Source organism: Meles meles, chromosome 11, assembly GCF_922984935.1.
Source record: "Meles meles chromosome 11, mMelMel3.1 paternal haplotype, whole genome shotgun sequence".
Lineage (NCBI taxonomy): Eukaryota > Metazoa > Chordata > Mammalia > Carnivora > Mustelidae > Meles > Meles meles.
The window spans coordinates 12,199,658-12,271,746 of NC_060076.1; the positions used below are offsets into that span (position 1 = coordinate 12,199,658).

The following is a 72,089-nucleotide window of genomic DNA, read 5'->3' on the forward strand; positions in this document are numbered from 1 at the left end:
TTTTTAATTGAATATTTGGGGTGTTGAGTTGTATAAGTTCTTTATATATTTTGGATACTAATCCTTTACCAGATATATCATTTGTAAATACCTTCTCCCATTCTGTGGATTGTCTTTTAGTTTTATTGATTGTTTCCTTCACTATTCGTTTTCTTTTCATGCAGTTGTTTTGCCTGGCTTTGGTGCCAGGGTATGCTGGCCTCCTAAAATGAGTTTGGATGTGTTCCCTCTTAATTTTTTGGAAGATTTTAAGAAGAGTTGGTGCTCCATGCAGTACATGGATGGAGCACTGGGTATGGTGCATAAACAATGAATCTTGGAACACTGAAAAGATAAAATAAAATTGAAGTTCTACTAAAAAAAAAAAAAGAGATTAGATTCAACCCCCCAAAATAAAAAGAGTTTGCACTAATTTTTCTTTAAATATTTGATAGCATTCACCAGTGAAACCATCTGGTCCTGGGCTCTTCTTTACCGGGAGATTTATGATCACTGATTCAATCTCCTTATTTTTTAAAAAGATTTTTTAAAATTTATTTATTTGACATGTAACAAGAGAGAGAGCATAAGCAGGGGAGTGGCAGACGGAGGGAGAGGGAGAAGCAGACTCCCCGCTGAGTAGGGAGCCCAGTGTGGGGCTTGATCTCAGGACTCTGGGATCATGACCTGAGCCAAAGGCAGATACAGATACTTAACCGACTGAGCCACCCAGGCAACCCTTAATAACCTTATTTGTTATTGGTCTCTTCAAGGTTTCTATTTCTTTTATCATTCAACCTTGGTAGGTTGTATGTTTCCAGGAATTGGTTGGTTTCATCTAGGTTACAAATAAAAAAAATTATTAAAAATCATTGAGTTGAATTTTATTATATAAAATTGCAAAAATAAGATTATACCAGAAGCTTTAACCAGAACATTAAGTAAATATAAAGAAATAGAGAATCTAAATATTAAGAGGGTAGAATCCAATTACTATTCCCTGATAATTTCATGGCTTACCTAAAATATCCAAAACAATATACAAATTATAAAAATAGTGAATTCCGTATAGTTATATATTGACTTTGACCTAGAAAAGTCAACTATGTTTCTGTATTGTAGAAAAAGTTGAATATGCAATTTAAATTGTTACATTTTTAAATTGCACACAAATATAAAATATCTAGGGAAAAGATGAATGAAAGGTGTGTATATCCTCTATCTCAAAACTACAAAAGGAATTGAAAGAAAATAAGACAAAAGTAACTGAAGATATATACATAAGGTCTCAGATTAATGATTCAGTATTTTTAAAATGTCAGTTCTCTCTAAGCTGTTTCATGTTTTAAACAGCATTATAAATAAAGTATTAATAGTTTTGTTTTATAATTATCAAACAGAATCTAAAATTCAAATGGAAATTCAAGAAGAAAAAAGAGTCACGATAACTTATATTCAGTCATTTGATCCATAACAAAGACAATATTGCAGTGGAATGGAGAAAGGATGGATTTTTTTCTCCTTCTAGATTTGACTGATAACATTATTCTGAATTTTAGGATATATCTAAAGATGCTCTTAATAAGAGGCTCGGTTCATCACAGTGCATTCAATTTTTTAAAAATTGAAATGTTTATACAAATTATATGTTTTAATTTTTAATTTATGCTCTTAACTATTACTCTCTGACTTTAAGCAACATTACCTAAACAAGCCCTAATTAGGGCAAATCTGTAAAGTGACAAAATTGGCTATACAAAAGACAGACTATTTTGTACTCACTAGAGACTCAAGACTTAAAAGAATCTGTGGTTTGCAGTTTTCATGGAAATGATTTATTGTTTGGAAAATTAGCACTGTCAAATTTTTTTATTAATTTCTTTTCAGCGTAACAGAATTCATTGTTTATGCGCCACACCAAGTGCTCCATGACATATGTGCCCCCCATAATACCCACCACCTGGCTCCCCCAACCTGATGTTTCTATTTTGAAAATCCTATTTTGAAGACTCCCCCACACCTTCAAAACCCTCAGATTGTTTTTCAGAGTCCCTAGTACTCTCAATTATAATTTGTATGCTTAAGCAAGACAATACATTTGAACAATGATAAAGATCAAAGTAATATATTATTTTATAATAGTATCTTTTATTTAAATTCCTAAAAATATTTTATGAATTTTATACATAAGAATTACCCCCATCTACCTTTGTGATGCAATGTTTAGGTAAACCATTTATCTTGACCTAATCTTTTTACTACATTCTTGTGTCTAACTATAACTATAACTGCTGTACAATGAGTCTTGATTATCTGTGCTGCAATAAGTAAGCCCTAGCACAAAAAATTAAAAATTGATTAATCCAGATAGACTCCAGAGAAGTTTGTTACATTGCAAACTTGATCAACCAAAGAAAGATGGAATTTTTAATAAATTATTGTAATATTTACCTATTGGCTGTCAATACAGAAGAAAATTAATTTGTGTCTGTACCTTAAAAAATATGCAAAAAGTGAAACCAGCTGGACTTTAGATGCACATAATAAAAGAAAAACAAGAATCTTTTCTCTTTTCTTTTTTTTAATTTCTATTTTTTTATTTCTTTTCAGTGTTCCAGAATTCATTGTTTATGCACCACACCCAGTGCTCCATGGAATACATGCCCTCCTTAGTACCCACCACCAGAATCACCTAACCCCACACTCCCCTCCCTTCCAAAACCCTCAGTTTGTTTCTCAGACTCCACAGTCTTTCATGGTTCATCTCCCCCTCCAGTTTCCCCCAATTCACTTCTCCTCTCCATCTCCCCATGTCCTCCACGTTATTCCTTATGCTCCACAAATAACCAAAACCGTATGATAATTGACTCTCTCTCTGCTTGACTTACTGCACTCAGCATAATCTCTTCCAGTCCCATCCATGTTGATACAAAATTTGGGTATTCATCCTTTCTGATGGAGGCATAATACACCATAGTGTATATGGACCATATCTTGAAGGGTATCTTGATTCTTTCCACATTTTGGTGACTATGGCAATTACTGCTAAGAACATTGGGGTACAGATGGCCCTTCTTTTCACTAGATCTGTATCTTTGGGGTAAATACCCAGCAGTGCAATTGCAGGGTCATAGGGAAGCTCTATTTTTAATTTCTTAAGGAATCTCCACACTGTTCCCAAAGTGGCTGCACCAACGTGCATTCCCATCAACAGTATAAGAGGCTTCCCCTTTCTTCACATCTCTCCAACACATGTTGTTTACTGTCTGGTTAATTTTGGCCATTCTAACTGGTGTAAGGTGATATCTCAATGTGGTTTTGATTTGAATTTCCTTGATGGCTAATGATGATGAACGTTTTTTCATGTGTCTGTCAGCTATTTGTATGTCTTCTTTGGAGAAATATCTGTTCATGTCTTCTGCCCACTTTTTGACTTGACTATCTGTTTTTTGGGTGTTGAGTTTGAGGAGTTCTTTATAGATCCTGGATATCAGCCCTTTGTCTGTAATGTCATTTGCAAATACCTTCTCCCATTCTGTGGGTTGCCTCTTTGTTTTCTTGACTGTTTCCTTTGTTTTGCAGAAGCTTTTGATCTTGATGAAGTCACTTTTGTTTCCTTTGCCTTTGGAGATATATCTTGAAAGAAGTTGCTGTGGCCAATGTCTAAGAGGTTACTGCCAATGAATCTTAAGCAGGCTCCATGCTCAGCATAGAGCCTGACTCAGGGCTCAATCTCATGATCCTGAAATCATGACCTGAGTTGAAATCAAGGGTTAGACACTTAACAGACTGACCATCCAAGTGCCCCAAAGAAGAATCTTTTTTAAGATAAAAACTTAAGGGCGGCAGGGGGGTGGGGGGGGTGGGAGGTTGAGGAACCAGGTGGTGGGTAATAGGGAGGGCACGTACTGCATGGAGCACTGGGTGTGATGCCAAAACAATGAACACTGTTATGCTGTAAATAAACAAATAAAAATAAATATATAAAAAAATAAAAACTTAAGGGAATAACCTCAGTTTCTTTTTTTTAAAGATTTAATTTATTTATTTGACAGACAGGGATCACAAGTAGGCAGAGAGGCAGACAGAGAGAGAGAGAGAGGGAGAAGGAGGTTCCCTGCTGAACAGAGAGCCCAATGTGGGGCTCTACCCTAGGACCCTGAGATCATGACCTGAGCTGAAGGCAGAGGCTTTAACCCACTGAGCCACCCAGGTGACCCTGTAGTGTTTTTATACTACGGGACAACTGCTGGTGTTTACTTTTTCCCTTCATCAGGCAACATACTTGCTTCTGTGATGTACAAGGTGGTCATCCCCATGCTGAACCTCTTTATCTATAGCTGAGGAATAAAGACATGAAACATGATCTTCAGAAATCCTTTAGAGCCAAGGACACCCCTTGGTATTGTTCATTCAACCTTGCTGTTATGAGTACTCATGGGGGCTGGTAATTTGGGCATCCCCTCTTATAAGTGGTTTGTTCTTAGTCATTTGCTGCTGTTTTATCAGGTAGTCTATTTTTTCTTATTGGTTTCTAGAGTTCTTCATGTATATGTATATTCCTGGATATATACCCTTTGCTGAATATATGTATCAAGAATTTATTCTTTTGTAATGTGGCTTTCTTTTTCTCTTTTTCTTTTTTGATTTTTCAAGGTTTTTTTTATTATGTTCAATTAACCAACATATAGTACATCATTAGTTTTTGATGTAGTGTTCAATAATTTAAGGCTTGCTCTTTCTTTCTTTCTTTCTGTGAATGTTGTGAATGTTGAACCACCCTTGCATCACAGAGATAAATCCCACCTGGTCATGGTGGATAATCTTTTAATGTACTGTTGTATCCTACTCGAGGAACTATAGAACACTCATGAAAGAAATTGAAGAAGATACAAAAAGATGGAAAAGTATTCCATGCTCATGGATCAGAGGAAAAGCATTCCATGCTCATGGATTGGAAGAATAAACTTTGTTAAAATGTCTGTACTCCCCAGAGCAATCTATACTTCAATGCCATCCCAATCAAAATTCCACCAGAATTTTTCAAAGTGCTGGAATAAACAATCCTAAAATTCATATGGAATCAGAAAAAAAAGCCAAATTGCTAAGGAATTGTTGAGAAAGAAAAACAAAACTGGGACATCATGTTGCCTGATTTCAAGCTTTACTACAAAGCTGTGATCACCAAGACAGCATAGCACTGGCACAAAAACAGACACATAGACCAGTGGAACAGAGTAGAGAGCCCAGATATGGACCCTCAGTTCTATGGTCAAATAATCTTCGACAAAACAGGAAAAAATATCCAGTGGGAAAAAGACATCTCTTCAATAAATGGTGCTAGAAAAATTGGACAGCTATGTAGAGAAGAACAAAACTTGACCATTCTCTTACACCACACACAAAGATAAACTCTAAGTGGATAAAAGACAGACCTCAACATGAGGCAGGAATCTATCAAAATCCTAGAGGAGAACATAAGGAGTAACCTTTTCAACATCAGCCACAGCAAATTCTTTCAAGACATGTCTCCAAAGGCAAAGGAAATAAAAGCTAAAATGAACTTCTGGGACCTCATCAAGATAAAAAGCTTCTGCAAAACAAAGGAAAGTAAAAAAAAAAAAATAATAAAGAGGCAACCCACAGAATGGGAGAAGATATTTGCAAATGACATTACAGACAAGGGGATGATATCCAAGATCTATAAAGAACACCTCAAACTCAACACCCAAAAAACAGATAGTCAAGTCAAAAAGTGGGCAGAAGACATGAATAGACACTTCTCCAAAGAAGACATACAAATAGCTGACAGACACATGGAAATATGTTCATCATCATTAGCCATCAAGGAAATTCAAATCAAAACCACATTGAGATATCACCTTACACCAGTTAGAATGGCCAAAATTAACCAGACAGTAAACAACAAGTGTTGGGGATGATGTGGAGAAAGGGGAAGCCTCTTACACTGTTGATGGGAATGCAAGTTGGTGCAGCCACTTTGGGAACAGTGTGGAGATTCCTTAAGAAATTAAAAATAGAGCTACCCTATGACCCTGAAATTGCACTACTTGGTATTTACCCCAAAGATACAGATGTAGTGAAAAGAAGGGCCATCTGTTCCCCAATGTTCATAGCTGCAGTGGCCACAATTGCCAAGATGAGCCAAGATGTCCTTCAACAGATGAATGGATAAAGAAGATATGGTCCATATATACAATGGAATATTATGCCTCCATCAGAAAGGATGAATACCCAACTTTTGCATCAACAAAGACGGGACTAGAGGAGATTATGCTGAGTGCAATAAGTCAAGCAGAGAAAGTCAATTATCATATGGTTTCACTTGTGAATCATAAGGAATAACATGGAGGACATTAGGAGAAGGAAAGGAAAAGTGAATTGGGAGAAATCGGAGGGGGAGATGAACCATAATCGACTGTGGACTCTGAGAAACAAACTGAAGGTTTTGGAGGGGAGGGGGTGTGGCATTAGGTGCTTCTGGTGGTGGGTATTAAGGAGGGTATGTATTACATGGAGCACTGGGTGTGGTGCATAAACAATGAATCTTGGAACACTGAAAAAATGAAATGAAATGAAACTTAACTTCACAGTGCTAACAAGGAATGTCTCACAAATATAAAGACATAGAACAGTTTAAAGGAAAATTGATGGAAAAGCAATACCACGTAGTTAGCCAGGTGATGGGTATTAAGGAAGGCTCATGTCGTGATGAGCACTGGGTACTATACACAACTAATGAATTGGTGAACACTATATCAAAAACTAATGATGTACTATATGATGGCTAACTGAACATAATAAAAAAAGACATACCACGTAAATGCTAACCAAAAGAAAGCTGACACATCTATAATGATAATCAGAAGAAGTGTAAGAGATGTTAAGCCAGGAGATGCTGCTAGAGATAAAGAGAAATATCTCCTATTTATAAATGCAGTAGTGTGATGTTAAATGAATAAAAATAGCTCTCAGAGGAGACTTGATTTGTAGCATTTGACAATTCCCATAGTGTAATTATTTCCAGTATGGCTGACTTCAATCTACCAAAGTGATGTCATTAAATGTGGAGTTGAAAGAGATGTTCACATTCAGCTTGAAGCCAATGCAAGCCAGCTTCAGCACACCACTGCATTAAAGAACCAGTCCATAGAAGCAGATCATGATGTTAAATCTCTATGTCCTCAATGACAGCTTATAAAATACACAAGCAATAACTGGGCATATCTAAAAGGGGAAAATAAATCCACAGTTACAATTGTGCAGCATGTTTCACATAAGATTTTGCACATATAAGAGATGATGAACAAGGACAAAAAAATTAAGGATAAAGGGTATTTAACAAACCAAGTAACAGGGGTCAAGATGGCGGGGAAGTAGGAGGAGGCACCATTTCAACCTGTACCCTAAAGTGAGCTGACTACCTACCAAAGAACTCCGACCACCCATGAAATCAGCCTGAGATCAGAATTATACACGTCTGGATCTCTACAGGAGCAGAAGATGCCAGTGGCAGGTAAAGCAGACTGGGAGTATCGGACTGATATCGGAAGATAAACAAAAGGGGGAGGGAGACACCAGAGATCACCGATTGGAAAGTAATACCCCAACGCGAGAGTGCCCTGTGTCTGGGGACCAGCATTAACTTGGAGTCTGGTTGAAAGCACTCAAAAAACAAAGAGCAAAGGATCGCGGGGGGGGTAATAGTGGGAAACTGGGCGGTTAGGGTCAGGGACCTAAGTCCCCCGACCCAGGACAGCCGCCCCTGGCGCTGAGCCAGAGAGAGTGCGGCCGAGAAACCAGGTCTCTGTCCCTGAGCTGCCAGTGCGCCTGAACGCCAACGCGCCCGAGAACAAGTGGGGTCTGCCTCCCGTGAGGGGCTGGCAGCCTGGCCAGACGGCAATCCTGAAATGTGTGCGTCCCACACCCTCCCTTGGGATACGTGCTCATAGGCGCTAGCCTGGAGCTCTGGCATCCCGAAAAACCAGACATTCCCAGCCCGGGACAGCGGGAAAATCTCAGTGTGCGATCTCTGCTTGGAACCTCTCTGGCGGTCTGGAGCTGCCTAGACAGCCACCGCTGCCCTGGTTTTGGGTACAACGAGGAGCTCCTGCATCCCTAGGGACGGTGACTCAGAACCGACTCAGCCAGCAGCTTTTCCAAAACATTCTGGGGCTTCTCTCTGAGAGGGAGGTCGGGGTGCAGTTTGCTCTCCTCTAAACCTCCAAAAACCATCAAAAGCTGTCAAGGTGAGAGAAAGAAGATGAAAGAACATAAAAACCCCCAGAGAACAAAAGGCTGAAAAAAACAGTTTCCTCAGAGCTCACCCCCTTGAGGGGAGCGGAAGGACCTAACTCAGGGAACATCATTGTCTGAAAACCCACGTGGCAGGCCCCTCCCCCAGAAAACCAACCAAGAAGGAAGAAAAAAAAAAAAAAGACTACAAGAGAACAACCACCACTACTTCATAAATACAACTTTTATTTTTAACTCTTTACCAATATTCTGGTTCTTTTTTTTTATACATACAGATAATTTTTTATCCTATTTACCACCACACTGAGATGTCCAGTACATCAAATTCTTTAATAACCTTCTAACCTGAACTTTTTGATACATATACCCGTGTTTTTCTTTTGCTTTTCTATTTTTTTAATTCTTTTTTAACTTTAACCTAGTTTAGTCTAGTTTATTCTTTTTTAATTTTTATTTTCTACTATACATATAGAGTTAAACTTCAAGGTAATCCCCTTTCCCCAATCAATGCTACCCCTATAGGCAAACCAGTTTCTAATCCCCCTGTAACTTAGGAAAGTTGAGTCCCTTAACAAAAACATCATGATACATTCAGGAAGAATCAAAATAACCTTCCTCACCCACACTGAGAATCTATAACCACTCTCCCAATTTTTCCTTCTGTCAGTGTTTCTGTGAATTTGTGTTTGTCCTGATAATATATAAATCTTATACTTGGGGTTCTTTCTGATGAGGTTCTTCCCTTTTTTTTTTGCTTATATATATATATTTTTTTTTTCTCTTGTCATATACTTTTATCACTCTTTTTGTTTGTCTGTTTTTGTCTTACCTTGTGGCCCATTTGGACTGAGCCTTCTCTTTTATCTTCCTTTTTTTTCCTATCTCTCTCTCTCTTTTTTTTTTCCTTTTTTCTCCCCCCCCCCTTTTTTTTCTTTCTTCTTCTCTATTTCTTTTTCTTTTCTTTTCTCTCTCATTTGGGTGGGGAATCCTGATTGCACAGAAGCGTTCCAGGGTGCACATTGACTGCACCACAATCGATAAGTCCAGCTGCATCTGTTCAGTCATCTCTTTCCAAAATGACTAGGAGGAGGAATACCCAACAGAAGAAAAATACAGAGGATGGGCCTTCTGCAACAGAGCTAATGGCTATCGACATAGACAATATGTAAGAAAAGGAATTCAGACTAACAATTATCCAGGCAATAGCTAGGTTGGAGAAAGCCATGGATAACCAAACAGAATTGATTAGGGCAGAACTGAAAGCCACCAGGGATGATGTTCACAATGTTAGGGCAGAACGGAAAGCCACCAGGGATGATGTTCAAATGCTCTCAATGAGTTCCAATCTAATCTAACTTCTCTAAAAGCTAGGGTAACTGAGACAGAAGATAGAATTAGTGATCTGGAGGACAAACAGATAGAGAGAAAGGATCAGGAGGAAGCGTGGAACAAACAGCTCAGAAGCCACGAAAACAGAATCAGGGAAATAAACGATGCCATGAAACTTTCCAACGTCAGAATTATTGGAATCCCTGAAGGGGAGGAAAAAGAAAGAAGTCTAGAAGATAGAGTGGAAGAAGTTGTCTATGAAAATTTTACCAATCCCACGAATGGAAACAACGTTCATGTACTAGAGGCAGAGAGATTTCCTCCCAAGATTTTAAATTCTCGAAAGTCGTCACGACACCTTATAGTTAGAATGAGGAATTATGTTTCAAGAGAGACCCTCTTAAAAGCAGCTAGGACAAAAAAGCTCCTTACATACAGAGGAAAGCCCATTAGAATAACGTCAGACCTTTCCACAGAGACCTGGCAAGCCAGGAAGGGCTGGCAAAATATATTCAGAGTACTAAATGAGAAGAACATGCAACCAAGAATACTCTATCCAGCAAGACTGACATTTAAAATGGATGGAGAGATAAAGAGTTTCCAAGACCGGCAAGGCTTAAAAGACTATGCAACCACCAAGCCGACACTGCAGGAAATATTAAGGGGGGTCCTATAAAAGAGAAAAAATCCTAAGAATATCATTGAACAGAAATATAGAAACAATCTATAGACAGAAAGACTTCAAAGGCAACACGATGTCAATAAAAACCTATCTCTCAATAATCACTCTCAATGTGAATGGCCTAAATGCGCCCATAAAACGACACAGGGTTGCAGATTGGATAAAACGACAGGACCCATCCATATGTTGTCTACAAGAGACCCATTTTGAACCTAAGGATGCACCCAGACTGAAAGTGAAGGGATGGAGAAGCATCTTTCATGCCAATGGGCCTCAAAAGAAGGCCAGAGTAGCGATTCTCACATCAGATAAATTAGATTTTAAACTAAAGACTGTAGTCAGAGATACAGAAGGACACTACATAATTCTTAAAGGGACTATCCGCCAAGACGACCTAACAATTGTGAATATCTATGCCCCCAATATGGGAGCACCCAATTACATAAGAAAACTATTAATCAAGATAAAGAGTCATATTGATATGAATACAATAAGAGTAGGAGATCTTAATACGCCTCTCTCAGAAATAGACAGATCATCAAAGCAGAAAATTAATAAAGAAATAAGAGCATTGAATGAAACATTGGACCAGATGGACCTCATCGACGTATACAGAACATTCCACCCTAAAACTACAGAATACTCATTCTTCTCAAGTGCACATGGAACCTTCTCCAGAATAGACCACATACTGGGTCACAAAGCAGGACTCAACTGATACCAAAAGACTGACATTATTCCCTGCATATTCTCAGATCACAATGCTTTGAAACTGGAACTCAATCACAAGGAAAAGTTCAGAAGGAACTCAAACACCTGGAAGCTAAAGACCACTGTGCTTAAGAATGCTTGGATCAACCAGGAGATCAAAGATGAACTTAAACAATTCATGGAAACCAATGAGAATGAAGGCACTTTGGTCCAAAACCTATGGGATACAGCAAAGGCGGTTCTAAGGGGGAAATACATAGCCATCCAAGCCTCCCTCAAAAACACTGAAAAATCCAGAATACACCAGCTGTCTCTACACCTTAAAGAACTAGAGAATCAACAACAAATCAAACCAACTCCACATGCAAGAAGGGAAATAATCAAGATTAGAGCAGAGATCAATGAGGTAGACCCCAGAGATACAGTAGAACATATCAATGAAAGTAGAAGCTGGTTTTTTGAAAGAATCAATAAGATCGATAAACCATTGGCCACACTAATCCAAAAGAAAAGAGAGAAAGCCCAAATTAATAAAATTATGAATGAAAAGGGAGAGATCACAACTAACACCAAGGAAATAGAAACAATCATCAGAAATTATTACCAACAGTTATATGTCAATAAGCTAAGCAACCTAGATGAAATGGATGCATTCCTGGAAAACTACAAACTCCAAAAATTGAAACAGGAAGAAATTGACAACCTGAAAAGACCGATATCTAGTAATGAGATTGAAGCAGTGATCAAAAACCTCCCAAAAAACAAGAGCCCAGGCCCTGACGGATTCCCTGGGGAATTCTACCAAACTTTCAAAGAAGAAATAACACCAATTCTCCTGAAGCTGTTCCAAAAAATTGAAGCAGAAGGAAAACTTCCAGACTCTTTTTATGAAGCCAGCATTACCCTGATCCCCAAACCAGGCAAAGACCCTACCAAAAAGGAGAATTTCAGACCAATATCACTGATGAATATGGATGCAAAGATTCTCAACAAGATCCTAGCAAACAGGATCCAGCAGCACATTCAAAAGATTATCCACCATGACCAGGTGGGATTCATCCCCGGGTTGCAAGGCTGGTTCAACATTCGCAAATCAATCAATGTGATAGAACAAATCAATAAGAGAAGAGAGAAGAACCACATGGTCCTCTCAATTGATGCAGAAAAAGCATTTGACAAAATCCAGCAACCGTTCCTGATGAAAACGTTTCAAAGTATAGGGATAGAGGGAACATTCCTGAACTTCATAAAATCTATCTATGAAAGACCCACAGCAAATATCATCCTCAATGGGAAAAAGCTTGCAGCCTTCCCATTGAGATCAGGAACACGACAAGGATGCCCACTCTCACCACTCTTGTTCAACATAGTATTAGAAGTTCTGGCAACGGCAATCAGACGACAAAGAGAAATAAAAGGTATCCAAATTGGCAAGGAAGAAGTCAAACTCTCTCTCTTCGCAGATGACATGATTCTTTATATGGAAAACCCCAAAGACTCCACCCCCAAACTACTAGAACTCATACAGCAATTCAGTAACGTGGCAGGATACAAAGTCAATGTACAGAAATCAGTGGCTTTCTTATACACTAACAATGAAAATACAGAAAGGGAAATTAGAGAATCGATTCCATTTATTATAGCACCAAGAATCATAGATACCTGGGAATAAACCTAACCAAAGAAGTAAAGGACCTGTACTCGAGGAACTACAGAACACTCATGAAAGAAATTGAAGAAGACACAAAAAGATGGAAGACAGTTCCATGCTCTGGGATTGGAAGAATAAACATTGTTAAAATGTCTATACTGCCTAGAGCAATCTACACTTTTAATGCTATTCCGATCAAAATTTCACCAGTATTTTTCAAAGAGCTGGAGCAAATAATCCTAAAATTTGTATGGAATCAGAAGAGACCCCAAATTGCTAAGGAAATGTTGAAAAACAAAAACAAAACTGGCGGCATCACGTTACCCGATTTCAAGCTTTACTACAAAGCTGTGATCACCAAGACATCGTGGTACTGTCATAAAAACAGAACAGACACATAGACCAGTGGAATAGAGTGGAGAGCCCAGATATGGACCCTCAACTCTATGGTGAAATAATCTTCGACAAAACAGGAAAAAATATTCAATGGAAAAAAGACAGTCTCTTCAATAAATGGTGCTGGGAAAACTGGACAGCAATATGTAGAAGAATGAAACTTGACCATTCTCTTACACTGTACACAAAGATAAACTCAAAATGGATAAAAGAAGTCAACGTGAGACAGGAATCTATCAGAATCCTAGAGGAGAATATAGGCAGTAACCTCTTCGATATCAGCCAGAGCAACTTCTTTCAAGATATGTCTCCAAAGGCCAAGGAAACAAAAGCAAAAATGAACTTTTGGGACTTCATCAAGATCAAAAGTTTCTGCACAGCAAAGGAAACAGTCAACAAAACAAAAAGGCAACCCACGGAATGGGAGAAGATATTTGTAAATGACAGTACAGACAAAAGGTTGATATCCAGGATCTACAAAGAACTTCTCAAACTCAACACACACAAAACAGATAATCATATCAAAAAATGGGCAGAAGATATGAACAGACACTTCTTCAATGAAGACATACAAATGGCTATCAGACACATGAAAAAATGTTCATCATCACTAGCCATCAGGGAGATTCCAATTAAAACCACATTGAGATACCACCTGACACCAGTTAGAATGGCCAAAATTAGCAAGACAGGAAACAACGTGTGTTGGAGAGGATGTGGAGAAAGGGGAACCCTCTTACACTGTTGGTGGGAATGCAAGTTAGTGCAGCCACTTTGGAGAACAGTGTGGAGATTCCTGAAGAAATTAAGAATAGAGCTTCCCTATGACCCTGCAATTGCACTGCTGGGTATTTACCCCAAAGATACAGATGTAGTGAAAAGAAGAGCCATCTGTACCCCAATGTTTATTGCAGCAATGGCTACGGTCGCCAAACTGTGGAAACAACCAAGATGCCCTTCAACGGATGAATGGATAAGGAAGATTTGGTACATATACACAATGGAGCATTATGCCTCCATCAGAAAGGATGAATACCCAACTTTTGTAGCAACATGGACGGGACTGGAAGAGATGATGCTGAGTGAAATAAGTCAAGCAGAGAGAGTCAGGTATCATATGGTCTCACTTATTTGTGGAGCATAACAAAGAACATGGAGGACATGGGGAGATGGAGAGGAGAGGGAGTTGAGGGAAAATGGAAGTGGAGATGAACCATGAGAGACTATGGACTCTGAAAAACAACCAGAGGGTTTTGAAGTGGCGGGGGTGGGGTGGGGTGGGGTAGGAGGTTGAGGAACCAGGTGGTGGGTAATAGGGAGGGCACGTACTGCATGGAGCACTGGGTGTGATGCCAAAACAATGAACACTGTTATGCTGTAAATAAACAAATAAACGATTAAACAAACAAACAAACAAACAAACAAAAAACCAAGTAACAAACTTGGTTTGACATGGTGGACATATTAACAACACTATGACAGCAGAATGTATATTTGTTTTAAGTTACATAGAGTTGCCAATCATACTATAGTTTAAGGAGATATATCTTCATTGCATGACTGCAGTAACCGGATTATCACTTAAAAGTTAGCCCTCTTGACAAAGATTTCTAAGGCCTGTTTTATATCTTTGTTCCTCAGGCTATAGATGAAGGGGTTCAGCATAGGGGTAACTACTGTATACATGACTGAAGCAATTATATCTTTGTCACTGAAGTCCCATGATGTGGAGAAAAAGTAAACACCTGCAAGTGTCCCATAATATAAAGACACCACAAAAAGATGGGAACCACAGGTAGAAAAGGCTTTAAAGAGTCCCTTAGTAGAGGGGATCCTCAGGACAGTTGTCCCTATGCAGATATATGAGCCCAAGATACTGCTCAAGGGCAGGATGAAAAGCACTCCTCCTTCAGTAAAGATGACCAACTCATTGAGAGAGATGTCTGAACAGCTCATCTTCAGGAGCACAGTGATGTCGCAGAAGAAGTGGGGGATGGTATTATCAGCACAGAAGGATAATTGGACCAAGAGGAGGGTGTGCAACAGGGCATGAACGCAAGAGAAGAACCAGGACCCAGTTATTAGTGAGATACACACCTCCTGCCTCATGACAGTGGTGTAGTGGAGTGGCTGACAGATGGCCACATACCTGTCGTATGCCATCACTGCAAGAAGGAAGTTGTCAAGACAACCAAAAAGTATGAAAAAATACATCTGAGAAATGCACCCCACATAGGGAATGGATTGTTGCTGAGTCTGTGTGTTAATGAGCATCTTTGGAACTATAACAGATGAAAGGGAAATATCAGAGAGAGCCAACTGGCTGAGGAAGAAATACATGGGGGTGTGAAGGCGAGAGTCCAGCCTGATGAGCAGGATGATGAGCAGGTTCCCCAGCACCGTGGTCAGGTATATGCCCAGGAACAGGGCAAAGAACACTCCCTGCTGCTCTGGACGGATGGGGAACCCCAGGAGGAGGAACTTGGACACGCTGCTCTGGTTCTCCCTCCTCATGCTCTTCTTATCTCTTCTGGCAACTGGGGAAAATAGGGAAGGTCAGTCAACATGTCATAACATTATAGAAAGGTCCTTTCTATGAAAATTCTTAATTTTAACTACCTTTCTGTTTATTTTTTACAACTGTTGGTGCATGAGATAATTTGTCCTTCTCTAGCTCTAAGGATACATGAAACTGCACATTTACCAGCTTTTTTCTAAAAACAATTAAAAGACATTCATTCTTTACTCAACAAACATTTATTGAAAAAAGGTTTGTCCCATATTGAGTACACAGTAGTGAGCAAGAAGTCTATATCTTTATATCAAACCAGATTCAACCCCCAATAATTTACTAAGATAAAAATGTGAAATGGGCACCAGGAATAAGGTATGCATCATTTCCTCTTAAAAAGGATGTGAAGATTCCTAAGCTGGAACGGATTTACTAAAGTTTTATCACAGTCTTTCAGTACAACTGGCTGGGTTCTGCCTGTTTTAAGTAACTTAAAATTCCCTGTTACCAAAAGTGTCCAATCCAGTTTTTCCAAACCAACCTTAAGAATAGCACCAAGGTCCTGGGATCGAGCCCCACATCGGGCTCTCTGCTCTGCGGGGAGCCTGCTTCCTCCTCTCTCTCTTTGCCTGCCCCTCTGCCTACTTGTGATCTCTGTCTGTCAAATAAATAAATAAAAAACCTTTAAAGAAAAAAAAGAATAGCACCAAGAACTATTTCAAGTGTTTTACATGTGCCTTCAAACGGAACCTCACCATAGTCCTAACAAATGGTGTAACTATAGTCATTTTATCTGTGAGACAACAAATATATACATTATTTAAATGTGCAAAGGTACACACAATTATGTGCAACAGATAGAATCACAACATATGTCTGACAGAGTGCGTACTTTTAACCACTCTGCATAGAAATCATACTCTCATTAGAATGTCCAGAGAAGTTACGTGTCAACTACCTTTGTCCAAAATGCCCTTAACTCCCTCTAAGAAAAATTTACCACTCATGATTATACAATTTACAAAGGATTTTCACATGCTTTGACTTCTCTGAAAACAGCAAGTATATATTTAAGAACCATTCAGTGCACAAGGCAAACTTCATGCCATCATTTTATAGATATAACAACCGAAACAAAAAAGATTACTGACTTACCCACCTTGACTCTACTCTTTGATAGTAGATTCTAGATTTATTATCTATTTGGACATTAGACTAGAGGTTAGGATAAAACACATACCCTTGAGGAAAGAATCAAGACTGACATTCTCACTCAAGTGTAAGAGCAAGACAGTGAGTCCTCCTTAAACCCACAACCTTGCTCAGGGAAAAAGTATCTCAGTTCATGGCTACCAAGAAGGAAAGTGACTTGACGTTTATGTGGAGGCATGCCTGCTCACTGACATAACCTGTGTCAGTCCTTACTGAGAAATCAGAAGAAAACAAGAGGGCCAGGACCAACCAGGAACTTTATTCAGGCAGGACCTTTAGATGGAGACAGCTGGGCCTATAACCATGGAAAGGAGGTCAGACTGTGACCTTGAAGTATGAGAGAGAGGCTTTAGATGGATCTGTTTTCTCAGAATTCTACCTGTCCTACTCTAGACAATGATGAAATAGGAACCTTCATGACACAAACATCAGATTCAGGGAAAGGTAATAAAAATTCCTCCCATTCCGCCTATTATGTTACAGGCATAGTGCTGAATGGTTTGTGTGCATTGCCTCATTTATCCTTAAAATAGCATGATGAAGTAAGAATAGTTACCTTTCCCTTGCCAGTGAAGAATCTGAGGCTCAGAGAGATGAAGTCACTTCCTAAGATCACAAAATATATAAGAGCCAGACTGAAGATTGGGCCCCAGGCTACCATACTGCTGACACTGAGCTTATACCCATTGGTATATAACACCTGTTCAGGACTGGAAATGCTTGTGAACCCACATGCCTAATGCAGTAATATACATATGACCACTATTGAAACACAGTTAAAGAAGTAGTTGAGTTCATAGAAAAGAACCAGAGGACCCTAAGATAAGTCATGAAACATACAATAACAACAACACACTCTAAACATTTGGAACCATATAAAATATGACTCATAAAAAATAAATAAAATATGACTTATAAACAAAATGTGATATTACATGTAATCAAACACTGAGGTGACATTTTAAGACCTCTCACCTATTGCTGTTAATGAGTAAATTCATGAAACTTCTCCCCTAGATTGGGGAGCACATGCGTTTCTCTTCAGACTACACAATCTCATTTAACTATGATGTCTGTCCAAGGATGAAAATATGGGAGTTATAGAAAGAGAAGGGGCAAATACTTGATCTCAAAGGGACTGAAGAGATCCCAGATCACAGACACAGATGCCCTGCACTTGTTTAAAGGGGCAACACTTATTTAGGCTTCTATGCCCTTGTCTAAGAGAGGAAAAGAATAAGAGCAGCAGTCAATCTCTCTCTCTCTCTCTCTTTCACACACACACACACACACACACACACACACACACACACACACACACAAAATTCATGAACAAAACATACCTATATCTGCATTGTACAAGCAAGGAAACACCACACAGACCCATACATATGTAGAACTCTGGACACAGAGACACACTTTGCCTACCTAGAATTCCCAGCTCTCTCTGATCTGTGCCACTTCTTAGTGAGCTCAGAAACCTTCTAATACAGTTTCTTGAGTCCTCAGCTTCTGTTTAGAACAACGGGACCAAAAATTAAGAAGAAAGCCTTTGTGAGCCCATGACCTCATGAGCTCTTGTGACTGTCCTTGAGCTCCAGAGCAACAGGCAGGAGATAACCATTTTACAAGCTCCAGAAAGGACTCATGGGAAGTCCCTAAGCTCCTGGCTAATGAAAGAATCAAAGCAGACTAATGGCCACCAATTCCTATCAGACCTTGGGGAAGAGACTGTTTAGGGGCTAGAGGGACTGAGCTGCTAGAGCCAACTGAGAGGGTGACCCAGATCTCAGGGACACTCTGGGCTCCTCCTTGTTCATACATATTTCGGGGGGGGGGTTGTAGGAAAGGCTTATTCAGCCTCCATCGCCAGAGTTGCCAGTGCACTGGGTCAGCCTCTCCCAACAGCACATTATGGTCCAGGAAGAGTAAGTCTGGCTCCTGCAAACTCCCACGCCACTTGCTACCATGAGCACTGAAATCTAGCTTTAACTTCACGTCTTGCAGGTGCCCTCTCTCCCTTGGGAGAGACTTCAGGGCATGAAGGTTCACCTTTTCCAAGAGAGTGTAGAGGAAGGAGATTGAGTCCTCGGGCTCATTTCTCAGAAGAATTGAGTCTGGTCTATACCACACATTAATTGTTGGCCCTGAGCACATAAAGTAATCCCCTAAGCCCTGTTACATCAGCTGTAAAGTGTGGACAAAAGTACATTGTCTACAGAAGTTATTCTTGAAATTAAATGAGATGTTTCATGCTAAAACACATAATAAATGCACAATAGACATCAGCTCTTGTGATCATTATCTTTTATCTTCCCAAAAAAGATAATGATATCTAGAATCACTGTTATTGCCATAGGATTGCTATTGAATGAATAATTGAATTAACTGATTAATTAATTCTTCCATCTAATAGTAAGAATTTATTCCTGCCCTAAGAGATTAAATGAGTTAAAACACATAGTGGATTTGGAATATTGTCTGGCATTTGTAAGTCCTGAATAAACTTTGGCTATTTTTTTGCCATGGTTTACAGACTCATTACCTTCAGCTGCTCACACATTTGTTTCATTAACATCTTAGTTACTGATAACTCCATGTTGTTAAAACCAAAATGTAGGAATCTTTTAGCTACCAGAGGAGAGCTGGGTGGGGGGACAGGTTCAGTAGGTGATGGGGATTAAGGAGCACCTTTGTTGTGATGAGCACCAGGTGTTGTGCGGATGCATTGAATCCCTATATTGTACACCTGAAACTAATATTACACTGTATTTTAACTAACTGGAATTTAGATAAAAACTTTTCTTTAATGTAGGAATCCTTGATTCCTACCTTTCTCTTACACTCTCAATTCATCAGCAACTCTTGTTGGTTCCAAATTATAACCAAAACCAGTATTCACCAATTTTTTTACTACTTCCTCTGCTACCATCCTAGCTGATTATTTCTTTGTTGTTTTTTTTTTGCTATTTTATTTATTTATTTATTTATTTTCAGCGTAACAGTACTCATTGTTTTTGCACCACACCCAGTGCTCCATGCAATACGTGCCCTCTCTATTACCCTCCACCTGCTTCCCCAACCTCCCACCCCCCGCCCCTTCAAAACCCTCAGGTTGTTTTTCAGACTCCATAGTCTCTCATGCTTCATTTTCTTAACTGCACTGTTGCAGTAGCTCCTAGCCAGAGTGATCCTTTTTAAAGCTGAATCATGTTACTCTTCTGCTGAAAAGTTTCCAAGGGCTACACAAATAATTCACAGTAAAAATCAAATCACAAAGCCTAAACGACCTAGGCCCTGTTGACTTTTTTATATCATATCTCCAAATCAAAAACAAACAAACAAAAAACCCACACACATATTTAAATATATCTCCTCCCGCTCTTCTTCATGCTCACTGCCCTTCAGGGATGCATCTTTTTGTTGCTTGGACATAGCTGGCATTGTCAAACTTCAGAATGCTGCAGTTGCTGTACCTGCTCCCTGAAATAATTTTCCTGCAAATATCTCAGTGGCTCTGTTCCCTGCTGTCTTCAATTCTTTGTTCAAATATCACCAACCAATCATCATAACACCACTTAAAGTTGCAGCCTCTACCCTGTATTCCTGGTTTCTCTGTAAACTACCGTTTATGTCACTTAAAAACCACAAAACTTACTTACATATTAAGTTTATTTTCACTGTCTCCCCACTAGAATATAAGCTCCACAAAAGGAAAATATTTTTGTCTGATTTGTTCACTTCTAGAATTTTCCATAAACACAGTAGGCACATTAAAAAAAATGAGAAAAATAAATTATCCAGCCACTGTAGCCCACTGACCTTATCCAATAAAGACCATTATAGCAAACCTCACCTGCTCAAGGATGCTACCAACTGACCTGTCCACAGACCCAAGCTGAACTGACCAGTGAAGGACTGTCCTTGCCAAAGCAAATCTGTGAAGTGTAGAAGAAGAGACTGCTTATTCACATATACAGATGCCAAGGCAAGGAATTAAGATCATGCAGAATCAGGTAAAACTGACACTACCAAAGGAAACTAATAAAGCTCTAATAACTAACCAAAAGAAATAACATAATAAGCTGTTTGACAAATATTTCAGAATAATCCTCTTAAGGGTTAGTGAACTACAAAAACACAGACAGACAAATAAATAAATTGGAAAAACAGTGTGTGAGGAAATTTATTTCAACAATACATTAAAAGAATCATACACCACGAGAGGAGAGGGTTTATCCCTGGGCTGCAAGAATAGTTCAACATATGTAAATCCATATGGGATTCACCAGATTCATAGACTAAAAGATAAAAATCATTTGATTCTCTCAGTAGGTTCAGAAAAATCAATTGATTAAATGTAAACTCCATTGTGATAAAAACTCAGTAAATTGTGTAGAGAATGAACATCTCTCAACATAATAAATGCTCTATTTGACAAGCCTGCAGCTAACATCATACTCAATGGTCAGAGGTTGAAAGCTTTTCTTCTAAGATTGGGATCAAGACAAAGATGCCCTCTCTCATTACTCCTATTCAGCATTGTACAGAAATCCTATCCAGAGCAATTAGGCAAGAAAAAGAAATAAAACGTATCAGAATTTAAAAAGTAGAAGTAAAAGTGTCTGTATTAGTAGATGATATAATCATATATTTAGAACATCCTGAAACTCTACAAACAACTATAAATAATAAATCTGAATACAGTAAAGTTTCCAGATACAAAATCAACACAGAAGAATCTCTTGTGTTTCTATACACTAACAACAAATTATCTGATAAAGAAATAAAGAAAATAATACCACTTACAATAACTAGACAATAAAATAGTTTGGAATAAATGTAACCAAAGACGTGAAAGATATGCATGCTGAAAACCATCAGATATTGATTTTTAAAAAATTGAAGACATAAACAAATGGAAAAATACTTAGGGTTGCAAAAGGAAGGTGGGTGGCAGATGGGGTAACTCGGTGATGGGCATGTGATGTGATGAGCACTGGATGTTATATGCAACTAATGAATCATCGAACATTACATCAAAGACTAATGATGTACTATTATATGTTGGCTAATTGAATTTAAATTAAATAAATAAATAAGGCACAATAAAAAATAGAAAAGTTGGAGGAGTCAAGATGGCGGAGAAGTAGCAGGCTGAAACTACATCAGGTAGCAGGAGATCAGCTCGATAGCTTATCTAAACATTGCAAGCACCTACAAATCCAATGGGAGATCGAAGAGAAGAAGATAAGCATTCTAGAAACAGAAAATCAACCACTTTCTGAAAGGTAGGACTGGCGGAGAAGTGAATCTAAAATGACAGGAAGATAGACCGTGGGGGGTGGGGCCAACTCCTGGCAAGCGGTGGAGCAATGCAGCACAAAATCAGGACTTTTAAAAGTCTATTACACCAAGGGACATTGCTCCAGAGGCTAAACCAGGGTGAAGCCCACGTGGGTCAGCGTGGCACCAGGTCAGCAGGGTCACAGAAGGATCAGGGGTGTCGGAGTGTAGCTCACTTGGCAAAAAAAAAAAAAAAGGCTCTCACTGCGAGGATAAATGAGGCAGAAGAAAGAATTAGTGATATAGAAGACCAAATGACAGAGAATAAAGAAGCTGAGCAAAAGAGGGGCAAACAGCTACTGGACCACAAGGGGAGAATTCGAGAGATAAATGATACCATAAGACGAAACAACATTAGAATAATTGGGATTCCAGAAGAAGAAGAAAGAGAGAGGGGAGCAGAAGGTCTATTGGAGAGAATTATTGGAGAGAATTTCCCTAATATGGCAAAGGGAACAAGCATCAAAATCCAGGAGGTGCAGAGAACCCCCCTCAAAGTCAACAAGAATAGGTCCACACCCCGTCACATAATAGTAAAGTTTACAAGTCTTAGTGACAAAGAGAAAATCCTGAAAGCAGCCCAGGAAAAGAAGTCTGAAACATACAATGATAAAAATATTAGATTGGCAGCAGACTTATCCACAGAGACCTGGCAGGCCAGAAAGAGATGGCATGATATATTTAGAGCACTCAACAAGAAAAACATGGAGCCAAGAATACTCTATCCAACTAGGCTATCATTGAAAATAGAAGGAGAGATCAAAAGCTTCCAGGACAAACAAAAACTAAAAGAATTTGCAAACACCAAACCAGCCCTACAGGAAATATTGAAAGGGGTCCTCTAAGCAAAGAGAGAGCCTAAAAGTAGTAGATCAGAAAGGTACAGAGACAATATACAGTAGCAGTCACCTTACAGGCTAATAATGGCACTAAATTCATATCTCTCAATAGTTACCCTGAATGTTAATGGGCTAAATGTCCCAATCAAAAGACACAGGGTATCAGAATGGATAAAAAAACAAAACCCATCAATATGTTGCCTACAAGAAACTCATTTTAGACACGAAGACACCTCCAGATATAAAGTGAGGGGGTCGAAAACAATTTACCATGCTAATGGGCATCAGAAGAAAGCTGGAGTGGCAATCCTTATATCAGATCAATTAGATTTTAAGCCAAAGACTATAATAAGAGATGAGGAAGGACAATATATCCTATTCAAAGGGTCTGTCCAACAAGAAGATCTAACAGTTTTAAATATCTATGCCCCTAACGTGGGAGCAGCCAACTATATCAACCAATTAATAACAAAATCAAAGAAACACATCGATAATAATACAATAATAGTAGGGGACTTTAACACTCCCCTCACTGAAATGGACAGATCATCCAAGCAAAAGATCAACAAGGGAATAAAGGCCTTAAATGACACACTGGACCAGATGGACATCACAGATCTATTCAGAACATTTCATCCCAAAGCAACAGAATACACATTCTACTCTAGTGCACATGGAACCTTCTCCAGAATAGATCACATCCTGGGTCACAAATCAGGTCTCAACCGGTATCAAAAGATTAGGATCATTCCCTGCATATTTTCAGACCACAACGCTCTGAAGCTAGAACTCAATCACAAGAGGAAAGCTGGAAAGAACCCAAATACATGGAGACTAAACAGCATCCTTCTAAAGAATGAATGGGTCAACCAGGAAATTAAAGAAGAATTGAAAAAATTCATGGAAACAAATGATAATGAAAACACAACGGTTCAAAATCTGTGGGACACAGCAAAGGCAGTCCTGAGAGGAAAATATATAGCGGTACAAGCCTTTCTCAAGAAACAAGAAAGGTCTCAAGTACACAACCTAACCCTACACCTAAAGGAGCTGGAGAAAGAACAAGAAAGAAACCTTAAACCAGCAGGAGAAGAGAAATCATAAAGATCAGAGCAGAAATCAATGAAATAGAAACCAAAAAAACAATAGAAAAAATCAATGAAACTAGGAGCTGGTTCTTTGAAAGAATCAATAAGATTGATAAACCCCTGGCCAGACTTACCAAAAAGAAAAGAGAAAGGACCCAAATAAATAAAATCATGAATGAAAGAGGAGAGATCACAACTAACACCAAAGAAATACAGACAATTATAAGAACATACTATGAGCAACTCTACGCCAACAAATTGGACAATCTGGAAGAAATGGATGCATTCCTAGAGACATATAAACTACCACAACTGAACCAGGAAGAAATAGAAAACCTGAACAGGCCCATAACCAGTAAGGAGATTGAAACAGTCATCAAAAATCTCCAAACAAACAAAAGCCCAGGGCCAGACGGCTTCCCAGGGGGAATTCTACCAAACATTTAAAGAAGAACTAATTCCTATTCTCCTGAAACTGTTCCAAAAAATAGAAATGGAAGGAAAACTTCCAAACTCATTTTATGAGGCCAACATCACTTTGATCCCAAAACCAGACAAGGATCCCACCAAAAAGGAGAACTACAGACCAATATCCTATATGAACACAGATGCAAAAATTCTCACCAAGATACTAGACAATAGGATTCAACAGTACATTAAAAGGATTATTCACCACGATCAAGTGGGACTTATTCCAGAGCTGCAGGGTTGGTTCAACATCCGCAAATCAATCAATGTGATACAACACATTAATAAAAGAAAGAACAAGAACCATATGATACTCTCCATAGATGCTGAAAAAGCATTTGCCAAATACAGCATTCCTTCCTGATCAAAACTCTTCAAAGTGTAGGGATAGAGAGCACATACCTCAATATTATCAAAGCCATTTATGAAAAACCCACCACAAATATCATTCTCAATGGAGAAAAAATGAAAGCTTTTCCGTTAAGGTCAGGAACACAGCAGGGATGTCCATTATTACCACTGCTCTTCAACATAGTACTAGAAGTTCTAGCCTCAGCCATCAGACAACAAAAAGAAATTAAAGGCATCCAAATCAGCAAAGAAGAAATCAAACTATCACTCTTCTCAGATGATATGATACTATATGTGGAAAACCCAGAAGACTCCACTCCAAAACTGCTAGAACTTGTACAGGAATTCAGTAAAGTGTCAGGATATAAAATCAATGCACAGAAATCAGTTGCATTTCTGTACACCAACAACAAGACAGAAGAAAGAGAAATTAAGGAGTCAATCCCATTTACAATTGCACCCAAAACTATAAGATACCTAGGAATAAACCTCACCAAAGAGGCTAAGAATCTATACGCAGAAAACTATAAAGTACTCATGAAAGAAATTGAGGAAGACACAAAGAAATGGAAAAAGGTTCCTGGATTGGAAGAAAAATATTGTGAAAATGTCTATGCTACCTAAAGCAATCTACACATTTAATGCAATCCCTATCAAAATACCATCCATTTTTTTCAAAGAAATGGAACAAATAATCCTAATATTTATATGGAACCAGAAAAGACCTCGAATAGCCAAAGGAATATTGAAAAAGAAAGCCAAAGTTGGTGGCATCACAATTCCGGACTTCAAGCTCTATTACAAAGCTGTCATCATCAAGACAGCATGGTACTGGCACAAAAACAGACACATAGATCAATGGAACAGAATAGAGAGCCCAGAAATAGACCCCCAACTCTATGGTCAACTAATCTTCGACAAAGCAGGAAAGAATGTCCAATGGAAAAAGACAGCCTCTTCAATAAATGGTGCTGGGAAAATTGGACAGCCACATGCAGAAAAATGAAATTGGACCACTTCCTTACACCACACACGAAAATAGACTCCAAATGGATGAAGGACCTCAATGTGAGAAAGGAATCCATCAAAATCCTTGAGGAGAACGCAGGCAGCAGCTTCTTTGACCCCAGCCGCAGCAACATCTTCCTAGGAACATCGGCAAAGGCAAGAGAAGCAAGGGCAAAAATGAACTATTGGGATTTCATCAAGATCAAAAGCTTTTGCACAGCAAAGGAAACAGTTAACAAAACCAAAAGACAACTGACAGAATGGGAGAAGATATTCGCAAACGACATATCAGATAAAGGGCTAGTATCCAAAATCTATAAGGAACTTAGCAAACTCAACACCCAAAGAACAAACAGTCCAATCAAGAAATGGGCAGAGGACATGAACAGACATTTCTGCAAAGAAGACATCCAGATGGCCAACAGACACATGAAAAAGTGCTCCATGTCACTCGGCATCAGGGAAATACAAATCAAAAACCACAATGAGATATCACCTCACACCAGTCAGAATGGCTAAAATTAACAAGTCAGGAAATGACAGGTGCTGGCGAGGATGCGGAGAAAGGGGAACCCTCCTCCACTGTTGGTGGGAATGCAAGCTGGTGCAACCACTCTGGAAAACAGCATGGAGGTTCCTCAAAATGTTGAAAATAGAACTACCATATGACCCAGCAATTGCACTACTGGGTATTTACCCTAAAGATACAAACATAGTGATCCAAAGGGGCACGTGTACCCAAATATTTATAGCAGCAATGTCTACAATAGCCAAACTATGGAAAGAACCTAGATGTCCATCAACAGATGAATGGATACAGAAGAAGTGGTATATATACACAATGGAATGCTATGCAGCCATCAAAAGAAATGAAATCTTGCCATTTGCGACGACGTGGATGGAACTAGAGCGTATCATGCTTAGTGAAATAAGTAAATTGGAGAAAGACAACTATCATATGATCTCCCTGATATGAGGACATGGAGATGCAACATGGGGGGTTGGGGGATAGGAGAAGAATAAATGAAACAAGATGGGATTGGGTGGGAGATAAACCATAAATGACTCTTAGTCTCACAAAACAAATGGGGGTTGCTGAGGAGAGGTGGGGTTGGGAGAGGGGGAGGGGGTTATGGTCATTGGGGAGGGTATGTGCTATGGTGAGTACTGTGAAGTGTGTAAACCTGGTGATTCACAGACCTGTACCAGTAGGGAAAAAATACATTATATGTTTATTAAAAAATAAAAGAAAAAGAAAGGATGAATACCCAACTTTTGTAGCAACGTGGACGGGACTGGAAGTGATTATGCTGAGTGAAATAATTCAAGCAGAGAGAGTCAAGTATCATTTGGTTTCACTTATTTGTGGAGCATAACAAATTACATGGAGGACATTGGGAGATGGAGAGGAGAAGGAATTTGAGGGAAATTGGAAGGGGAGGCAAATCATAAGAGACTATTGACACTGAAAAACAACCTGAGGGTTTTGAAGGGACGGGGGTGGGACGTTGGGGGAACCAGGTGGTGGGTAATAGGGAGGACATGTATTGCATGGAGCACTGGGTGTTGTGCAAAAACAATGAATACTGTTACACTGAGAAAATAAATAAATAAATTTAAAAAAAAATAGAAAATTAACAACTGGAACTACATAAAACTAAAATGCTTCTGTACATAAAAGGAACAATAAAAAATGAGAAGATAACATCCAACATGGGACAAAGTTATTGCAAACCACATATCTGATGAAAGGTTAATATCCAAAATACACATGGAACACATACAACTCAATAGCAAAACTAAAAAAGCAGGCAAAGGACCTGAAAATACATTTTTTTCAAGGAAATAATCCAAATGGCCAAAAGGCACATGAATAGATACTAAACATCTCTAACCACCAGGGAATTGTAAGTCAAAAACACAATGAAGAAAACCCAGAAATGAACCCACAACTATATGGTCAATTATTCTTCAACAAAGCAGGTAAGAATATCCATTGGAAAAAAGACAGTCTCTTCAACAAATGGTCTTGGGAAAATGGACAGCAACATGCCAAAGAATGAAACTGGACCTCTTTCTGACACCATACACAAGAATAAATTCAAAATGAAAGAAAGACCCAAATGTAAGACAGGAAACCATCAAGATCCTAGAGGAATACACTGGCAGAAACCTCTTTGACACTGGCCAGAGCAACTTCTACTAGATACATCTCCTGAGGCAAGGGAAACAAAAACAAAAATAAACTATTGGGACTTCATCAAAATAGAAAGCTTCTACCCAGTGAAGGAAACAATCAACAAAACTAAGAGGAAAAGATATTTGCAAATGGCATTCTGATAAAGGGTTAGTATCCAAAATACATTTTAAAAAACTTTAAAACTCAACACCCCCGCCAAAATAATCCAGATCAAAAACTGTGCAGAAGATATGAATAGACATTTTCCAAAGAAGACGTACAGATGGCCACAGACACATTAAAAGATGCTCCACATCACTCATCATCAGGGTGACAATGAGGTATCACCTCACACTGGTCAGAATTGCTAAAATTAACAACACAGGAAATAAAAGTAGTTGACAAAGATATAGACAAAGGGGAAGCCTCATAGACTGTTAGTCGGAATGCAGACTGGTACAGACACTTTGGAAAACAATATGAAGTTTCTTCAAAAAATTAAAAATAGAACAGCCCTATAATCTGGCAACTGAACTACTAGATATTTACCCAAAAGATACAAAAATACCGATTCAAAGGGATACATCCATTCTGATGTTTATAGCAACATCATCCCAAATAGCCAAATTATGGAAAGAGCCCAAATGTCCATCAACTGATGAATGGAGTGTGTGTATGTGTGTGTGTATGTGTGTGTGTGTGTGAATAATATTACTCAGTAATCAAAAAGAATGAATCTTGCCATTTGCAAAGACATGGATGGAGCTAGAGAATGTTAAATCTCTAAGCAAAATAAGTCAGAGAAAGATGAAGACCATATTTCACTCACATGTGGAATTTAAGAGACGAAATAGATGAACATAGGGTGGGAAGAGAAACAAACCAGGAAACAGACTCTTAACTATAGAGTTAAGAGGGTTACTGAAGGGAAGGAGGACGGTGGGGGGGGGGGGTTAAAATGGGTGATGTGTATTCAGGAGTGCACTTGTTGTGGTGAGAACTGGGTGTGCTAGGTAAGTGTTGAATCACTAAATTCTATACCTGAAACTAGTAATACATTGCATGTTAACTAACTGGAATTTAGATTAAAAACTTGAAAAAAAATTAAAAATTAAAAAAATTTTTTAAAAACACAGTGAGTTATCACCTCACACCTGTGATAATGGTTATTATCAAGAAAGCAAGAGACAACAAATGCTGAAGCAGATGTAGACAAAAGGGACCCTTGTGCAGTGTGCAGTCACTATGGAAAACAGTGCAGTCATTATGGAAAACAGTTTGGAGGTTTCTCAAAAAATTAAAAATAGGGCGCCTGAGTGGCTCAGTGTGTTGAGCCTCTGTCTTTGGCTTGGGTCGTGATCTCAGGGTCTTGGGATCAAGTCCTGCATCAGGCTCTTTGCTCAGCAGGGAGTGTGCTTCCCCCTCTCTCTATACCTGCCTCTCTGCCTACTTGTGATCTCTCTCTCTGGGTCAAATAAATAAATAAAATCTTTTAAAAAATTAAAAATAGAACCATCATATGATCCAGCAATCCCATGCTGGGTATATACACCCAAAAGAAATGAAATCACTATCTTGAAGAGATATCTGCATATTTATGTTCATTATAGCTGTATTTAAATAGTCAAGACATGGAAAAAACCTAAATATTTATCAATGGATGAGTGGATAATGAAAATTGGAAATATAAGGGAATATTATTCAGCCATAAAAAAGAAGGAAATCTTGCCATTTGCAACATGGATGGACCTTGAGGACATTATACTAAGTGCAGTTAGAGAAAGACAAATATGGTGTGGTCTCACTTCTATGTGGAATCTAAAAAGAAACAAACAAACAAAAACAGAACTCAGAGAAACAGAGACTAGATGGGTGGTTTCCAGGAGCAAGGAGACAGGGTGGGAGAATGGATGAAAGCACTCGAAGAGTACAAATTTCCAGCTATAAGAATAGTAAGTTCTGGGGATATAACTTACAGCATGATGACTGTAGATAATAAGATTGTATTGTATATTTGAAAGTTGCTAAGAGAGTAGATTTTAAAAGTTCTAACTGCACAAAAAATGTTATAACTTGTGAGGTCATGGATGTTGCATTTAATATGACTGTGATAATTTTGTAAACTGTACATACATAAAATTATTGCACTCTACACTTTAAACTTATACAATGTTCTATGTCAGTTATATCTCAATAAAGCTGGAAAAAAAACAAGAAGGGAGGAAGGAAGGAAGGGAAAAAGGAAGGAAGTTAGGAAGTTGAATGAAGGAATAATCTCTTATAGAAAGCACAGACGTAAACTGTAAATGGATGAAACCTCAATGTGAGATAGGAATCCATCAAAATCCTAGAGAAGAACATAGGCAATAACCTCTTCAACATTGGCCACAGCAACCTCTTTCAAGACACATCTCCAGAGGCAAGGGAAACAAAAGTAAAGATGAAATTTTAGGACTTCATCAAGATAAAAGCTTCTGCACAGCAAAGGAAACAGTCAACAAAACAAAGAGGCAACACATGGAATGGGAGACAATATTTACAAATGACACTACAGAAAAAGGGCTGATATCCAAGATCTATAAAGAACTCCTCAAACCCAACACCCAAAAAACAGATAATCAAGTCAAAAAATGGCCAAAGGACATGAACAGACACTTCTCCAAAGAAGACATATGAATGGGTAACAGACACATGAATAAATGTTTAACATCATTAGCCATCAGGGAAATTCAAATCAAAACCACATTGAGATACCACTTTACACCAGTTAGAATGGCAAAAATTGAAAAGGCAAGAAACAATAAATGTTGGAAAGGTTGTGGAGAAAGAGGAACCCTCTTATACTGTTGGTGGGAATGCAGGTTGGTGCAGCCACTCTGGAAAACAGTGTGAAGGTTCCTCAAAAAGTTAAAAATAGAGTGACCCTATGATGCTGCAATTGTATTACTGGGTATTTACCCGAAAGATACAGATGTAGTGAAAAGAAGGGCCACATGCACCCCAATGTTCATAGCAGCAAAGTCCACGATAGCCAAACTGTGGAAAGAGCCTAGATAGACAAATGGATAAAGAAGATGTGGTCCATATATACAATGGAATATTATTCAGTCATCAGAAGGGATGAATACCCACCATTTGCACTGACATGGGTGGAACTGGAGGGGATTGTGCTAAGTGAAATAATTCAAGCAGAGAAAAACAATTATCATATGGTTTCACTTATTTGTGGAACATAAAGAATAGCATGGAGGACATTATGAGAAGGAAGCGGAAATCTGAGGAGAGAGATGAACCATAAGAGACTATGGACTCTGGTAAACAGAGGGTTTCAGAGGAGGGAGGGGTGGGGGATGTGTTAACCAGGTAATGGGTATTAAGTAGGGCATGTATTGCATGGAGCACTGGATGTTATACTGAAACTATGAATCATGGAACACTACATCAAAAACTAATGATGTTATTGTGTGGTGTCTATCATAACAAAATAAATTTTTTTTAAAAAGCTAGTCACACGAATAGGCAGAACTCTAACACAAAACTTTCTGTCTCTGTATTATTTACTCTTTTTTGTTTTTTAAGGGTAACCTAATCTATGTCCTCCCAGGGGACACATGCATTTTTGTGTGTGTGTGACTTTTTATTATGTTGTTGGTTGCTCTTAAAATATAAATATTCATCTAAAAGCTAAGGAAATAGACTGATATATTATGTGAGACAGTGTTTTACACTGAGGGCAATAATAGAATATGTTTTATTTCCTATACATTGTTATGGATGACGCTTATCATGATATACAATATTCTCTACATAAAACCTAAAAGGAGGGGGGAGCAAGATGGCGGGGAAGTAGGAGGAGGCACCATTTCAACCTGTACCCTAAAGTGAGCTGATTACCTACCAAAGAACTCCGACCACCCATGAAATCAGCCTGAGATCAGAACTATACACGTCTGGATCTCTACTGGAGCAGAAGATGCCAGTGGCAGGTAAAGCAGACTGGGAGCATCGGACTGATATCGGAAGATAAACAAAAGGGGGAGGGAGCCACCAGAGGTGACCGATTGGAAAGTAACACCCCAACACGAGAGTGCTCTGCGTCTGGGGACCAGCATTAACTTGGAGTCTGGTTGAAAGCACTCAAAAAACAAACAGCAAAGGATCGCGGTGGCGGGGGGGTAATAGTGGGAACCTGGGCGGTTAGGGTCAGGGACCTAAGTCCCCGGACCCAGGACAGCCTCCCCTGGCGCGGAGCCAGAGAGAGTGCGGCGGAGAAATCAGGTCTCGGTCCCTGAGCCGCGAGTGCACCTGAACGCCAGCGCGCCTGAGAACGAGTGGGGTCTGTCTCCCGTGAGGGGCTGGGAGCCTGGCCTGACGGCAATCCTGAAACGCGCGCGTCCCACACCCTCCCTTGGGAAAGGTGCTCATAGGCGCTAGCCTGGAGCTCTGGCAGCAGGAAAAACCAGACATTCCCAGCCCGGGACAGCGGGAAAATTTCAGTGCGCGATCTCTGCTCGGAACCTCTCTGGCGGTCTGGAGCTGCCTAGACAGCCACAGCTGCCCTGGTTTTGGGCACAACGAGGAGCCCCTGCATCCCCAGGGACAGTGACCCAGAACCAACTCTGCCAGCAGCTTTTGCAAAACAGTCTGAGGCTTCTCTCTGAGAGGGAGGTTGGGGTGCTGTTTGCTCTCCTCTAAACCTCCAAAAACCATCAAAAGCTGTCAAGGCGAGAGAAAGCAGATGAAAGAACATAAAAACCCCCAGAGAACAAAAGGCTGAAAAAAAAAAAAACAGTTTCCTGAAAAAAAAAGAGCTCACCCCCTTGAGGGGAGCTGGAGGACCTAACTCAGGGAACATCATTGTCTGAAAACCCACGTGGCAGGCCCCTCCCCCAGAAAACCAACCAGGAAGGAAGGAAAAAAAAAAAAAAGACTACAAGAGAACAACCACCACTACTTCATAAATACAACTTTTATTTTTAACTCTTTACCAATATTCTGGTTCTTTTTTTTTATACATACAGATAATTTTTTAACCTATTTACCATCACACTGAAATGTCCAGTACATCAAATTCTTTAATAACCTTCTAACCTGAAATTTTTGATACATACACCCGTGTTTTTCTTTTGTTTTTCTATTTTTTTTAATTTTAACTTAGTTTAGTCTAGTTTATTCTTTTTTTTTTTTTTTTTTCCCTTTTTATTTATTTATTTTTTTTCAGCGTAACAGTATTCATTCTTTTTGCACAACACCCAGTGCTCCATGCAAAACGTGCCCTCCCCATCACCCACCACCTGTTCCCCCAACCTCCCACCCCTGACCCTTCAAAACCCTCAGGTTGTTTTTCAGAGTCCATAGTCTCTTATGGTTCGCCTCCCCTCCCCAATGTCCATAGCCCGCACCCCCTCTCCCAATCTTTTTTAATTTTTATTTTCTACTATACATATAGAGTTAAACTTCAAGGTAACCCCCTTTCCCCAATCAATGCTACCCCTATAGGCAAACCAGTTTCTAATCCCCCTGTAACTTAGGAAAGTTGAGTCCCTTAACAAAAACATCAAGATACCTTCAGGAAGAATCAAAATAACCTTCCTCACCCACACTGAGAATCTATAACCATTCTCCCAATTTTTCCTTCTGTCAGTGTTTCTGTGAATTTGTGTCTGTCCTGACAATATATAAATCTTATACTTGGGGTTCTTTCTGAGGAGGTTTTTCCCTTTTTTTTGCTTATATATACATATTTTTTTCTCTTGTCATATACTTTTATCACTCTTTGTCTGTCTGTTTTTGTTTGTATACTCCACAAATCTTACCTTGTGGCCCATTTGGGCTGAGCCTTCTCTTATATCTTCCCTTTTTTTCCTATCTCTCTCTCTCTTTTTTTTTTCTTCCTTTTTTCTTTCCCCCTTTTTTTTCTTTCTTCTTCTCTATTTCTTTTTCTTTTCTTTTTTCTCTCATTTGGGTGGGGAATCCTGATTGCACAGAAGCGTTCCAGGGTGCACATTGACTGCACCACAGTCGATAAGTCCAGCTGCATCTGTTTAGTCATCTCTTACCAAAATGACTAGGAGGAGGAATACCCAACAGAAGAAAAATACAGAGGATGGGCCTTCTGCAACAGAACTAATGGCTATCGACATAGACAATATGTCAGAAAAGGAATTCAGACTAACAATTATCCAGGCAATAGCTAGGTTGGAGAAAGCCATGGATGACCAAACAGAATTGATTAGGGCAGAACTGAAAGCCACCAGGGATGATGTTCACAATGTTAGGGCAGAACTGAAAGCCACCAGGGATGATGTTCAAAATGCTCTCAATGAGTTCCAGTCCAATCTAAATTCTCTAAAAGCTAGGGTAACTGAGACAGAAGATAGAATTAGTGATCTGGAGGACAAACAGATAGAGAGAAAGGATCAGGAGGAAGCCTGGAACAAACAGCTCAGAAGCCACGAAAACAGAATCAGGGAAATAAACGATGCCATGAAACGTTCCAACGTCAGAATTATTGGAATCCCTGAAGGGGAAGAAAAAGAAAGAAGTCTAGAAGATAGAGTGGAAGAAGTTGTCTATGAAAATTTTCCCAATCTCACGAATGGAAACAATGTTCATGTACTAGAGGCAGAAAGATCTCCTCCCAAGATTTTAGATTCTCGAAAGTCCTCACGGCACCTTATAGTTAAAATGGGGAATTATGTTTCAAGAGAGACCCTCTTAAAAGCAGCTAGGACAAAGAAGCTTCTTACATACAGAGGAAAGCCCATTAGAATAACGTCAGACCTTTCCACAGAGACCTGGAAAGCCAGGAAGGGCTGGCAAAATATATTCAGAGTACTAAATGAGAAGAACATGCAACCAAGAATACTCTATCCAGCAAGACTGACATTTAAAATGGATGGAGAGATAAAGAGTTTCCAAGACCGGCAAGGCTTAAAAGACTATGCAACCACCAAGCCGACACTGCAGGAAATATTAAGGGGGGTCCTATAAAAGAGAAAAAATCCTAAGAATATCATTGAACAGAAATATAGAAACAATCTATAGACAGAAAGACTTCAAAGGCAACACGATGTCAATAAAAACCTACCTCTCAATAATCACTCTCAATGTGAATGGCCTAAATGCGCCCATAAAACGACACAGGGTTGCAGATTGGATAAAACGACAGGACCCATCCATATGTTGTCTACAAGAGACCCATTTTGAACCTAAGGATGCACCCAGACTGAAAGTGAAGGGATGGAGAAGCATCTTTCATGCCAATGGGCCTCAAAAGAAGGCCGGAGTAGCAATTCTCATATCAGATAAATTAGATTTTAAACTAAAGACTGTAGTCAGAGATACAGAAGGACACTACATAATTCTTAAAGGGACTATCCGCCAAGACGATCTAACAATTGTGAATATCTATGCCCCCAATATGGGAGCACCCAATTACGTAAGAAAACTATTAATCAAGATAAAGAGCCATATTGATATGAATACAATAATAGTAGGAGATCTTAATACGCCTCTCTCAGAAATAGACAGATCATCGAAGCAGAAAATTAATAAAGAAATAAGAGCATTGAATGAAACATTGGACCAGATGGACCTCATAGACATATACAGAACATTCCACGCTAAAACAACAGAATACTCATTCTTCTCAAGTGCACATGGAACCTTCTCCAGAATAGACCACATACTGGGTCACAAAGCAGGACTCAACCGATACCAAAAGACTGACATTATTCCCTGCATATTCTCAGATCACAATGCTTTGAAACTGGAGCTCCATCACAAGGAAAATTTCAGAAGGAACTCAAACACCTGGAAGCTAAAGACCACCTTGCTTAAGAATGCTTGGATCAACCAGGAGATCAAAGACGAACTTAAACAATTCATGGAAACCAATGAGAATGAAGACACCTCGGTCCAGAACCTATGGGATACAGCAAAGGCGGTTCTAAGGGGGAAATACATAGCCATCCAAGCCTCCCTCAAAAACATTGAAAAATCCAGAATACACCAGCTGTCTCTACACCTTAAAGAACTGGAGAATCAACAACAAATCAAACCAACTCCACATGCAAGAAGGGAAATAATCAAGATTAGAGCAGAGATCAATGAGGTAGAAACGAGAGATACAGTAGAACGTATCAATGAAACTAGAAGCTGGTTTTTTGAAAGAATTAATAAGATCGATAAACCATTGGCCACACTAATCCAAAAGAAAAGAGAGAAAGCCCAAATTAATAAAATTATGAATGAAAAGGGAGAGATCACAACTAACACCAAGGAAATAGAAACAATCATGTGGCTCAGTGGATTAAGCCGCTGCCTTCGGCTCAGGTCATGATCTCGGGGTCCTGAGATCGAGCCCCGCGTCGGGCTCTCTGCTCCACGGGGAGCCTGCTTCCTCCTCTCTCTCTGCCTGCCTCTCTGCCTACTTGTGATCTCTCTCTGTCAAATAAATAAAAAATAAAATTTAAAAAAAAAAAAAAGAAATTATTACCAACAGTTATATGCCAATAAGCTAAGCAACCTAGATGAAATGGATGCATTCCTGGAAAGCTACAAACTCCCAAAATTGAACCAGGAAGAAATTGACAACCTGAATAGACCGATATCTAGTAATGAGATTGAAGCAGTGATCAAAAACCTCCCAAAAAACAAGAGCCCAGGACCTGACGGATTCCCTGGGGAATTCTACCAAACTTTCAAAGAAGAAATAACACCAATTCTCCTGAAGCTGTTCCAAAAAATTGAAGCAGAAGGAAAACTTCCAGACTCTTTTTATGAAACCAGCATTACCCTGATCCCCAAACCAGGCAAAGACCCTACCAAAAAGGAGAATTTCAGACCAATATCACTGATGAATATGGATGCAAAGATTCTCAACAAGATCCTAGCAAACAGGATCCAGCAGCACATTCAAAAGATTATCCACCATGACCAGGTGGGATTCATCCCTGGCTTGCAAGGTTGGTTCAACATTCGCAAATCAATCAGTGTGATAGAACACATCAATAAGAGAAGAGAGAAGAACCACATGGTCCTCTCAATTGATGCAGAAAAAGCATTTGACAAAATCCAGCATCCGTTCCTGATGAAAACGCTTCAAAGTATAGGGATAGAGGGAACATTCCTGAACTTCATAAAATCTATCTATGAAAGACCCACAGCAAATATCATCCTCAATGGGAAAAAGCTTGCAGCCTTCCCGTTGAGATCAGGAACACGACAAGGATGCCCACTCTCACCACTCTTGTTCAACATAGTATTAGAAGTTCTAGCAACGGCAATCAGACAACAAAGAGAAATAAAATGTATCCAAATTGGCAAGGAAGAAGTCAAACTCTCTCTCTTCGCAGATGACATGATTCTTTATATGGAAAACCCCAAAGACTCCACCCCCAAACTCCTAGAACTCATACAGCAATTCAGCAACGTGGCAGGATACAAAGTCAATGTACAGAAATCAGTGGCTTTCTTATACACTAACAATGAAAATACAGAAAGGGAAATTAGAGAATCGATTCCATTTACTATAGCACCAAAAACCATAAGACACCTGGGCATAAACCTAACCAAAGAAGTAAAGGACCTGTACTCGAGGAACTACAGAACACTCATGAAAGAAATGGAAGAAGACACAAAAAGATGGAAGACTGTTCCATGCTCTTGGATTGGAAGAATAAACATTGTTAAAATGTCTATACTGCCTAGAGCAATCTATACTTTTAATGCCATTCTGATCAAAATTCCACCGATATTTTTCAAAGAGCTGGAGCAAATAATCCTAAAATTTGTATGGAGTCAGAAGAGACCCTGAATTGCTAAGGAAATGTTGAAAAACAAAAACAAAACTGGCGGCATCACGTTACCCGATTTCAAGCTTTACTACAAAGCTGTGGTCACCAAGACAGCGTGGTACTGGCATAAAAACAGACACATAGACCAGTGGAACAGAGTGGAGAGCCCAGATATGGACCCTCAACTCTATGGTCAAATAATCTTCGACAAAACAGGAAAAAATATTCAATGGAAAAAAGACAGTCTCTTCAATAAATGGTGCTGGGAAAACTGGACAGCGATATGTAGAAGAATGAAACTCGACCATTCTCTTACACCGTTCACAAAGATAAACTCGAAATGGATAAAAGACCTCAACGTGAGACAGGAATCTATCAGAATCCTAGAGGAGAACATAGGCAGTAACCTCTTCGATATCAGCCACAGCAACTTCTTTCAAGATAAGTCTCCAAAGGCCAAGGAAACAAAAGCAAAAATGAACTTTTGGGACTTCATCAAGATCAAAAGCTTCTGCACAGCAAAGGAAACAGTCAACAAAACAAAGAGGCAACCCACGGAATGGGAGAAGATATTTGTAAATGACAGTACAGACAAAAGGTTGATATCCAGGATCTACAAAGAACTTCTCAAACTCAACACACACAAAACAGATAATCATATCAAAAAATGGGCAGAAGATATGAACAGACACTTCTCCAACGAAGACATACAAATGGCTATCAGACACATAAAAAAATGTTCATCATCACTAGCCATCAGGGAGATTCAAATTAAAACAACATTGAGATACCACCTAACACCAGTTAGAATGGCCAAAATTAGCAAGACAGGAAACAACGTGTGCTGGAGAGGATGTGGAGAAAGGGGAACCCTCTTACACTGTTGGTGGGAATGCAAGTTAGTGCAGCCACTTTGGAGAACAGTGTGGAGATTCCTGAAGAAATTAAGAATAGAGCTTCCCTATGACCCTGCAATTGAACTGCTGGGTATTTACCCCAAAGATACAGATGTAGTGAAAAGAAGGGCCATCTGTACCCCAATGTTTATTGCAGCAATGGCTACGGTTGCCAAACTGTGGAAAGAAGCAAGATGCCCTTCAACGGATGAATGGATAAGGAAGATGTGGTCCATATACACAATGGAGTATTATGCCTCCATCCGAAAGGACGAATACCCAACTTTTGTAGCAACATGGACAGGACTGGAAGAAATTATGCTGAGCGAAATAAGTCAAGCAGAGAGAGTCAAGTATCATATGGTCTCACTTATTTGTGGAGCATAACAAAGAACATGGAGGACATGGGGAGATGGAGAGGAGAGGGAGTTGAGGGAAACTGGAAGGGGAGATGAACCATGAGAGACTATGGACTCTGAAAAACAACCAGAGGGTTATGAAGGGGCGGTGGGAGGGGGTGGGGTGGGGTGGGAGGTTGAGGAACCAGGTGGTGGGTAATAGGGAGGGCACGTACTGCATGGAGCACTGGGTGTGATGCCAAAACAATGAACACTGTTATGCTGTAAATAAGCAAATAAAAATAAATTAATTAATTAAATTTAAAAAAAAAATAAATAAATAAAAAATAAAAAAATTTAAAAAAAGAGTCAAAAAAAAAAAAAACCTAAAAGGAAATGTTCTTTCTGATTTCAGTGCCAAGAATAGTTGTTATCCTCGTTTTTCAGATGAAAAAATCATCTGAAAATCAGAAAGATTTCTGAAAGAGAAAGAGATTTCTGATTTCTGAAAATCAGAAAGAACATTTCCTTTTAGGTTTTATGTAGAGAATATTGTATATCATGATGAAGAAATTCAGACTAACAGACAATAAGTAACATGCTAAAAGCAACAAACTTACTGGTGAGATAGGAATTCTATTGAATATCTTCTTTCTTCAACCATAACTCTTAAAAGACCACACTGAGCCTAAACTCTGAAAACACATACAATATTTTTCCAAAGTCCTTTTGCTAAATATGACAATAACTGTTGCTCTATCCTGTACTTTAAACATATATAAACTGACATTAACCTAAGCCCACATAGAAAATTTTGAATCCACACGTCTGCCAACATACTGGAACATACCAAACACCACTGATCTACCCTTCCTGAATCCCCTGAAAACTGCAACCTCCCCAGTTCTAGAATATACCAGGTCCATACATGACTCCCCAAACATAATAATATTCACCCACATAAATACTTGTTCACCCTTGATAACCCAGAATTGGGAAAACTGAAACACACCCTTGAGATGTTGCACTGAGGTTAAGAAGCTCTGGCATGAGTTTCCACATGGAGACAGGAAGCCTCAGAGCTCCCCTGTCCCTTGGAGTCAGCCCTGATGGGTGTGATTCCCAGTCTGCTTACTCTGCTTTGAACAATCACAGGAGCAGCTCCCTTGAGAGATCTATCACACCACACTTCTTCAGCCTAACAAGGACTCTAGAGGCCAACGGAGCAGAGCTTGGACTCAGGAGATGCTGCCTGGGCTTTCACAATCGAGTCCTTGTCCCTTGAGTCAGGACATCTCTGCTTTCTGAGATGGGGAGCTGGGAAAGCAGCAGCATGCTGGGGACCAGACATGAGGGGTTAGAGGCCAGTGAACTTGTTATCCTTCCCAAGTAACATATCCATTCGCCTGCCTTTCCTATTCCTCTCCTTGTTCACCAGCCCAGAATGTCATGGGAGACACATGAGGGGGCTGTGCTTGGCTGAGAAGCAGACTGGCAGGTGAGTAGTAGGAGTGGTGCAGACCAGCTTCTAGAAACACTGGGAAGGAAAGAACAGCGTCTGGATGTGGAGGTGAGCTTCAGTAAACTAACCACTTGCTTGGCTCCTCCAACCTCTGGCACCTACACTTTCCTCCCTGATAGTTTCAAATATTTCATGGGTTAAGCAGTCTTAGGGTCCAACTGAAATCTCCATCTGGATTTTAGTTTTCAGTCCATCCATTTTGACCTCTCGGGCAGTTTACACTGTGGGCTTCGGTGGAAGGAAAACACCATCAGGAAAGGATAGGAGAGGAGAGAAGAGGAGAAGAAGATAGAAAGAGAGAGAGAAAGAAAGGAAGAGAAGAAGAGAGAGGGAGAGAAAGAAAGAAAGAAAGAAAGAGAAGAAGAGAGAGGGAGAGAAAGAAAGAAAAGAAAGGAAGGAAGGGAAAGAGAGAAAAAGAAAAGGAGGAAGAAAGAAAGGGAGTAAAAGAGGGGGAAGGAAGGAAGGAAAAGAAACAAAGAAAAGAAAACAAGGGAAGAAGGAAGGATGTAAGGAAAGAAAGAAAATGGGAAAGGGAAAGGGGTTAAAAGCCATGTATTTCAGCCTCACCCACTCACCTTGTGCTTTGAGAACTCTTCTTCCTGATTCTTAGATTTTAAAAACCTTCCTTTCTCCTAGTCATCAGAATAGGTGATCCTCACATCTGTGACCTGGATCGCCCAAACTCATTAATTAATCCAAATTTCCACTAATTTCTGGTTTCCACAGGCAGCCCTTTCACAAATGGCTCCTTGTGTAATATTGATCTGTGTTTGACAAATTGTTTGGCAGGCATGGTATCTCACTTGCTATTCATAAAACATCAGGAATCAGCTTAAGAACAAGTGACAGAGGACAAATCAAACCCCATCCAGAACACTGCCCAGCACTGACCACAACTCCACATGACAGATATGCCCCATCCATGCATGGCCAAATTTTTTCTGCCTGGTTTAGGCCAGATAATCATGGATGTTCAAAACTTCAAATCCCCCATCTGCATAACACAGAAAGATAGGCACCTCCCTAGCCACTGCAAGGATAGATTCTGAATATGGAAGAAGACGCTTGTCAGTTAAGGGGGATAGAAGGGACAGTCATGTGGGAAATAACCACTGTGAGGCAAACAGTGCCTGTGTATGATTGTAACCCAAGATATAGACACACAGACATGAGGAGGTGTAGCCTAAGGGTTAAGATCATGTGCCTCCGAGTGATGCAGCTTGGGGTTCAAATCCTGATTGCTACTCACTTCTTTGGTGACCTTGAGCAAACCACTGCACCTCTAAGCCTCAGACTCCTGTTAACACATGCCTCATGGTCCCTCATCATTTGTGGCATTTGTGAGGTCCTTAACACAAGCTTGACATGTAAAAAAATTTTCAACGATACTGTTTATTGTTATTAACTTTAATTACTGGTTCACTCAAATCATGCAGTGCATGAACTAACATTTCTTCTGTAAGCTCTTGCAAAACCCATGAGATTAGTCTGACAACTTGGCAGTGACAAGGATATTTTAAGCATGTGTGTTAACTGATTTTGAGGACAACCAGCCATAAGGGTTATAAGGGAAAGTGACACTGAGACTTATGATGATCAAGAGTTTCTCTTGAGTCAGGGCACTTGGGCGGCTCTGCTGGTTAAGCATCTGACTCTTGATCTCTTGTCATGATCGCAGGGTCATGGGATAGAGCCCTCTATAGGCTCCACACTGGGCATAGAGCCTGCTTAAGATCCTCTCTCTCCCTCTGCCTCTGCCCCTCTCCTGCTTGCCTTCTCACTCTTGAATGCTCTTTCTCAAAAGAAAAAGAAAATGTAAGCATTCTTTAAGAATTTGTTTACTTAGCAGCCTCCACATATGCAATAAATAATCAGCTATGCACATAACATCATTTAATTGTAATATAATTACTGCATTTTAATTGTTTAACACATTAATATTTCAATGTTAAATAAATTAATATATTAATTAGAATAACAATACTTAATCTATGAAAAGTTCAATGTAAAAGGATCATGAAAAAGGTGTGAAAGAATATGGTACTTCTAAAATTATTTCAAACACATTGGTGATTTAAGTACATGCACTATAGAAATTTTTATGGTAAGTAGGAATATATAAATAACAATATCTCAAACCATTTGAAAATCTCTATGTAATATGTCCATTAATGAGGTATAGATGGATATGCTGACTCTAAAAAGTTGATTTAAGGGACCTCTGGGTGGCTCAGTCAGTTGAGCATCTGCCTTTGGCTCAGGTCATGATCCCGGGGTCCTGGGATTGAGCCATGCATTGGGCTCCCTGCTCAAAGAGGAGTCTGCTTTTCCCTCTCCCTCTGCTGCTCCCCTTGCTTGTGCTTTCTCTTACTCTCTCTCACACTATCTGTCAAATAAATAAATAAAATCTTTTTTTAAGTTGATTTAAAACACTTTGCTTATATAAGATTTCTCATTACAGAGTTTTTTGTTATAGCAAGAAAATGGAGGCCACGTTGATGTCAATCACCAGGTAGCTGGATAAGGCTGAAAAGGCTGAAAATATTTCGACACTTAATATATAAAAATTTACTATGTTCTCTTAAGTATTTTTGTCAAAACATATGACTGGTAAATTATAAAACATGAGCTGAATACTTAACAATGGATACCCATGCTGTACAAATGTGATTTAGGACAAAATAGCAGAGAAATGAAAAATAATTTACAGTGAGGGGAAACTTGCACAGACTGGTGATGATAGCATGGCATGAGCTAAGGAGGATGAACCCCTCACCCTGTGCTCAGAGGAGAAAAAGCCCATTTTGTTTGCGTTAAACATTCACCTTAGATTTTTTTTGTTGGATATTTTGGTAAATTCATCCCCCATCCATCTCCATTCCTTATACACTTCTTGATGTTGTTTGTTGTTGATCTGTTTCCCCACCTAGAACATGAGCTACTTAATACATTGATTTCCCTGTCTTTATTGCTAAATCTCCAGCAAGAGAACAGTGTTTTCACAGAATAGGAACTGATGAACTGGAATCAGTGAGGTCCATCTCTGATGATTTCTGTCCTTTTTTTTTTTTTTAATTAAGGTCAATTAGCCAACATATATAATACGTCATTGGTTTTTAACATAGTATTCAATGATTCATTCGTTGTGTATAACATCCAGTGCAACTCTCATGTTTTCTAAAGGAAAATTCTTCTCTGTCCTTCCACTCTTCACAATAAGGCCTTGTGATGCCATGGATTTGAGAAGGGAGGGCCACATCAAGGAGGATTGACAAGCTGTCCCAGAAAACAAAGACTTGCTGGGTTGTGGACTTGGAGTAAGATAAATAACAAAACATCGTGGATATAACTAGACCCAAGCCAATGGCAAGAGTCAACCAAACCAGCAGTGTCTCTGAGTTCATTCTCCTGGGACTCTCCTCCAGGCCTGAAGACCAGACACCACTCTTTTTCCTCTTCCTCACCATGTACCTGGTCACCATAATCGGGAACCTACTCATCATCCTGGCCATCCACTCTGACCCCCAGCTCCAGACCCCCATGTATTTCTTCTTGAGTTTCCTGTCCTTCACTGACATTTGCTTTACAACAACCGTTGTCCCCAGGATGCTTGTGAACTTCCTGTCAGAGAAGACCATCTCCTATGCTGGGTGTCTGACACAGATGTATTTCATTTATGCTCTGGGCAACACTGACAGCTGCCTTCTGGCAGTCATGGTCTTTGATCGCTATGTGGCCATCTGTGACCCCTTCCACTATGTCACCACCATGAACCACCACTGCTGTGTCCTGCTGGTGGCCTTTTCCTGCTCACTTCCTTACCTCCACTCACTCCTACATACACTGCTACTGAATCGCCTCACCTTCTGTGACTCCAATGTTATCCATCACTCCCTCTGTGACCTCAGTCCCCTGATGAAGTTGTCGTGCTCCCCCACTTTTGTCAATGAAATTGTGATAATGTCAGAGTGTTCTATTGTTTTGGGGACCCCCTTTCTGTGCATTATTTTCTCTTATCTTCGAATCCTCATTGCAGTTCTCAAGATCCCCTCAGCCGCTGGGAAACGCAAAGCCTTCTCCACCTGTGGCTCTCACCTCACCGTGGTAGCACTCTTTTATGGAAGCATCTTCTATGTCTATTTACAGCCCCTGTCCACCTACACTGCCAGGGACCACATAGCAACACTTGTCTACACAGTTCTGTCCTCCATGCTAAACCCTTTTATCTACAGTCTGAGAAACAAAGATCTGAAACAGGGCCTGAAGAAGCTGATGGGCAGGAAGAAGTCCCAGGCAGCACCCTCTTGACAAACCCACAAATGTAATCTGCTCCACTCAAGTCTGATCTCTACTAGACCTTTGTGAAAACTGAACTGTTTCAAGTTAGCTTTTTTAACCCATGTGAGATAAAGCTCACATCCATTGATGACAGCTGACCAATTGTCCCTGCCTCTGCTGAAATCATGATATTTTCCTCACTATTCCTCCATTTTCACATTAAGATTCATTATGTTATCATCCTCCAAATGTTGCTTTTAACGAATTCTCTTGTCACAAGTATTTCCTGAACAAATTGCTCTCTTTTTATTAAGACCTCCTCTCCAAAACCCTTTGCAATACAGTATATTGCTGAAAATGATCACTGAACTTGCAGCTTTTGAGTGTCTTTGCAAACATTTCAAGGGGAAAGGATTGAGGGAGAGAATGAAGGGAAGGAGGAGAATTACATTCTAGTTACTTTTCTCATGAGGATTTTTATAATTCCTTATTTTTTCTTTCAAAAAACTTTTCCTAAACGTATGTTGGATATTGAGATTTTCTTCAGTAATTTTCAGATTGTAGCAGATAAAAAACAACCTAAAATCCAATCAATAAGGAATGAGAAAATAATGATTAATCACATAGAATGTAAGAATATGCAGCAGGTCAAAAGAATCAAATGGATGTATTCCTTGAAAAGCCACTAGGTCTAAAAATCAAGATGTGGAACAAGTATAAAAGTGTGAATTTATTATGTTTTTAAAAACTATATGAATCTGTGTGTGTGTGTGTGTGTGTGTGTGTGTTTGTGTGTAGTCACTAGAGTAAGAATGGAAGTGCAGTGGGGGACAGAGAGGGAGAGAATTCCCAACTCATACACAGTCGTAACATCTGAACTTTTTAAATTAATATATATATAGCTCATGTAATATGAACTTATTAATATATCAGATGACCAAAATAATAGTGAAAGAATTTCTTTGTATGATACCAAAGAAGAGAAAGTTTCTAGGTGTATGGATCATTATTTGACTCTTTAACTTCAGTGATACTTTAATAGTGTAAAGCATTCAAAGTAGCAAAACTTATGAAAGTTTAGAAATATATCTGCCTTGTCCTAGTGCATCAAGTGTTTTCAGTTCTAAACAAGAGGTCATTGTAATTTGTATTCCTCTGTGACTTCCTTCCCTAACCACAGTCTATAGATCCCAACAGCAAATATGGCCCCCTGCCACTGAGTAGGCTGTGGGAGAGTGAACCCTGATTCTACCCAGTTTATTCCAAGCCTGAGCACAGGAGCCTGACTTAGACATTGACAAGCCCATTATAATTTTTAAAATTTTTTATTATGTTCAGTTAGCCAACATATATTACATCATTGGCTTTTGATGTAGTGTTCAATGATTCATTATAAAATTTAAATGAAAATAAAAAATAACCTTAAACAGCCAAGACACTCTGAAGAAAAAAAATCACAAAGTTGGAGGAAACATATTACCAAATTTCAAGACTTTTACAAAGTTAACATAATTAATTTAGTTTAGTATTATATCCAAATACATAAATAGAACAGTTGAACATAGGGGAAAAAAGAAAAGAGAGGCAAACTATAAAACAGACTCTTAACTATAGAGAATAAACTTGGGTTTGCCAGAAAGGAGGTGGGCAGGAAGATGGGTTAAATGGGTGATGGGTATTAAGGACTGCACTTGTGATGAGTACTGGGCATTGTATGTAAGTGAGGAATCAGTAAATTCTGCTCCTAAAACTAATATTACACTATATGTTAACTAACTAATTACTAAATTCTGTTCCTGAAACTAATACTACACTATATGTTAACTAATATTACACTATGTTATACTATATGTTAATAATTTAAGTTAAAACTTTTTTTAAATGTAGGAATCCTTGACTCCCTTTCTCTCACACTCTCAATCCATCAGCAGCTCTTGTCAATTTCAACTTAAAACCAAATAGAGCATTCACCAAATTTTTACTACTTCCTCTGCTACCATCCTAGCTTATTACTTCTTAACTGCACTGTTGCAGTAGCTCCTAGATGGTCCCCCTGCTTGACACAGCTCCCTTCTCCAGCCAGAGTGATCCTGTTTAAAGCTGAGCCATGTTACTCTCCTGGTGAAAAACTTCCAAGGGCTACACAAATAATTCACAGCAAAAATCAAATCACATTTCTTTTTTTTATTTAATTTCTTTTCAGTGTAACAGAATTCATTGTTTATGCACCACACCCAGTGCTCCATGCAATACGTGCCTTCCATAATATGAGGCACCACTTGGCTCCCCCAACCTCCTACCCCCTGCCCCTTCAAAACCCTCAGATTGTTTTTCAGAGTCCATAGTCTCTCATGGTTCACCTCCCCTTCCAATTTCCCCCAACTCCCTTCTCCTCTCCATCTCCCCATGTCCTCCATGTCATTTGTTATGCTCCACAAATAAGTGAAACCATATGATACTTGACCTCTCTACTTGACTAATTCACTCAGCATAATCTCTTCCAGTCCTGTCCATGTTGCTACAAAAGTTGGGTATTCATCCTTTTTAATGGAGGTATAATACTCCATTGTGTATATGGACCACATCTTCCTTATCCATTCGTCTGTTGAAGGGCATCTTGGTTCTTTCCACTGTTTGGCGACTGTGGTCATTGCTGCTATAAACATTGGGGTACAGATGGCCCTTCTTTTCACTACATCTGTATCTTTGGGGTAAATACCCAGTAGTGCAATTGCAGGGTCATAGGGAAGCTCTATTTTTAATTTCTTGAGGAATCTCCACACTGTTCTCCAAAGTGGCTGCACCAACTTGCATTCCCACCAACAGTGGTAAATACCCAGTAGTGCAATGGAAATTAAATTTAAAAAAAAAAGAAAGAAATGTAATAGACAAAATATATGTGTAAGAATTATATGATATCTTTAAATAAAACATTTAAGTATCACAAAAAAAAGAAAAAAGAAACATGCTTGATGCGATGAACACAAGACTGGAGGAAAGAGAGAAAAGAATGAATGACACAGAACAGAAAATAATGGAAAATATCAAAGTTGAACAAAAGAGAGAATGAAGAATCATGCAACAAAAGAATAGACTTTTTGGGAACTCAGCAATTCCATTAAATGTAATAACATTTGCATAATAAGAGTCTCAGAAGGAAGAATGGACTGTTTTAGAGGGGAGGCAGGTGGGGAGATGGGTTGGTCTGGTGATGGGTATTAAGGACAGCATGTATTGCATGGAGCACTGGGTATTGTAAGTAAATAAGGAATCTTGGAACATTACTGTACCGTAATGTTCTGTACTCTATTGTGACAAACATAATAAAAAATAATATATCAAGTGTAAATAAGTAAATAAAATAAAACATTAAAAAAATCAAATCACAAAACCTAAAGGCCCTATGCCCTGTCGGCTTTAAAATTATTGCCTCAAAAACAAAAACAAAAGAACAATAACAACCAAAAAAACAAACAAACAAACAAAAAAAACCCCACATATATATAAATATATCTCCTCCTGCTCTTCTGCATGCTCACTGTCCTTTAGGGATGAATCTCATTTTTGTTCCTGAACATAGCTGGCATCATCTCATCTCAGAAATGTTGCAGTTGCTGTACCTGCTCCCTGAAATACTTTCCCTGCAAACATCCCAGTGGCTCTGTGCCCTGCTGCCTTGAATTCTTTCACCCTCTTGGTGAAACCAACCTCATCACACTCCTTAACATTGCAGTCTATCCCCTGCATTCCTCATTTATCCACTACACTACATTTTATAGCACTTAAAAACCATGAAACTTACATATTAAGTCTATTTTCACTGTCTTACCACTACAATATAAGCTCCACAAGAGGAAATTATTTTTGTCTGATTGGTTTACTTCTAGAAATTTCCATAAACACAGTAGACACATAATAAACACCTGTCAAAAAATCAGTTACTTTAATATATATTTATCTTTTTCTTTTTTACAAACCAGGTCATGCTGTTTGTGAAGCAAAACATAACTCATTGTCATAACCTAGAATTAAGAAGGCCTAATTAAACTGTCCCCACAAAGAAAGTTCTAGTTTATATATATATATATATATATATATATATATATATATACATACATACATACATACAGTCTAAATTGGCTTAGGGAATTTGGAAATGAGATTTCATGCACTGTGCTCCTCTGTTGGATTTTTGTCAGAGGCAAAAACTGATTTAAGGATAATAAAGTCAAAATCTTTGCAATATGTTTAGATTTCGGGAAACAATCAGATGCAACATGTAACTAGCAACTACATTACAAATGCAAACATTCTCAACTTTATTACTCTAAGCACTTGCAGCAACACATACTCTGTGTAACTACAGGACATGATAGACAAAAGGACAAAGAAACTAAAACGTTTATTATCTCATTTACAAAAACTGGTGCACACTATGAATGCTCATTAAATATTACATTAGCCATTTTTATACAAACAACAACATTTATTTGCCACTTTTTATTTAAATTCCAGTATACTTAACATAGTTTTATGTTAGTTTCAGGTGTACAACATAGTGTTTCAACAATTATATATATTACTCAGTGGCTAATATATGTATATTAGCCATTGTGATGACTTTTTGTTTATCTAAAACTATGTTTCACAAACCTTCATACCAATTCAACTGTAATTATCCAAATGTTACTTTCATTCTAAAGACAAGTAGCCAATCACATTTGAAAATTCTTATCTTTTCAAATTGGTATCACTAAGAGGTAAGAAGGTATAACTTACACAAAATGCAATGTTATTCCGACGTCTAATCTTAGTTTAAGATTGTTCCTCTTTTTCAAGAGAAAAAATATAATCTTCCTGCAGAAAAAGAAGTTCATGTATTTTGATATCATGACAAGTCATTCTTACCTCTTCAGATGGATAAGGAAGTACCTTAAGATGTTGACTTTGCAAAAATGAGAGCTGCTGATAATACCACATACCAAGGGTTATGTGAACATAATGAGGACAAGAAGGGATATACCGGAATCAAGGCAATAGATTATGGAGATCATAACCTGAATATTTTTATTTCAATAGGTTCTAGAAAAATAGACAGGGAATACAATCCAGGCAGGCGTCCAAAAAGGGGGAGAGACCATTGAAATCAAGAAAAATTTGGAGGACACCAGTGTATCAGTTAGCTTTTGGTACATAAAAAATCATCCCAAAACTTAGTGGCTTACACAACAAACTTTGTTTATGTGACAATTTCATTGGCTGACAATTTGGGCTGGGAATATGTTCAGCTGGATGGGGCTTCTTGTCTGGTTTTGGTTCCCTTTATCTCCACAAGGGCTCACTCATGCCTCTGCTATTACCTACCAGGTCACCTGGGAGCTGGTTGATTGTTAGCTGGAGGATCTTGGTTCTCCTCCCTGTGGCCCCCATCTTCACACAGACTAGGTTGGACTAGTTCACATAGTAGTCTCAAGGTTCCAAGAGCAGCAGCAACAGAGTCTGCCTAGGCTTGGAAATCTCACACCACTTTCACTGACTCTGTTAGTCAAAATCAACAAGTCCTGCCCAGATTCAGTGGGTAGGGGAAAAAAAACACTTGCAAGGAGGTACTGCAAAGTGACTTGGCCATTTTTGCAATTTACCACTGTCACCTCCACAATTTTCAAGGGCATGTCCCTGGAAATATCACTAGGAAAATTAAGAACATGGTATTAAGGAGGGTACATGTTGTGTACATGTGTACATGTTGTGATGAGCCCTGGGTGTTTTATGCAAATAATGAATTATTCAACACTACAATAATAATGATGATGATGATAATAATAATAAAACAACTTTTAAAGTAAAACTTGAAAATTAAAATAGCAAAAGAAAAAATAATTAAATAATGAGAAGTGAGTAAACAACTCAATATTGTGCAGGACAAAGTAAGACACACATCTCCTCCCTCACGACAGAAGTGTAGTGGAGTGACTCACAAATGGCCACATACCTGTCATATGCCATCACAGCAAGAAGGAAATTGTCAAAACAAACAAAAATTATGAAAAAATATGTCTGTGTTACACACCCTGCATAGGGGAATGTATTGATCTTGAGCAAGCATGTTTATCAGCATCTTAGGGATGGAGAGAAATGAAAAGGAAACATCAGTGAAGGCCAAGTAGCTGAGGAAGAAATACATAGGGGTGTGGAGGCGAAAGTCCAGCCTAATGAGCAGGATGATGAGCAGATTCCCCAGCACCATGGTCAGGTACATGCCCAGGAACAGGGAAGAACAGGCATTGCTGTTCTGGCCAGATGGGGAGCCCCAGGAGTGACTCAGACACGCTGCTCATGTTCTCCCTCTTAATTGTCTCCTTAATCTCTGCTGAGATTAAAAGAGTAGGAAATATCAGGGACTGAGATATGGTGGTTGTCATTACTGTGTGCACATTACAGCCACATGCCTTTTTTCCCCGCCAAGACTGTGAAAATTGAAACAAACCACAAATTTTGCTGTCTGAATTTTCTGTCTGCCCCCTTCTGGTCACAGAATGCATCAGACTTCCAACAGCACACAAGAATTCCTTCAAAGGAGACCAGAATAAATTTCTTCACTTATTGAGTCACGTTCCAGATGCTTTCTTGGCACTGGGAATAGAACAGAAAATAAATATACAATGGAAAAAAGACAGTCTCTTCAATAAATGGTGCTGGGAAAACTGGCCAGCGATATGTAGAAGAATGAAACTCGACCATTCTCTTACACCATACACAAAGATAAACTCGAAATGGATAAAAGACCTCAACGTGAGAGAGGAATCTATCAGAAAACTAGAGGAGAACATAGGCAGTAACCGCTTCGATATCAGCCACAGCAACTTCTTTCAAGATATGTCTCCAAAGGCCAAGGAAACAAAAGCAAAAATGAACTTTTGGGACTTCATCAAGATCAAAAGCTTCTGCACAGCAAAGGAAACAGTCAACAAAACAAAAAGGCAACCCACGGAATGGGAGAAGATATTTGCAAATGACAGTACAGACAAAAGGTTGATATCCAGGATCTACAAAGAACTTCTCAAACTCAACACACACAAAACAGATAATCATATCAAAAAATGGGCAGAAGATATGAACAGACACTTCTCCAATGAAGACATACAAATGGCTATCAGACACATGAAAAAATGTTCATCATCACTAGCCATCAGGGAGATTCCAATTAAAACCACATTGAGATACCACCTAACACCAGTTAGAATGACCAAAATTCGCAAGACAGGAAACAACGTGTGTTGGAGAGGATGTGGAGAAAGGGGAACCCTCTTACACTGTTGGTGGGAATGCAAGTTAGTGCAGCCACTTTGGAGAACAGTGTGGAGATTCCTGAAGAAATTAAGAATAGAGCTTCCTTATGACCCTGCAATTGCACTGCTGGGTATTTACCCCAAAGATACAGACGTAGTGAAAAGAAGAGCCATCTGTACCCCAATGTTTATAGCAGCAATGGCCACGGTCGCCAAACTGTGGAAAGAACCAAGATGCCCTTCAACGGATGAATGGATAAGGAAGATGTGGTCCGTATACACAATGGAGTATTATGCCTCCATCAAAAAGGATGAATACCCAACTTTTGTAGCAACATGGACGGGACTGGAAGAGATTATGCTGAGTGAAATAAGTCAAGCAGAGAGAGTCAAGTATCATATGGTCTCACTTATTTGTGGAGCATAACAAATAACATGGAGGACATGGGGAGATGGAGAGGAGAGGGAGTTGAGGGCAACTGGAAGGGGAGATGAACCATGAGAGACTATGGACTCTGAAAAACAACCAGAGGGTTTTGAAGGGGCGGGGGGGGTGGGAGGTGAGGAACCAGGTGGTGGGTAATAGGGAGGGCACTTACTGCATGGAGCACTGGGTGTGATGCCAAAACAATGAACACTGTTATGCTGTAAATAAACAAATAAAAAAAATAAAATTAAAAAAATGGACAGAAGATATGAACAGACACTTCTCCAATGAAGACATACAAATGGCTATCAGACTCATGAAAAAATGTTCATCATCACTAGCCATCAGGGAGATTCAAATTAAAACTACATTGAGATACCACCTGACACTAGTTAGAATGACCAAAATTAGCAAGACAGGAAAAAACATGTGCTGGGGAGGATGTGGACAAAGGGGAACCCTCTTACACCATTGGTGGGAATGCAAGTTAGTGCAGCCACTTTGGAGAACAGTGTAGAGATTTGTCAAGAAATTAAAAGTAGAGCTTGCCTATGACCCTGCAATTGCACTGCTGAGTATTTACCCCAAAGATACAGATGTAGTGAAGAGAAGGGCCATCTGTACCCCAATGTTTATAGCAGCAATGGCCACTTCGCCAAACTGTGGAAAGAGCCAAGATGCCCTTCAACGGATGAATGGATAAGGAAGATTTGGTACATATACACAATGGAGTATTATGCCTCCATCAGAAAGGATGAATACCCAACTTTTGTAGCAACATGGATGGGACTGGAAGAGATTATGCTGAGCGAAATAAGTCAAGCAGAGAGAGTCAAGTATCATATGGTCTCACTTATTTGTGGAGCATAACAAAGAACACGGAGGATATGGGGAGATGTATAGGAGAGGGAGTTGAGGGAAACTGGAAGGGGAGATGAACCATGAGAGACTATGGACTCTGAAAAACCACCAGAGTGTTTAGAAGGGGCGGGGTGTGGGAGCTTGAGGAACCAGGTGGTGGGTAATAGGGAGGGCACGTACTGCATGGAGCACTGGGTGTGGTGCAAAAATAATGAACACTGTTATGCTGAAAAAAAATTTTTTTAGCTTGTGTAAAAAAAAAAAGACCCATAAATATGTTGTTTAAGAGACTCAGTTTAGATTCAAAGACACTTCCAGATTGAAAGTGAGGGGGTGGAGAACCATTTATCATGCTAATAGACATCAAAAGAAACCTGGAATAGCAATCCTTACATACATCAGGCAAACTAGCTTTTAAGCCAGACTGTAATAAGAGATGAAGGAGGACACTGTATCATAATATAAGGGTCTATCCAATAAGAAGATGTACAAATTGAAAATATTTACACTCCTGACTTGGGAGCAGCTAAATACATAAACCCACTAAAAATAAAATTAAAGAAACAGATTGATAATAATACAATAATAGTAGCGGACTTTATCACCCCACTCAAAACAATAGATGGATCATCTTAGCAGAATATAAACAAGGAAACAAGAGGTTTGAATGACACACTGAACCAGATGGAATTCACAAATGTATAAGGAACATTCCATACTAAAGCAAAAGAATACTCATTCTTCTCGAGTGTGCATGGAACATTCTCCATAATAGATCAAATACTGGGTCACAAATCAGGTGTATTTTCAGACTACAGTGATTTAAAACTTGAACTCAATAACAAGAAAAAAATAGCAGGAACACAAATACCTGGAAATTAGGAGCATCCTACTAAAGAATGAATGGGCTAACAAGAAAATTAAAGAAGACTTTAAAAATATGTGGAAACAAATAAAAATGAAAACAGTATTTCAGAACCTTTGGGATTCAGCAAAAGTGGTCCTAAGAGGGAAGTATATTGCAATGCAGGGCTTTCTCATGAAGCAAGAAAAGTCTCAAACACACAATCTAACCTTACACCTAAAGGAGCTGGAAAAAGAAAAAAATAAAGCCTAAATCTAGCAAAAGAAGAGAAATAGTAAAGACTAGAGCAGAAATCAATGATATAGAAAAAACAAACAAACAAACACACAGTAGAACCAAACAACAAAATCAGGAGCTGTTCTTTGAAAGAATTAATGAGATCAATAAACCCCTACCCAGACCTATCAAAAAGAAAAGAGAAAGGGCCAAAATAATCACAAACATGAACGAAAAAGGAGAAATCACACCAACAACAAGGAAATATAAACAATTACAAGACAATATTATGCACAATTATATGGTAACAAACTAGGCAATCTGAAAAAAATGGACACATTCCTAGAAACATAACAAACTACCAAAACTGAACCAGGAAGAAAGAGAAAATCTGAAGAGACCCATAACCAGCTAGGAAATTGAAGCAGTTATCAAAAACGTCCCAAAAAACAAGAGTCCAGGGCTAGATAGCTTCCCAGGGGAATTCTACTAAACAATTAATGAAGAAATAATACTCTACTGAAGTTGTTTCAAAGAAGGAAAACTTTCAAACTTGCTCTACAAGGCCAGCATTACCTTGATTCCAAAACCAGACAAAGACTCTGTCAAAAAGGAGAATTACAGACCAATATCCCTGATGAACATGGATGCAAAAATTCTCACCAAGTTACTAGCTAATAGGATCCAACATTGTATCAAAAGGATTATTCACCACAACCAAGTGGTATTTATTTCTGGGATGCCAGGGTGGTTCAACATCCATAAATCAATCAATGTGATACACTGCATCAACAACAACAGCAAAAAAGACAAGAACCATATGATCCTTTCAAAGGATGCAGAAAAAGCATTTGAAAAATACAGCATTCTTCTTTTTCTTTTTTAATTAATTAATTTATTTTTATTTGCTTATTTACAGCATAACAGTGTTCATTGTTTTGGCATCACACCCAGTGCTCCATGCAGTACGTGCCCTCCCTATTACCCACCACCTGGTTCCTCAACCTCCCACCCCACCCCACCCCCTCCCGCCGCCCCTTCATAACCCTCTGGTGGTTTTTCAGAGTCCATAGTCTCTCATGGTTCATCTCCCCTTCCAGTTTCCCTCAACTCCCTCTCCTCTCCATCTCCCCATGTCCTCCATGTTCTTTGTTATGCTCCACAAATAAGTGAGACCATATGATACTTGACTCTCTCTGCTTAACTTATTTCGCTCAGCATAATTTCTTCCAGTCCTGTCCATGTTGCTACAAAAGTTGGGTATTCGTCCTTTCTGATGGAGGCATAATACTCCATTGTGTATATGGACCACATCTTCCTTATCCATTCATCCGTTGAAGGGCATCTTGGTTCTTTCCACAGTTTGGCGACCGTAGCCATTGCTGCAATAAACATTGGGGTACAGATGGCCCTTCTTTTCACTACATCTGTATCTTTGGGGTAAATACCCAGCAGTGCAATTGCAGGGTCATAGGGAAGCTCTATTTTTAATTTCTTCAGGAATCTCCACACTGTTCTCCAAAGTGGCTGCACTAACTTGCATTCCCACCAACAGTGTAAGAGGGTTCCCCTTTCTCCACATCCTCTCCAGCACACGTTGTTTCCTGTCTTGCTAATTTTGGCCATTCTAACTGGTGTTAGGTGGTATCTCAATGTTGTTTTAATTGGAATCTCCCTGATGGCTAGTGATGATGAACATTTTTTCATGTGTCTGATAGCCATTTGTATGTCTTCATTGGAGAAGTGTCTGTTCATATCTTCTGCCCATTTTTTGATATGATTATCTGTTTTGTGTGTGTTGAGTTTGAGAAGTTCTTTGTAGATCCTGGATATCAACCTTTTGTCTGTACTGTTATTTACAAATATCTTCTCCTATTCCGTGGGTTGCCTCTTTGTTTTGTTGACTGTTTCCTTTGCTGTGCAGAAGCTTTTGATCTTGATGAAGTCCCAAAAGTTCATTTTTGCTTTTGTTTCCTTGGCCTTTGGAGACATATCTTGAAAGAAGTTGCTGTGGCTGATATCGAAGAGGTTACTGCCTATGTTCTCCTCTAGGATTCTGATAGATTCCTGTCTCACGTTGAGGTCTTTTATCCATTTCGAGTTTATCTTTGTGTACGGTGTAAGAGAACGGTCGAGTTTCATTCTTCTACATATCGCTGTCCAGTTTTCCCAGCCCCATTTATTGAAGAGACTGTCTTTTTTCCATTGAATATTTTTTCCTGTTTTGTCGAAGATTATTTGACCATAGAGTTGAGGGTCCATATCTGGGCTCTCCACTCTGTTCCACTGGTCTATGTGTTACAGCATTCTTCTTAAACAACAACAACAACAACTCTCTGCAGGGTAGGAATAGAAGGAACATACCTGAATATCATAAAAGCCATATATGAAAAACCCACAGTGAATATCATTCTCAATGGGGAAAACTGAGAGCTTTTTCCCTAAGGTCAGGAACATGACAAGGATGTCCACTCTACAATTGCTGTTCAACATAGTACCAGCAGTCCTAGCATCAGCAATCAGAAAACAAAAAGAAATAAAAGGCATCCAAATCAATAAAGAAGAAATCAAACTTTCACTTCACAGATGACATGATGCTCTATGTAGAAAACCCAAAAGACTCCAGCAAAAAATTGTTAGAAGTGATACAGGAATTCAGCAAAATGGCAGGATATAAAATCAATGCATAGAAGTCAGTTGCATTTCTATACACTAACAATGAGGCAGAAGAAAGAGAAATCAAGGAATAAATCCCATTTACACTTGCACCAAAAACCATAAGATGCCTAGAGATAAGCCTAACCAAAGAGGTAAAGGATCTGTACTCTGAAAACTATAGAACAAACACACACACACAAATGGAAGACCATTCCATGCTCATGGATTGAGAGAATAAGCATTGTTAAGAGGTCTATGCTATCCAAAGCAATCTATGCATTCAATGCAATCCCTATCAAAATGCCACCAACATTTTTCACAGAGCTGGAACAAATAATCCTAAAATATGTATGGAACCAGGAAAGACCCCAAATAGCCAAGGGAAGGTTGAAAAAGAAAACCAAGCCTGAAGGCATCACAATTCCAGACTTCAAACTGTGTTACAGTTTGGTGCTGGCACAAAAACAGACACATAGATCAATGGAACAGGATAGAGAACCCAGAAATGGACCCTCAACTCTATGGCCAACTGACCTTCATTCATAAAAGCAGGAAAGAATATCCAATGGAAAAAAAGGCAGTCTCTTCAACAAGTGTTGGGAGAATTGGACTGCCACATGCACAAGAATGAAACTGGACCATTCTCTTACAACATACACAAAGATAAACTCAAAATGAGTGAAAGTCCTAAATGTGAGACAGGAATAAAAGTCCTAGAGAAGAACACAGGCAACAGCCTCTTTGACCTCAGCTGCAGTAACTTCTTACTAGACATGTCTCCAAAGGCAAGAGAAACAAAAGCAAAAATGAACTATTGGGACTTCATTGAGATAAAAACCTTTTCCACAGCAAAGGAAACAATCAACAAAACTAAAAGGCAGGAGATATTTTCAAATGGCATATCTGATAAACAGTTAGTATCCAGGGGTGCCTGGGTGGCTCAGTGGGTTAAAGCCTCTGCCTTCGGCTCAGGTCATGATCCCAGGGTCCTGGGATTGGGCCCCGCATCGGGCTCTCTGCTCAGTGGGGAGCCTGCTTCCCTTCCTCTCTGCCTGCCTCTCTGCCTACTTGTGATCTCTGTCTCTGTCAAATAAATAAATAAAATCTTAAAAAAAAAAGAGTTAGTATCCAAAACATATGAAGAACTTACCAAGTTCTGAGCCTGGGTGGTTCATTCAGTTGCATCTGCCTTTGGCTCAGGTCATGACCCCAGGGTCTGGGGATCGAGTCCCACATCGGGGGGGTCCCTGCACAGTGGGGAATCTGCTTCTTCCTCTCCCTCTGCTCCAACCCCTGCTCATGCTCTCTCTCTCTCTGTCTTTCTCACAATCACTCTCAAATAAAAAAGTACAATCTTTTTAAAAAACTGAAAAAAAGAACTTATCAAACTAAATACCCAAAAAACAAATAATCCAGTTAAGAAATGGGCAGACATGAACATGAACAGACATTTCTCCAAAGAAGACATACAAATGGACAATAGACACATGAAAAAAATGCTCAATATCACTTAGCATCGGGGAAGTGCAAATCAAAACCACAAGGAGATACCACCTCATGCCAGTCAGAGTGGCTAAAATTAACAAGTCAGGAAACAACAGTTATTGGCAAAGATGGGGAGAAAGGGGAATCCACTTACACTGTTGGTGGGAATGCAAATCAGTACAGCCACTCTGGAAAATTGTATGGACATTCCTCAGAAAGTTAAAAAGATAGCTAACCTGTGACTCAGCAATTACTCTACTAGGTATTTATCCAAAGGATACAAATGCAGTGATTCGAAAGGGCACATGCACCCGAGTGTTTATAGCAGCAATGTCCACAATAGCCAAACTGTGGAAATAGCTGAGATGTCCATCGACAGAGGAATGGATAGAGAAGAGGTGGTGTGCATGTGTGTGTGTGTGTTTGTGTGTGTGTGTGTATGCATATGTATATATATACATATATATGTATGTATGTATATGTATGTATGTATATATAAATACGTATATGTATATATACATATGTGTGTGTATATATGTATATACAACACCCAGTGTTGTATATATGTATACAATATATGTATACCTATACATATATTTATGTATAGGAATATTACCCAGCCATCAAAAGGAATGACATATTGCCATTTGCAATGATATGGATGGAACTAGAGGGTATTATGGTAAGTGAAATAAGTCAGTCAGAAAAGGACAAATATCAGATGATTTCACTCATGTGGAATTTAAGAAATAAAACAGATGGGGTGCCTGGGTGACTCAGTTGGTTAAGCATCTGTCTTCAACTCAAGTTCTGATCTGATGGTCCTGGGATCAAGCCCTCATCAGGCTCCTGCCACTCCCCCTGCTTGTGCTTTCTCTCATGCTATCTCTATCTCTGTCTGTCAAATAAATAAATAAAATCTTAAAACAAAAACAGAAAACAGATGAACATAGAGGAAGGGAAGGACAAATCAAATAAAATGAAAATTGAGAGGGAGACAAACCGTAAGAGAAGCTGAACTGTAGGAAACAAACTGAGGGTTGCTGGAGGAGTAGTGGGGGTTGGGGGAGGGATAATTGGATGATGTGAATTAAGGAGGGCACCTTATGTAACGAGCATTGGGTGTTATATGCAACTGATGAATCACTAAATACTACTTCTGAAAATAACAAAAACACATAAAATAAATAAAAAGAGTTGGCCTATGCAATTGTGGGAGCTGGCAAGTCCAAAATCCACAGCTGCAGACAGATCTGCAGACTGGAAACTCTGGCAGTCTTGAGGCAGAGTCTCTTCTCCAGGAAGCCTCAGTTTTTGTTTATATTCTTAAGGCCTTCAACTGATTAAATAATAGTAATCTTTAATTAACACTATACTATTTTACTTACATATTTTCCTTTATAAAACATTTTACTCTATTTACTTAAATTACATTCCTTTACTTAAAGTCAACCGATTGTAGATGTCAGTCATATCTACAAAATACCTCCACAGCAACATATAAATTAGAATTTGATTAAATAAGTAGGCACTGTAGCCCAGCCATCTTGACACAGAAAATTAATCTTTACAAGTGGTGAGGTCAGAGTGCCAGTCAAGGAAACCTCACCAGGGAAGAATTATGGAGATGGAGTGGCTAGATCAGCAACCAATAAGGGGTATTGCTCCATTATGAGGAGACTGAGTGTACTCAATAAAATATTCTAGTCCCTTGCTTGGTTTTTAGACCTGAGTCACTTTTTAGTTCCAGAATCCACTGACTGATGGGGAGGCCACATCCCAAGGAGGAAGAGCCATGCAACACCACAGGGGTATACCTATGTCTTCCCCAAAGGTACATATAGACATTTACATGGCAACTTTAAATGGGGAAATGTCATCATGATTTCACTGTTAGGAGAATGAGTACAGGGACAAGATACTAAATGGAGTACTGACCCAGATCGCTTATACAGTGGGTCTGCTTAATCTACAGACCCACTATGTGTTTTCACTAGATTCCTAGTGTATAACTACAAGGATATACATGGCAGTTGGCACACCCTCAACATTCGATCCTGGCCTGTGAGAAGCTCCTGAAACTGCCCATCCCCAAGTCAGGGTAATAAATAAAAAATAATATATCCCAGGGGTGCCTGGGTGGCTCAGTGGGTTAAAGCCTCTGCCTTCATTCAGGTCATGATCCCAGGGTCCTGGGATCGAGCCCCGTGTCGGGCTCTCTGCTCTGCGGGGAGCCTGCTTCCTCCTCTCTCTCTGCCTGACTCCCTGCCTACTTGTGATCTCTGTCTGTCAAATAAATAAATAAAATCTTTAAAAAAAAATATCCCAGGGGAATGGCACAGGAAGCATGCCAGGATGAATGTCCATTATTTCTCCCCTTAATTCACCATGTAAAGGAAGTCCCTACGAAAAACAGACAGAGCCTGGAAGGTGACAGTGGACCACTGCAAAGTCAACCAAGTAGTAGCCGCAATCTTAGCCAACCTCCAGATGTGGTATATTTGCTACCAATGACTAGTATGTGGCCTCAGGTGCATGATTTGCAGCCATTGATCTTGTGGATGCATTATTTTCCACCCCTCACACATAAAAGGATCAGAAACAGTTTGCATGCACTTGGAATGGAAATGGTATATGTTTTCCTCTGGACTCTGTTAACTCTTCTGAATTCTGTCATAGTAGAGTCCAAAAACATGCAGACAGTTTGGATATCCCATAGGACATCACAGTACTGTATTTTATCAGTGAGACCGTGGTAATTGGACCAGATAACCAAGAAGTTGCTAGCGAGTTGGAACCTTAACAAGACACAGTCTTGAGGGTAGAAGATAAGCACTGTAAAGATGCAGGGGATACAAAGAAGCACTGTAAAGATCCAAGTGATCTAGAAGAGGGTTTGGAAAGCAATGCCTGCATAGAATATTCCCTTATAGCCAGCTGACAGAGGAGGGAAATGCTTGAGTATGGTTCACAAGTGGGTCAGCTCACTGTGTAAGTCCAGGTCAAAAACGGATAATGAGTGCACTATAGCTCATCAAGCGTGGCCCTGTAAGATAGTCCTCAGCTTTAAGCTCTCTTTGGGGATGACTTCAGCTGAAAGAAACTGCTACACCTGAGAATCCTTTTTTCCAGAAGCACCCCACTCCCAGTGACCAACATGGGGATATAAAGAACTGTACTCCTTGACATCCTAGCTCCAGAGCTCCCAGTAAGGTCAGATGAGACCTTCATGAGGACTGTATCACAACCCACCTTCTCCCTCTGCCCAGCTCTGCTTCCTTCCTCTCCCTCCCACAGTTGGGGATCCCTAGAGCACTCTGTAATAAACATCTTGCAGATTGCACTATTGGGTATTTACCCCAAAGATACAGATGTAGTGAAAAGAAGGGCCATCTGTACCCCAATGTTTATAGTAGCAATGGCCACGGTTGCCAAACTGTGGAAAGAACCAAGATGCCCTTCAATGGACGAATGGATAAGGAAGATGTGGTCCATATACATGATGGAGTATTATGTCTCCATCAGAAAGGATGAATACCCAACTTTTGTAGCAACATGGACAGGATTGGAAGAGATTGTGCTGAGCGAAATAAGTTAAACAGAGAGAGTCAAGTATCATATGGCTTCACTTATTTGTGGAGCATAACAAATAACATGGAGGACATGGGGAGATGGAGAGGAAAAGGGAGTGGAGGGAAATTGGAAGGGGAGATGAACCATGAGAGACTATGGACTCTGAAAAGCAACCTGAGGGTTTTGAAGGGACAGGGGGTGGGAGGTTGGGGGAGCCAGGTGGTGAGTATTACGGAGGGCACGTATTGCATGGAGCACTGGGTGTGGTGCATAAACAATGAATTCTGTTACACTGAAAAGAAATAAATAAAAAAATCAATACAATTTCAAAAAAAAGAAGAGAAAATGAAAAAAAATTAATAAAATAAGAAAATGGACTGAGAAATCTTGAAAGCATTTACTATTAGCATTGGCTTGATATTTTTTTAATCTTCTGGAAAATATTAAATATTTCCTTTGAGATATCATAAGTTTTTGTGCAAGATTATGTATATGTACATGTATATGTATATGTATATACTCAACATGGATGTGATATAATAGTATATTTTCATACTATAAAACTATAAAGTAGTTAAAAAAATAAAAAAATAAAAATAAATAAACATATTGCAGGCTAATCTCCATCTGAAAGACTGCTTCCTGGAGAACTGAAAAAGTAACACTCCCTACTCACTGAACACACACAGACACACACATACACACACACACACACACACAGTTGTGCAAATCCTATTGCCTTTGATTACCCTACACTAAAGACACTAAAGCATGCCCTGGAGATGTTATGGTAACTTTAAGAGGCTCTGGAAATAGCCTCAATCTTTAGAAGGTGGCCTCAGGAGTTAATTGTCCCCCTGAGGACAGCTCCACTCAATTCTGTGGCCATTGTGATTTCTGTATCAAGAGAGAGTTCGCAGAGCAAATTCTCTTGAGGAGTCAGGTTGGAATGAGCACACCAAAGCTCCCTCAGCACAAGAAGGACCCAAAGGGGTCCAGGAGAGCAGAGGCAAACCCATGAGAAGACCATAGGGTTTCACCGACCAGGAGAGTTCCTGCTACAGTGAGTCTGGGCATCTCAGCCTTCTACAATGGGGAGCAGAAAAAAAAAAAAAAACTGAATGGTGCTGAGACAGAGGATGAGGAATAGACAGGGATGGGATCCAGAATCAAGAAAATATGTTTTCCCTCTGGAATCCAGAGGAATCTATCATTTCTTTCTTCCTTCTTCCCAACCCCTCTTGCCCATTGCTGGCTAGAAAACCAAAAGGGCAGCTTTGACTGATAGGTAAATGTAACCTATTTGGAAACATGGTTCAGAAGAGAGAAAATATTTTTTTTAAAACTGGGAAAAGTGAGAAGGTATCTGGATATGGAAAGTGAACATCAGCACACTCACTGACCATCCACTTCAACGGGGTATTTATTTCAGCCTCTGTTTGGCTCTATTTTGCTCCAAAAATCACATGGACACAATATATCAGAGTTCAGCCTAACATTTAAGTCTGGCTTTGTATTTTGTGACCACCTTATTTCATCTGTGGGCCAGTGTGTATCATTATCCCGTGGTTTTGAGGAACCAGATTCTCCATAGGTGCAGAAGAGGAGTTTAGTAGAAAAGATACACACACACACATACACACACACACACATACACACACACATCTCCTTCCCTGATATATTTCAGACTTTTAGAATGATGCCCTAGGACTCTCACTACCAAAACTTCCTTCCATTTTGTCAAGTACTCAACCCCGATAAGACACAGGGCCTTGTAAGATAGTCCTCAGCATTAAGCTGTCTTTGGGGATGACCTCAGCTGAAAAAAACTTTAAAATCACTTTAAATCTTATCTCATACTCCCCAGTCATCCCCTTCACAAATAACTTATTTTTTATGCATATATTTTACAAGATGTACTTATATGTTGTTTCATTAGCTCTTTAAAATACCCAAAGTCACACAGGGCACAGGTGATAGTATAAACCTCCACCTTGTGCTTCCAAGTCCAGCGCAGTTTCTACCACACTCTTGACTCAATACACATGTAATGCACCAGCCACCCAAGACCAAATTCCTCCTGTTGCCAATGAACCATGTGTATTAGAATTTTAAAATTCTGCATTCTGTTGAACACAGAAAAACTAGATTTCCCATTAAAACAGACCTAAATTTCCCAAAGGTCTGTTTTAATGTGGAACAAAAAGCATTTAAGGGGAAAAATGGTGGGACATATGTGTGTTTTAAAATAGAAAATGATCAAGTTGAAAAAAAAACTAGATCCTGTGCATGGATATTTCAGATATATTTTATAGCTTTACAAAAACATGAGAAGACACATAGTGGTTAAATCTTGAAATCCACAATTAGTCCTGAGTTTGAAACCTGTTTCTGCTATTTACTTGATATGTGAGTTTAGCAAATTATTGTTACCCTCTATATCTGTTTCCCCATCAGAAAAAAAAACTGGGAATAATAATAGTTTATGTCTCATACGTTTACAGTGAGGATTAAACAAATTCCACTTGTTTAGTAGAGGTTAATTGTTTACTTAGTCACAGATTATTCAAAGCATGGACAAATACAACCTCTAATAAAGCTTTATAGATTCATATTAAGGTTTATATGACCATTAGAGCACTAAAGTGCGTAGGCTATGGTTATTTTAGTATTCCAATTCATTACTTTTGAGAACATGTACAAATACTTAGTTGGGGAAAAAGTCATTGGCACCAACAGCGATGGGAAAGAGAAGACTGTTATCAAATATTTACTCTCTCTCTCTCTCTAGAACCATTCTAAGTGCTTTAAGCACATTATATCATGAAAATCTCATTAAAATATTATGGAGAAAATATTAATATAGCTATTCACAGATAAGAACACTGAAATTTAAAGATATTCAATTACTTGCCTGGTATTAGTCAGCTGGAAACTAGGCATTTAATTGTTGTATGAGCAAAAGAATAAATAGCCATTCTTTGAACTGATATTAAAATCATGCCTATCCATGTCAATCTTCTGCTTAGATGATCTGTCCATTGCTATGAGTACAGTGTTGAAGTCTCCTACTATTAATGAAGCAAACAAACAAACAAACAAACCCAAAACCAAAATCAAAACAAGCCTATCCAATGTGTCCATTCTCAATCTCTGGATGAATAATTTTAAAACACTTTGTAGACATGAGGATATCTGAATATATGTTGTTCATGGTAGCAAAGAGTTAGAGGACATTTAGGGAAACATGTAAGTCAAGTGAGCCACATGCATACAATGGAAAGAGTTAGAAGAAAAGAACAAGAACATTGATAGATATGCAAAAAATTATATACAGAGAGAAAAAAACCAAAATGAAATATATGCCACAGTATTATTTAAGTAATTATTGACATAAATGGAAGAAAAGCATACCCAAACAAAGCAATAATATATATTTTTCAATAATATATACATAACTAAATAAACAAATGGTTGCTGGCATGGAATGACATATGCTTGCTTAATGGTTGGATACCCAAGATGTGGGAACATGGTCTGACTCAGGAAGCCAGAGGAAAAATAGAAAGTCAACTTAAGACAAGGATTTATATGGACTGATACTGATAGGTTAATGTTCACTAAGGAATATGAAATTCTAAATAAGCACCTCTGAAGATAAACCAAAAATGACAGTAAAACTTTGTTGACTTGGGTTCATTATTCCTCTGATTTCCTTATCAAATATTTCATCAATTTTTTGGCAAGGAGATTCAAAGATAAAACTCAGCATGACATAACTGAAAATTTGTTCTGATATGGAAAGAGAAAAAATGAAACTATCTAATCTAAAATAAATTCCCAACCCTACCTTTGTCAGTCTCTATCCTCTTATGGGGTTTATATTTCCTTACAGACCATAAAACTATCTGATGATATACAGAAAATAGATTGGTAGATCAGTAGATCAATAGATAGGTAGGTAAATATAGATCCTCCATGCCAGGCTTGTCTCTGTCATTTTCACAGTGGTGTCCCTACTCCCAGAGAGTATTTTTGACAAAAGAGGTACGCAGTTAACAATTATTTTTAAGATTTACTACTAAGCTGGATTAGTTAAGCTCTGTTTCTGAAGGAAAACAAAAGTCCATGCCATCAACACCAGAAGCATGTGAAGTCAGAAAGCTGACAGGGGAGGGTAGCATCAAGGACCACAAATATGACAAGTTGTCCACATGGTAGCTAGTGAGTAGAAAGTAAAGGAAAGCTTTATGGGTGGAAAGTAAAGGTAGGTAGAAACATACTTATTGCCTTGTTTGTGATTACAGTTAAGAAAGAAATGTCTGTGTGTTAAAGGGTAAGATCTTCTCTGGTTAACTGGATGTGTGACCATGGAAAAAGTCAACAAAACCAGCAGTGTCTCTGAGTTCATCCTCCTGGGACTCTCCTCCCAGCCTGAAGACCAGACAGCACTCTTTATCCTCTTCCTCACCATGTACCTGGTCACCATAATTGGGAACCTACTCATCATCCTGGCCATCCACTCTGATCCCCAGCTCCAGACCCCCATGTATTTCTTCTTGAGTTTCCTGTCCTTCACTGACATTTGCTTTACAACAACCGTTGTCCCCAGGATGCTTGTGAACTTCCTGTCAGAGAAGACCATCTCCTATACTGGGTGTCTGACACAGATGTATTTCATTTATGCTCTGGGCAGCACTGACAGCTGCCTTCTGGTGGTCATGGCCTTTGACCGCTATGTGGCCATCTGTGACCCCTTCCACTATGTCACCACCATGAACCACCACCGCTGTGTCCTGCTGGTGGCCTTTTCCTGCTCATTTTCTCACCTCCACTCACTCCTACATACACTACTACTGAATCGTCTCACTTTCTGTGACTCCAATGTTATCTATCATTTCCTCTGTGACATCAAGCCTTTGCTAAAATTGTCCTGCTCTTCCACATTTGTCAATGAAATCATGATAAAGTCAGAAGGTTCTGTTGTTTTGGTCACCCCCTTTCTGTGCATTACTTTCTCTTACATAAAAATTTTCATCACAGTTCTCAAGATTCCCTCAGCTGCTGGGAAACGCAAAGCCTTCTCCACCTGTGGCTCTCACCTCACCGTGGTAACTCTCTTCTATGGAAGCATCTTCTATGTCTATTTACAGCCCTTGTCCACATACACTGTTAGAGATCATGTGGCAACACTTGCCTACACAGTTCTGTCCTCCATGCTGAATCCTTTTATCTATACTCTGAGAAACAAAGAGATGGAAAGGGGCCTGAAGAAGCTGATGGCCAGGAGAAAGTCCTAGCCAGAACCTCTGGGAGCATGTTCATGAGGGTCTCTGCTCCCCTGGACCCTGTTTCTGCTCTCAGCAGGCATAATCATGTCTGTCATGGATGTTGGGTTGTATCCATGTCTTTACCTTTGCAGCCATCAACGACTGAGTCTATTATGATTCAGCAATTGGCTCAAGGTCAGCCAAGTTCCTGGTTCCAGTTTTCAGATTTCTTCCTCTCCCTTCTTCTCCAGGAAACCACATCTTTTTCATTCCCCCAAGGGCTGTTGAAACCTCTGTTTTCCACAAAGGTTAGTGGAACTAATTTGTATCTATTCAATGACTTTGACTCCCTTAGTATCCTTCTTACTTTAATGAACTTTTATAATAAGTTTTGCTAGCTTTTTGAAAGTCATTACAGGAATTTAGGAAGAGAAAGAGAGATAGAGATACAGAAATTGAGAGTTTCTTAGATTTGAAACTTCCACAAAAGCAAAGAATATGTCTGGCCTGTCAGTTTATACAGGGATCATGCCTCTTCTTTCTTCTCTATCACTGATAGGAGGATCTTCTGGGGTCTGTATTGAACACAGCTCAGCTCTTAGCCTTGATTAGCTAAATAACTTAGAAGTTCAACACACAACTGAACCTATGAGCAGGCCAGTGTGCAAGGGCCAGGGTTGCTTCTGGGTCCTTACCCTGGTCATCTGGTTCTTATCCTTCACAGGCAATCAGTCCCCTTCTGACCTCTCTTACCTTCAACTCCCCTTAAAGATCCCTCAATTTCTACCATTTCTACCACTCTGAAGTCTGTCTGCTTCTCAGGGAAAGATTTATTGTAGGTACTTAGAATTATTCTCAGTATTTTTTTGAAGAGAAGCTTAAAGCCTATACATGAACATTGCAGGCAGATATAACTAGGAGCTTTCAGAACTAAACATAGAGGCTCTGGAATGTAGAGTTTCCCAGTGCTATAGGCGAGTACTTGATTCTGTATACTGTTGTTTTCATTCTTTATTCTCTATTACTGTCTCAGGGATTTTAGTCTCTACTATATTTTCTATTTTAATTTTTTTGCCACTTACTATTATGAGTCATTTCCAGAGACATTACTCAGCAGGTCTCACATGGGGCCTGTGAACCTGAATTTTAATAAGCACCTCCCCCTAAAGAAAACTAACATGGTCTTATGTGAGAAGCTGAATATTTGAAAATTTCTGAGCATTCCTTATCTCTACATTTGTATTTCTAGGACTCATGCCCTAAAATAATAGTATGTCAAATTATAAAAATGCATGTACACAGATGCTTTTTGATTACAGCATCGTCTGTGGTAGTGAAAAATTAAGAACAATCTAAATGCCCATCAATAGGAGAATAGATAAATGATGGTTCAATTTTTCATAGAAATAAATAATATGTGGTTTTTTTAAATAATGAGGCATACTTCTATCACTGCCCTGAAAAGCAATTATGGATGAAGAGCAAGTTGCAAAATAAAATGCTTAAGAATAAGCCTGGGAGGTGAACCATGAGAGACTATGGACTCTGAAAAACAATCTGAGGGAGCCAGGTGGTGGGTATTAAGGAGAGCACGTGTTGCATGGAGCACTGGGTATGGTGCAAAAACAATGAATTCTGTTATGCTGAAAAGAAATAAAAAAAAGAAGCAGCCTGGGAAAAATAAAGGGGGGGAAATCAGACAGGAAGATGAACCATGAGAGACTATGGACTTCAGGAAATGAACAGAGGGTTTTTTTTTTGTTTGTTTGTTTGTTTGTTTGTTTTTTATTTGTTTATTTACAGCATAACAGTGTTCATTGTTTTGGCATCACACCCAGTGCTCCATGCAGTACATGCCCTCCGTATTACCACCACGTGGTTCCTCAACCTCCCACCCCCCCGCCCCTTCAAAACCCTCTGGTTGTTTTTCAGAGTCCATAGTCTCTCATGATGAACAGAGGTTTTTAGAGGGGAGGGAGTGGGGGGATGGGTTAGACCAGTAACGGGTACTAAGAAAGGCATGTATTAATGGCTATCAGACACATGAAAAAATGTTCATCATCACTAGCCATCAGGGAGATTCAAATTAAAACAACATTGAGATACTACCTGACACCAGTTAGAATGGCCAAAATTAGCAAGACAGGAAACAACGTGTGTTGGAGAGGATGTGGAGAAAGGGGAACCCTTTACACCGTTGGTGGGAATGCAAGTTAGAGCAGCCACTTTAGAGAACAGTGTGGAGATTCCTCAAGAAATTAAAATAGAGCTTCCCTATGACCCTGCAATTGCACTGCTGGGTATTTACCCCAAAGATACAGATGTAGTGAAAAGAAGGGCCATCTGTACCCCAATGTTTATTGCAGCAATGGCTACGGTCGCCAAACTGTGGAAAGAACCAAGATGCCCTTCAACGGACGAATGGATAAGGAAGATGTGGTACATATACACAATGAAGTATTATGCCTCCATCAGAAAAGATGAATACCCAACTTTTGTAGCAACACGGACAGGACTGGAAGAGATTATGCTGAGCGAAATAAGTCAAGCAGAGAGAGTCAAGTATCATATGGTCTCACTTATTTGTGGAGCATAACAAAGAACATGGAGGACATGGGGAGATGGAGAGGAGAGGGAGTTGAGGGAAACTGGAAGGGGAGATGAACCATGAGAGACTATGGACTCTGAAAAACAACCAGAGGGTTTTGAAGGGGCGGGGGGGGTGGGAGGTTGAGGAACCAGGTGGTGGGTAATAGGGAGGGCACGTACTGCATGGAGCACTGGGTGTGATGCCAAAACAATGAACACTGTTATGCTGTAAATAAACAAATAAAAAAATAAAATTAAAAAAAAAAGAAGGGCATGTATTGCATGGAGCACTTGGTGTTATGCACAATCAATGAATCATGAAACACTACATCAAAAACTAATGATATACTGTATGGTGACTAACATAACATAAAAAAATAATAAACCTGGGTGTTATATACAATTAATGAATCATGGAACACTACATCAAAAACTAATGATGTACTGTATAGTGCCTAACACAACATAATAAAAAAAAGAAGAAAACTCTTTTGAAAAAGAATAAACCTATTAATAACTGATGATAAAATACTTAATAATAAATCTGTATTTTAAGTGTGTATGTATATATAATGATTAAGTAATAGTATATATTCAGTAAAGAAATCTCCCATAGAATATGGTTAATTCTAGAAGATGACATAGAATAGAAAAGGAGATGATGTTTGGTTTTAGCTTCTACATATCTGGAATATTTGAATTTATTAAAATGGGATATATTTTTGTAGAACTAATCACTAAGTGAAATGTGGCATAAGATATTGCTCTGTTGTTCATATAATTGACTTTCATTTAAACAGAAATAATATCATGTTGGAGCACCTGAGTGGTGCAGTCAGTTAATTGTATGACTCTTCATTTTGGTTCAGGTCATGATCTCAGGGTCCTGGAATTGAGCCCCCTGTCTGGTTCCATGGTCAGCATGGAGTCTGCTAGGGATTCTCTCACCCTCTGCTCTTCCCCCTGCTCTCTCTCTCTCTCACCCTTTCTCTCTTTCTAAAATAAATAAGTGAAATCTTTTTTTAAAAAAAAGTAAAAATAGGGGCACCTGGGTAGCTCAGTGGGTTAAAGTCTCTGCCTTCAGCTCAGGTCATGATCCCAGGGTCCTGGGATCGAACACCGCATCAGGCTCTCTTCTCAGCAGGGACCCTTCTTCTCTTTCTGTCTGCCTTTCTGCCTACCTGTGATCTGTCTGTCAAATAAATAAATAAAATCTTTTAAAAAATAAATAAAATTTAAAAAGTAATAATATTATGTCTCAGTAAGAAAGGGTTGATATAAAGGAGTTCAGATCATCAAATGGACCCTCCATTCTGTGTCCTAATTCTTATTTTGCAGAAGCAGATAAGGAGGAGACAACTCTATGTCTGAAGCATCTCACCTCCAATCTATCATTGCCTTTTATTACTATTAACCCTTTGGAATTGGAAGAGAAAATTTGATCATTTTTTCCAAGAGTGGGTATGGCCATAGACCTCTGACCATGTCCCTTGAATAAGTCTTGGCAAGATCCAGTGATTTGCATTTCTGACAAGTCCCCAGGTAATTCTTATGTGCTGATTTAGAAACAGTGTTTTGAGAATCACTAGCAATCAGTTATCAAGACCTCCTATGGACCTGTGGTAAATAAAACTATATGGATATTTCTGAAACACTAGACAAACACGAAAAATGCCATGGGTAGAAAGTCCAAAAACATACCCACATACTGGTATACACTTGATTTATGAAGGATGCAATGGAGAGTATCTTTCCATAAATGGAGCTAAGATATTTGAGAAGTCACACAGAAGAATGATTTGGATCCCTACCAACACCATATGGAAAAATTAACCCCTGATGAATTCTAAACTTGCATATGAAAACCAAAAACTATACCTTTATATAAAAGAATTGGAAGAATATTTTGTCTCCTTGAAATAGAAAGGTAATTCTTAAATAAGACATAAAGAGAACTAACCATAAAATAAAAGAATAGCAAATTGGCTGTATTA

At 39.2% G+C, this 72,089-nt stretch overlaps 3 protein-coding genes across 3 annotated transcripts; 2 read left to right on the forward strand and 1 right to left on the reverse strand.

Annotated features, from left to right (window-relative positions):
- Positions 1 to 14,606: 14,606 nt before the first annotated feature.
- Positions 14,607 to 51,284, reverse strand: LOC123952539 (olfactory receptor 1J4-like). The gene is given in 7 exon segments (XM_046021818.1): positions 14,607 to 15,540; positions 45,312 to 45,321; positions 46,080 to 46,104; positions 49,227 to 49,255; positions 50,787 to 50,958; positions 50,960 to 51,134; positions 51,136 to 51,284. Coding segments are annotated over 7 exon segments (1,494 nt in total).
- On the forward strand, positions 43,948 to 44,892 carry LOC123953573 (olfactory receptor 1L8-like). Its single transcript, XM_046023962.1, has one exon. The coding sequence runs from the start codon at positions 43,948 to 43,950 to the stop codon at positions 44,890 to 44,892; it is 945 nt and encodes a 314-aa protein (XP_045879918.1).
- A 15,322-nt stretch (positions 51,285 to 66,606) lies between the features above and the next one.
- LOC123952540 (olfactory receptor 1L8-like) lies at positions 66,607 to 67,536 on the forward strand. Its single transcript, XM_046021820.1, has one exon. The coding sequence runs from the start codon at positions 66,607 to 66,609 to the stop codon at positions 67,534 to 67,536; it is 930 nt and encodes a 309-aa protein (XP_045877776.1).
- Positions 67,537 to 72,089: the final 4,553 nt, after the last annotated feature.

Excerpts from the sequence above, each read along its gene's own strand:
- LOC123953573 (XM_046023962.1), top strand. The coding sequence starts at position 43,948 with ATGGCAAGAGTCAACCAAACCAGCAGTGTCTCTGAGTTCATTCTCCTG.
- LOC123952540 (XM_046021820.1), top strand. The coding sequence starts at position 66,607 with ATGGAAAAAGTCAACAAAACCAGCAGTGTCTCTGAGTTCATCCTCCTG.